Source organism: Neomonachus schauinslandi, chromosome 5 (assembly GCF_002201575.2).
Source record: "Neomonachus schauinslandi chromosome 5, ASM220157v2, whole genome shotgun sequence".
NCBI lineage: Eukaryota > Metazoa > Chordata > Mammalia > Carnivora > Phocidae > Neomonachus > Neomonachus schauinslandi.
Window position 1 is genome coordinate 158,043,411 of NC_058407.1, and position 67,170 is coordinate 158,110,580.

At 47.9% G+C, this 67,170-nt stretch overlaps 1 protein-coding gene across 2 annotated transcripts; it reads right to left on the reverse strand.

Moving 5' to 3' along the window:
* Positions 1-2,151: 2,151 nt before the first annotated feature.
* NSMCE1 (NSE1 homolog, SMC5-SMC6 complex component) lies at positions 2,152-31,063 on the reverse strand. Of its 2 annotated transcripts, none has more exons than XM_021700547.1 (8): positions 30,938-31,063; positions 25,570-25,716; positions 8,784-8,905; positions 7,841-7,918; positions 6,634-6,780; positions 4,128-4,244; positions 2,805-2,925; positions 2,152-2,374 (listed from the first exon to the last, which is right to left on the reverse strand). In XM_021700547.1, exons 1-8 carry the CDS (start codon positions 30,975-30,977, stop codon positions 2,295-2,297), a joined length of 852 nt encoding a protein of 283 aa, XP_021556222.1. In that variant the 5' UTR covers positions 30,978-31,063; the 3' UTR covers positions 2,152-2,294. The 2 variants fall into 2 exon arrangements, with proteins under 2 accessions (XP_021556222.1, XP_044771580.1); XM_044915645.1 differs by lacking the exon at positions 30,938-31,063 and adding an exon at positions 26,755-26,785.
* Positions 31,064-67,170: the final 36,107 nt, after the last annotated feature.

Sequence of the window (67,170 nt, forward strand, 5' to 3'; positions counted from 1 at the left end):
GCCCCCGAGAAAGAAGGCGGGTGTTCGTGTAGGGGGGGGGGGAACGGCTGGGACTGCGCCTGTAGGGGGAGCTGGGTCTGCAAGCTGCTGTGAGAAGGGCCAGCAGGGCGAGCCCGGAAAGCGGAACAGCTGTGTCACCTGTCCCATCGGTAGCTCTCGGAGTGACCGAGTCAGGAGTGTTAGCAGGGAGCAGAGAGGGGGGAGACGGGCTGGGCAGAGAGGCGGGCAACGGCCCAATCCCCAAAGCCTCGAGCTCCAGACATGGTCTTAGAACTGTGTATGAGGTTTTGTCGGGTGCTGTCAGGGAGTCCTCGGGAAGTTCAAGTTGGGATCAACACTGGGAGACTGAGAGCCGGGGGGCCTGTGTCCCCAGGGGCCAGGGGCTCAGAGCTTCTGGAGTCACAGCTAGGACTCGCCTGGACCTGCGTGGTACGACCCTGCCCCTCCTCGGGCTGTGGGAAGCCCCCGGGCCCCCCCAAACCCCAAGCTCCAGGGTCCATCCTTTCTCCACTGGTTTTCCTGCCTTCCTGTCATCTCTGCAGATTTCCTTGTACCCTTCCAAGAAAGCTCTTCTCTGCTTAAGCCGGTGGGGATGCTTTCCGTTGCCTGCTTGACACCAGACCTCCCTACATGGTCGGGGGATGCCCATGGGGCTCTACTGGGGGGCTGCTGTTTGCCTCCAGATCCCTCCTGTGCCGGGATCCCAGCCTGGCCCCCAGAGGCTCCGTTGGGAGCATCATCACTGGGATGCCGGGTGATGAGGAGACTCACCTGAGGCTGGGAGGGTGAGCCTCTCACCAGCCGGCACCATTTGTCCACCACGTCCTAGATGCTAGATGCCCCCTGTGCACCGGGCTTGTGGAACAGACCACAGGTGGAGGCCACCTGCCCATTTGGTGCCAAGTTCATTCCCCGTTTGCCTGAAGAGCATCCCGTTATCTTTGGGAGAGAACTCTGTGGCTCAGAGGCAAGCGCCGATTTGCCAGTGCCAACTGGACTATCCTGTCCCATCCCCGCCTCTGTAAGTATCCAGAGTGGAGCTGGGACCACGAGGGTGTTTGCCGGGGCAGGCAAGCCAGTTAATGAGACGCGCCCTCTTCCTCCCAACACGGCGCAGTGGCGTGTGAGGCCTGGAAGGATGGCTAGCAGGAAGAAAGTGGCTAGATTTTCTGGGAGACTGTAAGCACAAGGCCAGCTCAATGAAAATTAGAGGCAGCGATGTGGATGCTTGGTGACATCACAGGACCCACCAGGTCAAGCCTCTCCTGAAGGACCCCGTCTGGCCAAGTCCCTCCTTGTTTAGCCACATTGGGCTGACTGATATCGGGGTGGAAGAGACAAGGAGACGGGAGTCAGAAGTGTGGCAGGTGTGATGAGCAGGGATGTGCGGGAAAATGGGGACCGAGGGCTGGAAGCCGTGACAAGATCCGAAGAGCGGCCGGGGAGCAGGCCAGTGGCGGGAAACGAGGAGGGGAATTGTGCAGGCCGAGGGCACAATGCGTGCAGGGGCTCAGGGGCCAGGAACAGAGGGCGCTTTCAGGAGGGAAGGAAATGCCATGTGGGGCAAAGTGGGCCCGGAGAGGTGGTGAGATGGGCCTCAGCGCCGGCCCGTGAATCCTCAGTCTGCACCCGGGCCCCAAGGCAGCGGGGCCGTCAGTTCTCAGGGGGGCATGCCGCGCTGACGGGTGGTGGCCGGATCGCCGCGGTGGAAGAGCCTGGAGCAGGCGGGCTGGCCGCGGCCAGGAGCTGAGCTGGCAGAGGGGGCGGGGGCCTGGACAGGGTTCGGTGGCAGGTGAGCCAGGGAGGAGGGGGCATCTAGGCCGACAGGACGGCTGATGGTGGCGCTGCCCTTCACCAGGCAGGGGCAGAGGCCCCCAGTGAGGAGAGCAGCCTCTGGCCCATCAGGCAAGCTGCACCTCGGGCCAGAGGAGGGTCCGGGCTGTGGGGGGCTGGGGAGGGCTGGGCCGGCCAGTGTTGATGGCATGAGTGACCCAAGCCGGGGGCTGAGGCTGAGCCGCCGGGCGGGTGTCGTGTGGGAGGAGCTCTGGCAGCTTCCCCAGCGGGGACCCAAGCCGAGGGGTTCTCCGTTATCCGGGAGCCACCCCGGGAAGCCTCCTAGGGGGCGCGACCACAGACCAAGGCTGCAGCGAGGACTCCTTAGTAACTTTTATTCCAAACCTGCCCACAAGTGATCACAAAGCAGACGGGGGCTCAGGTGCAGCGTGAAGCACCGTCTCCCAAACAGGGCCCGCCGGCTGTCCCTGAAGGCAGCGAGCCCCGTAGCAGCGCACCAGCTAGTGCTGCCTGGACCGCAAGGACCTCTTGCTGGCCCTGGAGGTACCAGCCTCCCGCTCCTTCTCGGGATCGAAGACCTCTGCACACAGAAAAGGCCGGAAGGTACCGTGAGCAGCAGCGTGACGCACGCACACGACAGCAGCTCGAGACCGCAGCTATGGGTCCCCTGCCAAGGGCTCTGTCCTCGCGCCCCACCCCCACCGCAGCCAGGAAGGGGGGTCACCTCCCGTCCCCGGATGGCTGCCGGGGGAATGTATAGACCAGACAGGTCTAGACACATGACCTAAGGGTTCTCCTGGGTTCTAAGAGCCCTTGGCAGTGTGCGAGCAGGAGGCCTCCGCGTACTGCAGGAGCTGCTTCAGCGCATGGGTCCGGGTCCTGCTCACACACACCTGCACACGCGGAGCCCTCGCCTGAGCGCTCACCGTCCCCAGGTGTCCCCTCAGTCCTGCCACCCAGCCCCTCCCAGAGGCTGGGGGACAGCCCCCGAGCACCGTGGTGATGCGAACCTGGTATCTCGTGGGGCCAGTAGTCATTACAGTGGGGACAGCGGGGCTCGGGACTGGACTGGAAATACTTGGCCGTGCAAGGTAAGTGCATCCTGATCCCACACGTCTCGCAGCTTTGACCCTGAAACCAGAAAGGCAACGGCTGTGGAGCCTCGCTCCGTGTTCACAAACCTTCCGCAAATGGCCAGGAAAATGTCCAACAGGCTCCATGGTCTTGTCTTCCAGGCCCCAGATGAAGGGTAATTCCAAAGCCCTGAGCACAAGGGCTTGTAGGAACTGTTATTAAAAAATTCTGAGAGGGCGCCTGGGTGGCTCAGATGGTTAAGCGTCTGCCTTCGGCTCAGGTCATGATCCCAGGGTTCTGGGATCGAGTCCCGCATCAGGCTCTCTGCTCCTTGGGAGCCTGCTTCTCCCTCTGCCTCTCTCTCTCTCTCTGTCTCTCATGAATAAATAAATAAAATCTTAAAAAAAAAAAAAAATTCTGAGAAATGAACATAGGTAGAGGACACTCAAAACTCTTAACAGCGGGACGCCGGGGTGGCTCCGCCGGTTAAGCGGCTGCCTTCGGCTCAGGTCATGATCCCGGGGTCCTGGGATCGAGTCCCAGGTCGGGTCCCTGCTCAGCGGGAAGCCTGCTTCTCCCTCTGCCTCTGCCCCTACCCGCTCCCCCTCCCCACACTCTTCCTCTCTCAAATAAGAATCTTAAACAAAAAACCCAAACTCTACCGGCCAGAGCGCGGTAGCGGTGGGCCCGGCCCCGCAGCACAGCCAGGCGGCCTCGGAAACCCAGGCTCCCAGCGCACGCGGGCGCTCAGCGCGTACAGGGCCCGTGCGCATGACTGCAGCCTTTCGGAAGGCTACCTGGCAACGTGGCTCAGAGGCTTTAAGAACACATGAACGCTGTGCCAGAAACTGCACTTCCGGGAAGCCGGCCCAAGGAAACAAGCCCAGGTGCCCAAGGGCGCCTGTGCAAAGTGACTCGTCGGGGCGCAGCTGACCATGGTGGCAAGGTATGCGTCGGAGGAGGAACCCCCCAAGCGCCCAGCGCTGGCCCACCCGCAGGGAATCCCCGGCAAGCAGGCCGCGCAGGACAGAACAGCCGCCAGACGTCCCCACGCCAGCACCAGGATGATGGGCTACACGCAGGCCTCTGCGAGGCCCTGGCCTAGAGCCGAGGGACCAGGGAGGAGAAAAGGAGGGCGTGCGCGTGGCCGTCCTCAGACATTTCCCAGGGGATGGCCTCCATCCGCCGGTGCCCGAGGCGGGGGCTCAGAGCCCGCGGGGCCCTGGGGGCGCCGGCTCACCCCGCCACCGGCGCGGTACCTGGATGAGGAGGCTGTGGCAGATGTTGCAGATCTTCACAGCATCGGGGTACGTCTCCCGGATGTACTGCTCCATCTCCAGGATGGCCCGGCTGTGCAGGGTGAACTCCCCTTCCTTCTGCAGGACAGGACGGGACGCGGCCAGGTCTCAGCCCCCCTCACGCCAGCCCCTTCCCCGCCCGGCAGGCCCACGGCCCACAGCCCAGGAAGCTGCACAGGGCTGGGCGCCCCTCACGCGGCCCGTTTCCACCAGCCCTGGCTGACAGGTGGCCACGCCGGCCGCCTGGCAGAGCCACAAGCCAGGAAAACCTAGGCCGAGGTGGAAAAGGGAGCCGACGTGCGGCTCCCCGGGCCCTTGCCTCGGCACCTCGCTTGTGCCGCACAGCGTGAAGGGGGGTGCCAACAGCCCTCCTGCGGGGAGCACGCGGAGCCGGGAGAGGGAGGCAGTCTCCCCGCAGGGCGAACTGGGCACAGCCCCTGCCCCAGCGCTCACCCCTTCCTCTCCTCCCCCAGCCAGCACTCTAGCCGGCTCCCGTGCCCCCGCGCCGCCTTCAGCTCCAGGGTCATTGCCTCGGTTGGGGAAGGGCTGTCCTGGGACGTGTTTCCCTCGACTTCCGCGGCTGCCTGCTCAATCTCTGGCTCTGCCCACACCGTGGGCCCGGGGCTGCCCTTGTGTCCCGAGGCCTAGTGTGGGGCTCAGCGCTTGGCAGTCCCGTGGTAAACCTCCCAGGGAAGGTGAAGTCAACCCTGCCTTGAGACCACTGAGGAATGCCCAAGGCCCCAGTGAACAAGTTCAAGTTCACGGTTGGGCCCGAGCCACATTTACTGAACGTCTACTGTGTGCCTGGAACCGTGCCCAGTGCTTATCGTTCACGACCCCACTCGGTCTTGTGGGGGCCCCGTCACAGGGAGGTCAGGCGAGGTGCCCTAACCCCCAAAGAAGACCCAACCTCCCACGATCTCCCAGGCCTCGCAACTATCCTTGGAGCTCAGGCCCCGCAGCTCAGTGGCCCCTGAGGCGTGGAGGTGCAGCCATCAGCAGAGGCCCACCTGGGGGCCACCCGCCCTCCGGCCCCTGCCGCTGGGACACAATCACGTCTGTGCCCTGGATGTACATGGTAACTCGCGGGGCCACAGCAGGGTGCTCGGGGCTCCCGGAGTGGTGGCTCTGCGGGGCTGACCAGCAGGTGACCGCAGTGTGTTTCTTCGTGAAGATCGGTTATTCTCTCACCTTCCCGTGAGGAACGAGTGAGTACTTCTTGTATATTTGGAGGGAAGTTTCTGGAACGCCCCCTCCTGGCCCACCGTGCCCCCAGCAGCGCTGACGGAGCATCTGCAAGGCCATAAGGCACAAGGAGGCATCACGGCCCCGCCCTTACAAACGCTAGCGGAGCTCAGCCGGTTATGACCCCAGCTGCCCGAGAATGTTCCCTCCTGCCGGGCCTGCCCCAGAGAGGAAGAGAGCCCGGACACACCAATTGTTGGGAGCTGCAGTCTCCAGAGCCCGGGCTGGACGGGGGACATCACCCACGCCACGGGGCTGTGGCACGGTCGGCTCAACGCCAGAGCCAAAGGGCTCTCTGTCGTCACAGGGCCACGGGAGGACCCAAGGCCGCCCAGGGGGGTGGGGGTGGGGTCCCGGCACCCCTGCCCTCGGCTCTGTGGCCCGTCCAGCCAGGGGAGCGCTCAGGCACTGCGGTAGCAGCTCTGGTGACCGGAGCAGGCTCTCCCTGGAAGGGAGGTGGATCAGCGCCTCCCCACGAGCAGCGGCCGCGCGGGCTGGGCCTGCAGCCGCCGCTCCGACCACCGGGGGAGGAGGTGGAGGGCTGCCCCGAGCACGCGGGCACGGCCGAGGTCAGGGGCCAGCGCGGGACCCGTCTGCCTCGGGGTTCCTAGCAGCAGCACTGCCCTTTGTGGAAAAAGCCCGGACATATCTGCTCCGCTCCAGTCAGCAGAAGCAGCCACGGGGTCGAGAAACGGGAATGTCAGCGCCGTCCGGTCCCTTCCCAGATGTCCCAGCTCCCCTCCAGCACCTGCCCCATGTCCTCTCCGCTCCCCAGGGCCAGTGTCCAAGCGAAAGGCCCTGAATGACGTGACACTGACGATAGCAACCGCAAGGACGGCAATTCCTCTGGGAGGCCAGCACCGGGCGCTGGGCATCGGCCGTCCCATTCCCGCCCGGGAGGGGACACGGCTCCTCCCCGCTCACAGAAGAGGGGCTCCAGCCCCCCTGCCCAGGAACCAGCCCCAGGTCCGACGCCAGAGCCGCACCCACCGCCCCACATCTGGACCAGGGCCCCAAACCTGGGTGCGGTCCCTGCTCCCGGGGCACCCCACGGGAGCGAGCAGGAGGCTGCAAGGCCTTCTCGGGGACATGGTGAGCGTTAAAGCAGACAAGGGGCCCGACCCCAGCTCAATGGACAACTGAATATGATATGGTTTTGGAGAAAAACTCGTTATCTGTTCTGAACAGTGAGTCGAGCCAGGGGAAGCACTGGACTTGCTACCTCGATCAGCCATTTGTTCTGTACAAACTTCTGCAACACCTGTTCTGCTTCCTTCTTCCTCATCTTCTTGCCTTTAAGTTGATCAACCAGGTTCAAAATATTTGTGGAAGACGCAAAGCCAGTTTCTGAGTCAATAATCAGTTCCAGCTGGAAGAAAGAGCAGGTCCCACGTTCATCTATCAAATCGGCAAAAACAACGTTTGAGCAAGAACACGGATCCTGGCCAGGGCGCAGTGAAACCGCTCCCACCCACAGGCAGAACTGGGCCCGGGGACGCTCCTTCGGGAAGCTGGTTCATAACCAGCACCAAAAGCCGTAACCACGGCCAGCCCTTCTGACTCAGCGCTCACCCTGTGACCTGCCAAATGAATGACCTTAATGCCCCCCAAATCAAGAATCTGCTCTCACCCCCCCACCTCCCTGAAGGTAGAGAAGCTGGGGAATGAATGAACTGAGGCAGCACCCTCCTACTCACACGTGGGCAGGACATCGGGGGCAAGGGGCAAGCTGGAGGCAGGAAGGACAGGACAGCAAAGCCAGGGTGGGCCAGGAAGCAGGCACGCTCGGGGGCCAACTGTCACCAGAGGAGGCTCAGAAAGGAATGATTCTAGGACTGGTCATCAGAGACTTGGATTTGCCAGATCTGGGTGAGGCCAGACTGTCTCAGCTGTTTTTACCTCCCAGTTATTAGAAGGTGCATCCAGGGCTGAGAACCCCTGTCGGGACCAGGTGCTCAGCCAGGTGAGTGACAGGAGGGCTGAGCCAACAGCTCTGATGCTGGGGAGGCAGAGCAGCGCCTCTCAAACGTGAAACAGGCCATTGGGGCACCTCGTTAAAACGCAGACCTGGATTCAACGGTCTGGGGGTCGGGGGGGGCGGGGACTGGGATTCGGCCTTTCTAGCAAGCTCCCTGGTACGGCTGCTGCGGGTGTGGATCGTGCCATGAGCACCAGGCAGCAACACCTGTTCACCTGCATCGCACACCCAGAGGCCTGGTGCAAACCTAGAGAAGCTCTTCCTTCCCGAGCAGCTGTGGTGCCCTCCCGTCATCACCCGGTGGTGGTGAGCTGCCCAGCGGCCCCCCTGCACATGGCCACCTGGGGCAGCAGTGGTGACCCTCCAAGATCACGGTTTCCATTTCTAATGATGGAAGACAGCAGGTTTCCCATAAGAAGCCCGGCCGATAAACAGGAGCTACTGTACTTACAGCCTTTCTGAACAGATCCAGCTCATTCTCTGCAAAATCTGAGGCCATTTTGGAAATAGAAGTGGTCGCCAGATTCACCTACAAAAGAGGTCAGCGTGGCGGTCAGGCTGGGCCCGTCCCTGGTCACTGAGCACCAGTGTCCAGGCTGGATCTGTGACCAGTCCTACGTTACAGACTTCAACCTCTAGCTCAGTCAGCATGTCTGATTCTCAGAGATTCTTAGAACTCCAAAGGTTGTGGAGTATCTTCCAAACCCAGATACCTTTGGGGAACTTGTCTGCACGCCTAATGGAGCTTCACAAGCAAAAGGCACCGAGAAGTCCAGCAGTAAACAAACCCGATTTACCGATTTAACCCAGCATTTCCACAGTTATTTGATGCCACAGCCCTTTTGCCCAGGAAGAGTGTGGGAGTCCCTGGCCAGCGCCCCTCACTGGGTGGGCCTGGCTGGTGGGAGCCCGGCCTCCTTGGATGGGCCCACGGCGGTGCCCTGGCCCAGGCGGGGGCCTTGTTTGCTCCGCCCGCCTGTTTCTCCCCTCGCTCGCTGGCCAGGAGTGACACCGGAGCCTGACGGGAGGCCCAGATGGCTCTCAGTCCCAGCGCGCCACACATTCTTTCTTCTCTCAGCGTCCATGCCTTATCCTAAATGAAAAACCACTTTCCTCTCTTTAATCCTACTACTGTGCACATTTGAGGAGACTTCTTGCGTTGAACTGTCAACAAACACAACCTGTCTTGGGCAGGGGCTCGGATGGGGCAGTGAAGTGAGCATCGGGGTGATCACGGCACAGGACACTGACAGTGGCGCCGGTGGCCCTGGGCGGGCAGGGCGGCCACGCTGGGCTGGGTCTGTGTCCCCCATTGCAGGGCTGCTGGGGCGGGGCCGCCTCCACCCGCCGCAGTTCCGCACAGACGCCGCGAGAGGGCGCCGGCGTGCACTCACCAGCGCGTAAACGGGTCTCCCGTCGTCTTCGGTGGCTCCTTTCTTTATCTCAATATACAAGGACTCCAAGACACTGTTAATGTTGTTGATAAAGTCCTCCAGCGCCTCCATGGTGGCAGTGCCTGGAGAGAAACGGGCCGGGGCGGGAGCGGGGGAGGCATCAAGAAGTCATTCCATCCACCTGAGCCCGTGACAGCAAGGCCAGGAGCCGGTGAAGGCCCAGCCCTCCTGGGTCAATGCCAATCGTGTGGCTGCTTCCTTCCTCGAGGGTGCAGAGAGGGAAGGTGCTGTGAGCAGGAAGGCGCCTGCCCAGCTCTTCCCATCCTTGCTGGAAGCCCCCCGCTGCTGCCCCCCACCGCCCGCCATGCCCCTGTCCGCACGCTCCCCCACAAGGAGCCTGTCCCTCCTGTGCAGCATCACCCGTGCCAGGTCTGGCTCTATACCTTCTTCCCTTTATCCGCCATCCAGACACATACTGAACACTCCCGTGCCGGCCCATGTGCCGGGCCCCAGGGGCGGGGGCAGTGGTGAAGACTGACAATGACCAGCCCAGGGTAAGAGCACCAACTGACGCTGAGCGCAAGGCTGCCGCCCCGCCCCGCCCCGCCCCGCCCCGCCCCGCCCCGGCCCGGGAGAGGCCCCGCACCGAGCGCTTTCCAGCCATTAGGCCATCGTGCCGGCAGCCTTCCGAGGCAGGCACCAGCGTCCGCCTCCAGCTCGGCGGCCAGGCCCAGGTGCACGGGGGCTGACGCGCCCGCACTGCACCCCCAGGCTCAGTGAGCAGCGGGGAGCCCGGCAGCACGGCCGCGGCCCGGGCTCCGACCCGTAAGCTATCCCACCTCCACGCTGCCCGGGGCTGCACAAGAAAGCCCCCTCCACTGTCCTGGGGCCGCCAGTCCATAGACAAGGGGTACATACAGAACCCGGGGAGGGATCACCATCCCCGTGCTGCAGGGGAGCCGAGGACGGAAGAGGTCCAGGGGCCAGGGAGGCTGCAGCGGGAGGCAGGAGTCCCACGCGCAGGCCCTGCCGCCCAGCGGAGGGTGGCAACGGGGAGCCTTTCAGATTCGGAAGCAGAGAAAGGACACGGTCAGCTCTGTGTCTTGGAATTACCCTTTGTATACTGTGATACTTTTTTAAAGAAAAAGTATTACTGTTTTAAAGAAAAAGTATTACTTTTTTAAAGAAAAAGAAAAAGAATTTCAACAGATTTATGACAAGAAAAAGCCAGCATACAAACAATGTGATACCACCTATGTTAAAACAACGATAAAACTAATGAAATACTGCAGGAAAAAGGCCTGGAAGGATACCCACGAAGCTGATGGCCGAGGCCATTGCTAGGAAGGAGATGCAGATGAGGGGGTCAGCCCAGGGCACTTATCTGTGTTTGACTTCCTACAGAGAGAGAGATTTCTAAGCTCCTTGTGTACCTAAGGATGTTGAAGGTTAAAAAAAATGACCGGTCATGCTGGTGGCAGTGAAGGTCAGCCATGTGGGCCATGCAAGGGACAGTTCTGACCCAGGCAGAGGGGGCCCAGAAAAGCTAATGACAAAGACCAGGACAATCATACTAACATGCAAATCACAGCAGGGATCAAATCTTCCTTTTTAAGTAAACTTAAATTTAAGTTAAAAAAAAAGCCCTTTATATAAGAAGTCAGTAGTAATAAATAGGTGGTGCATGGACGTGGGACAAACCACGAGGACAGGAGGACGATGGAATGCGGCCCCAGCTGCTGAGCGCATGAGCAGAGGCGGGCCCAGGTGGTACTTCCTGTCCCTTTCCGAAACGCCTCCCTCTTCCTCACCCCCACTTCTGCCTACAGAAGCAGACTCAAATAGCACTTTTTTCCACGAAATGTTCTCTGCGGCCTTTGCTGTCCTTCCTCTTCCACACGGACAGCGTGTGCCACGTGGGGGCCTGGGCTTGGGCAGGGTGGCCAGGAAGCTTCTCGGCGGGTGGGCAGCCCTTTCTGCCGCAGCACACCCGACCCTGGGAAGCCGGCTGCACGGCAGTCGGGCCTTCGGGAGCCGCCTCTCATTGCCGGGGGGGGTGACAGGGCTCTTCGTGGGCAGGACCCGCTCCGTCCACCCAATATGACACAGTGGCAAGTCCCACCTCCCCCTGAAAGTGATAATGCACATTTTCCACCGAAAAGGCCACTCTTGGGTATGGTTCAGAAAAATGTACCCTGTGGGCCGATCACAAACACTGCAATAGGGCGGACTTTCCAGATACCTCGTCTGCACAGAGATGAGCTAATAGCCACTCTGCGCTTTCCCCTCTTCCACCCCTCCGGCGTGCTGTCCACTCTCATTTTTCAGAAACATGAATGTTTTCACTGAACAACAACAAAAAAAACCCCCAAAAGACCAAAACAAAAACGAAAAAACCCACTTCCTATAGCTGTTCCTGCATGAACCTGCCACCTGCTCAAGTGCTCACGTTCTCTCCTCTTGGTCTCCGACCACACGGCTTCCTATGTCAAGGGCATGTCCGCATCCCTGCCCACTGCTGACATTGTGCGTGTTTCTCACGCCCTGTGCCATACTATCTCCTTCTTAATGGAGAGAATACACTTCTCTGGTGTTCAGGAACACCCCCCACCCAACTTGAGTTTTGGGGGCAACAGCAGGTGCCATGGGGCCAGCCCAGTTCCACCCCGCCTCTCTGGGGGTCCTCAGGTGAGTCTCGCCCTTTCTCTCATCCCTGAAGGCCACCCACTGCCTTGCTTCCAACTTCACGAGTCTAGAACACATCCCTCTCACTCTCTAGGGCCACCCCTCGCTCCAAGCCCTCAGTCTCCCACTCCCCTGGCGTCCTGGACACGTCCCCTCCCGGGCACGCCTCTCCGACCAGACCAGCCGAGGGGAGGTGCCCATGCCTTGGCCCCCTGCAGCTCCAAAGCACTGCCTTCCCTGATCACTCGGCTGCCCCAGTTACTAGATCTGGCCGCCCCACTCCTGGGGTCATCTGGTAACGTTTGACTGCCGATAGACATTTCCATCTCTAACCAGACCTTAGCTTTTTTTTTTTTTTTTTAATTGTCTTTTCCCTAAAAGTGTGATCTGGGGAGAAGAATAATTCCAGGTACCCTTTTCCAGAGAACAGGAAGGCAGGAAGCTGATGGGACCAGAACTGAGATCAGGAGGAGTGGCCCCAGACCCCGTGCTCAGCCTATCAGATGGACACTCTCAATCTAGGAAGGGACAAAAGGAGAGCTCGAGGTGGTTCCAGCTCGGCCACCAGGAGGTGGGAAGGTGGGAAGATGGCTTTGGCCAGACGGTCATCCTGTGTCCTGGTGCCCTCTGGGTCCTGCCCATTCCCCAGTCTGGCCCCTGGCTGTCAACCAGTCCTGTGTGTTCCTGTCCCCAACGCCCTTCCAACATGGTTCTTTTAAACTTGGCCAGAATTGGGTCACTTGCTTGCTACCAAGCACCCCGAAGGGCCCATCAAGTGTCACGGGTACACGGGACTAGTGCTTCCCGACCTCCAGTCCTCCAAGGAGCTGTTTGCACGGCCGTGCCTCCACGCCCTGCCCTGCTCCTGAAGCCTAGAAGCTCCAGTCTGTAGATCTGTATGAACACCCTGGGCCAAAGGACAGTCAGAGGATCCCTTGGGCCCCAATATCCTGTAAGGCCATGGTCATGATAAAGTGCGTAAGATAAAAGGCTGAACCACACACTTCTGAGGCAATTATTTCCAGCCTTAGCCCCGCCATGTTGATGACTTAAGAGAATTAATTAATAACATCACTCCTCCCTTCAGAATTGCAAACCCATTGAGAAAAAAGACAGGCTTCAGCTAAGTATCGAAGTTACCAGATTTTTTTGCAGGTTGAGCTGGATCAGAGGCTGGGTCCCTCAACACCACGGACCTGCAGTCAGCACCATGGGAGGACCAGCTCCAAGAAGTGACGAGCAAGGCCCCGGACCCACCACCACTGTCTCTTCTCAGAGAGCAGGTAACCCCCAAAACCGACACGTGGCACCATGTCCAAACCAAGCAGAGGTCTATGGATCTTAGGAGGCCCCGGGGTCCTCTCTCCTTGGGAACAGGGTGTCCCTGGGCCTTCCTGTGGGCTGGGGCAAAGTTGCTCTGGACGAGCTACAAACAGCGAGCCTACAAACGCGTGGCTGTAATTCACCGGAGCGTGTGCTGGGCACTGCTCACTCGCCTGCTTCACGTCCTCACTACCAGAAGGGCTCCAGAATTCGAGTCACGAATATCATCTTGATACGCAAGAGGCTTGGGGAGAGTCCCCATCGCTCAGCAAGGGCGCCCAGGCCGGCCTGACCCCACATCCTGAGCACGAAGCCACAGGGCCTCAGCAGAGAAGAGTGAGCCTTCTCTGGGAACACACACCCTGCCATGTGGGGGGCCTTGGAGAGGACAGAAGAGCTCTTTCTTTAGTAGGAAATGCCCTTCCAATGGGACAGTTCAAGAAAGGGGACTCCGGGTAGTCCCCAGGCCGGGGCGGCACCACACAAAAGGGGCCACCATTCCTCTGACAAGCCGGGCTTCTTCATTTTGAGAGACTGCTTTTTCTGGCCACTTCTGTATCTATTCTCTCCTTTTCTCTTAAAATTCAATTAAACCTCTTCTTGCTAATCAGGGTCCCTGCCTTTCAGGAGGCTACTGGAACCGGGGATTCACCGCACACTTGGGGGGCAGGCAGTCAGGAAGTCTGCTGCCCTAACTTCTGAGCAACAAATAGTTTTGTTCCAAACTAGGCAACTATAGATAGAAAATGCTATTTTTAGGCAGAGGAAATAACAGCAAAAAGTAAGACCCCAAGGGACCAAACCACTTGTGGGCCAACTGGCCCTGTGACAGGCCCCTCACCTGATGGGCTGGCCGGGTGGTCCCCCTGAGTGCAGCGCTGGGGAGGGGGCAGGCCAGGCCCCGGGTCGGACACGGGCGCTGGGCACACCGGGGGCTGGAAAAGGCTGGTGGGCAGGGACACAGTGCCAGACAGGCTGTATAAGGGGTCACATCTCAGCCTGCAACCTTCCCATCAACTGCCTGGGAAAAGGACTCTGGACACTCCGGGGCGTGCAAGAAAGAGGGGAACGGACAACGATGCCGCTTCCAAAGTCTGGCTGGTCAGGGGCACTGGAAGAGCAGGGAGGGAGGGGGCGGTCTTTCACGTGGCCAGTACGTTCGATAAGTAATTCCCTGTATCTGTGCAGCAGTGCACCGTGTACCCCGCTTCCACCCCCTCGTGATCTCATCAGAGCCTCATGAACAACTACCGGCGAGCCGGATACAGCAGGGTCTGGGCACTTCCACAGAGGACACCAGGGGTCACGGAGCTTAAGGGCTTACCCAAGAAGCCAGGGCCAGCGAGGGACGGAGTGCAGACTGGCAATCTGAAGGCTGGCCTTTAGTTTTTAGTAGGGAGACAAAAGGACTTGAGCATTCATTCAAACGAAAAAGTTTTGCTTAGATATGCAACTATGCCTTGAGAATTACTTCAAAATAATATGGGTTAAGTAGGTAGGAGATGTGTAGATAAAACAAGATTAGTTATGAGTTGCCATTTTAGCTGAGCGATGGGCTTCACTGTATTAGTCTACTTTTCTGTTTGACTTTTCCCATTTAAGGGTAAAAAAAAAAGTATCTCAAGCCTCACCAACAATGTGACCTGATGCCTTCACCCTCAGGTTGCTGAATCCAAAAAGAGAAAAATGGCAGTGCCCCGTGCCAAGATAGATGAGCTCAGGCCTCTGATGGTACAGAGGGGGCCGGGGGGGGATGGACAGTCTTTGAATAACGGACTGTTTTTAAATCTGTTGCTTAGAGAGCTGTTTCCAAGTACACAGAACTCTGTGTTCTGTGCTTTGTTTTTAATCTAACTTCAGTTAGAAAGTCTGCCCTTTGACCCATCGGCCAGGCCCCTCACCAGAGCTCTGTGGGTCAGCGCTCCAGTCGGCAACTGAACGGTGCTGCCTCTTTGTCACGAAGGTGCTGGGGCGGGCGGCCTCCTGAATTACAATGTGAGTCATCAGAAACCTGAGCCACTTTGAGCAGAACTTGACTGTTGATGCTATTAATTGCATTTCACTTCATCTCAGCCTTTGAACACAGGTGGGCCATCTACCGTTGAGACCAGAGGCGGCCTCCACTCCCACCACCCCGGGAACCTCAGGAGCAGATGAAGGGGCTCTGTGGGGACTGACCACCCACCCGCTAAAAGCAAACTGGCTCGGCTCTATCCCTGGTGCATAAGCTTCCTCCTCCCCGGGTTTCAGCTGAGCCCAGCTTGTTGGTCCTGACAGAATCGGATGCCCACAGAGGCCAGGCAGAAGCCCAGATGGGGACAAGAGTGGATGCAGTGGGTGATGTGGAGGACACGCATCCCACCAAGAGCAGTGGGACTACTCTGCTTCAGCCACATGCCCAATCTTCGGATTTTTATGAGAAATCTCCCGGTTGGTTTGTTTTTTAACGTGGTCATTAGTTTTTAAAACACTATAGGGCAAACAAACTGTGCCCGTCAGCTAGATACCATTGACTATCCCTGGTTTTCAAATTCTGATATGGGCTGGGACCCTGCCATAAAGAGACACAATGACTAATGGGGCCACTCTGTTCTCTGACCCACCAGGTAAGAGGCTATGGGCTGAGCTGTGAATAATTCAAAGGAACAAACTGTGTCACACTCATTCTTCTGAGAGACTGAGTACAGACATACCTCAGAGATAACACGGGCTTCGTTCCAAACCACCACAATCAAGCAGCACCACAGTAAAGCCAGTCAAGTGAATTTTCTGGCTTCCCAGTGCATATAAAAGTTACGCTTACGCCACTTATGACCACTGTCATCTACTAAATATGCAATGGCACTATGTCTAAAACAAAATGCATGGACCTTCATTTAAAAATACATGATTGCTAAAAATGCTGAGCATCATGAGTTGTCAGTGAGTTGTAATCAACAGGATCCCAGATCACTGTAACAAATATAATGAAAACATTTGAAATATTGCCAAGAATGACCAGAATGTGACACAGAGACAGGCTGTTGGAAAAAAGGCACCAACAGACTTGCTTGATGCGGGATTGCCACAAAACTTTGATTTGTTAAAAAAAAAAAAAGCAACATGTAGAAAGAGCATTAAGCAAAGTGCAAGAAAAAGAAGTATACAGACCAGGAACAGACCACAAATAAGAAAAGGACTCTGACCCACCATCTGCAGCCACCAGCCCAGAGAAGCAACCCCTCATCTACAGTAACCAGCCCTGGGAGCCAGCCCGCCACCTAGAAGCCAGCCTTCTGGAAAGTCAGACCACTACCTCTAGCAACCGGTCCCGGAAGCCCGACGATAACCCGTGTGGTAATTGCTGCATGATGACCAGGACCTGCTTTGTAACTGACGGCTTCCCTAGTTTTTGGTTCCTTCTTCCAACTTAGGAGCAACCACAGAAAGCTGAATATGCTCCCAGGAGATGCCCTGCTTCGAGGTAACCGGCCCCCAGCCTCCAGTCAGGGCACACCCGACACCTGCCAGTGGGTCTCTGCCAAAACACCAGTGAGGGGCCTGCCTCCCTTGCCACAGCAAGCTTTGAACAAGCAGCGTCTGCCTATCCCCATTTGGGTGGTCTTTGTTTAGGTCCACATGAAAGACTCAGCTCAGTGCCCTGCTCCCAGGAGGCATGAAGGAGGCGGCAGAATGGTATGTGCAGGCCCAGGGTGCTGCGAGGCGGGGGGACTCTGGCCAATTTCTCCAATTCTCCTCATCCCTGGAGTGTGGACCAGCTTCCCACAGTCTTCTGGGAGACCCATCGTAGCCCTCTACCCCTGTCCCCCATACACAGTCAGAACAGGGCCAGGTCCTGGCACCCCCTCTCCGCACAGCCACTGGGGGCTCCATCACCCTTAGCCACACTCCTTTGTGATCCCGGCGTGCACCCCCTTGCTCCACACTCCCATCACGTGGGCCTCCTGCCTGCCCACAAGGCCCCTCCCCAGCTCAACATCCACACCTGTGACTTCCTTCCATTAGGACATAGGGACCACACTTTCTGGATTTGGGGAGAAAATGCCAGCACCAGAAATTCAGCCCTATGGTCTAGATCATCCTATGTATCAGCACTATGAATCTTCTGATAGTCACTACCCCCACACTCCATCCCCAGGATGTGGGGTCAGATGACACGGGAAGGGTCACACAAGAAGGAAGGGGCAGCGAGTAGCACGTACTGAACACGCCCCAGGAAGCACTCTGTATCAGGCACATAACAGAATTTTCCCTGTTTAACCCTCGTGACTTTTCCATGAGGTAGGTAAGATTTCCTTTCAAAAACAGAAAGCTGAGACTCAGAAACTAAAAGAACTTCTCCAAGTCCCTGACTGGGACCTCTGTCCTCCCCGGCCCTCCACTGGCCACACAGAACCTCCCTCGTGTTTGGGAACCAGTACAAAATGCAATCCAAAACCAATGATGTCCACACTTAGAAGAGTGTGGAGCACCCAGAGCTCCTCCTGGCCCAGGAAATCTGTGCTGGCCACCGGGGTCCGTCCCACCCTGGGGGCTGTGCCGCACACTGTTGAGAGCAGGCTGGGATCTGGACCCCTCGAGTCCTTCAGAAGCCAGGGGCGTGAAAGCAACATTCGCTTCCTCGTTGTTACGGAGCTTGCTGAGCCCAGAGAGTCCTGTGGAAGCACAAAACAGCCACCTGTTGTGAAATTCTGTATGTTCAGAAATCCACCCAGTTACATTATAGAGATGACTTCATGTTAGTTTTCTGCCACTTCAGTTACGATCACATCCCTAATCCCCCTTGATTAACTGGGAAGGCGGGCAGGCTTGGACGGTGGCAAGCTTATTAACTGTTCCTCACAGCCAAAGGGGACAAATGTGCAATGACATCATTAAAAACAGGGGGAAAATTGCTTGGGAGCCAGCTTCGAGTGATCACAGAGTCCTCCCTGGAAAGAGAAGACGCTTATAAATACGACCACACACAGGATGGAACACTACGCCAGTGTCAACCACATCACGGTGACTCACCGGTAGCGCGCGCCACCTAATGATATGCCGGGGTCCTGACAGGGCACCTACACAGCGGGGCAGACGGAGGACAAAACAGGACAAAAACGGAGCCACGGGGAAGGCAGGTAGAAGGTTTGACAGACACGGAAAATACCTGTCAAACCCCAGTGTTCCTCTCCTACTGTGCTCACCAGTCTATTTTTGGTACATGCATTTCGGTTAACTGTTTTTTTTTGCTTGAACACCATCTTATTTATTCTGCTCCCTGAAATCATGTCAGATCTTCATTTGTTTTATTTATTTTTATTTTTTTAAAGATTTTATTTATTTATTTGACAGAGAGATAGATAGAGAACACAAGTAGGTAGAGCGGCAGGCAGAGGGAGAAGAAGGCTTCCCGATGAGCAGGGAGCCCGATGCAGGGCTCGATCCCAGGACCCTGGGATCATGACCTGAGCTGAAGGCAGACACTTAACCAACTGAGCCACCCAGGCGCCCCTCTTCATTTGTTTTAAACTAAAATTTGAGATAGTTTACCCAGTTTGTCCTTAGGACCGCAGATAATTGAAAAACCCACTAAAATGAACATGTAACAAGCATCATGAATTACAAAATGCGAGTGCGGGGCGTCTAGAACAGTACCTCACAGCAAGCTGGAAACCACAACAAAATAAATGAAGTCAGGGAAGAAACCCCACTAGATGCTAAATCTAGCAGGTACAAGTGGGATATTTACTTTGTCTCAAAGAACCGCCCTGCAAAATACTTCTTACTCACACAGGAAGGAGTAACTTTACAGCGCAGACACCGTCTTCACCAACATCGTTATACCACCAGATAGGAGGCAGAGAAAGCACTGCTTCTGCATCACTTCTGCAACAGTAAAAAGCATAACCAGAGCCGAATGGGGAGGAGGCACAGACCAGCCCGAACTGAGGGGCAGCCTGCCAACAGCAGTAGCCACCGGGCGCGGGGTGGCATGGCGCTCGCAATGTGGCTCGTCCAAATTCAGGTATGTCCCAAGTGCAAAATACATTCTGGATTTCGAAGATGTGATATTAGAAAATGGAAAAGATCTCATGAATCATTTTTTACATTCGTTACAGGTTGAAAATGATGGTATTTGGGATATTAATTACACGTGTTTCCTTCTACCTCTTTTAACGTGGCCCCCAGAAAACTTTAATTACCTCTGTGGCTCGCGTCAAATCTCTAGCAGCTCTGTTCTACTCAATAATTAACCTGTAATCTTCAAAAATGTCAAGGTCATACAAGTCAAGGAAAAGGCTGAGGAATGATTCCCAATTGAAGGCACCTAAAGAAACATACGTTAACAACTAAATGCGACACGTACCCCTGTGGCGGATCCCTTGGCTAAAGGAGACAGTGTTGAGACAACTGGAAAACCCCAGTGGGGTCTGCGGATGAGAGGGCAGTGATACAGCAGTGTTAATCAGTCCTGATGTGAACGGTTATCCCATGACGATTTAGGAGGATGTCTTTGCTAGAAGGACACATTCCCTAAAGAATTTAGCAGTGATGGAACTTCAAATTGGAAACTCTCAAATGATCCAGGGGGAAAATACTTCCTTGTACTATCCTTACAGCTATCCTGTGAGTTTGGAATTATTTCAAAATAAAAAATAAGTTTAAAAGGCTCCCCGAAGAGCTTCAGGCAAGGAAGGCCCTCAGCGAATGTGCCGCTGATTCGGAAGGTCGCATTTGGCAGCGGTGGGGCCGGAGCTGACGCGAGAAGCAGCTGGGTGCTGGGAGGCTGGACCTGGTGATTCCCTAAAAACCCAACCTGTTCAACCGAAAAACAAAAGACCAGACCCAAGAACATTTTAACGAGGGCTGGAAATCAGAATCATTGCCATGCAACTTGTGGGCTATGGCAAACTTCTGCTTCTGCTCAGTAACGCCACAGGAGAGACGAAATACCAAGAGTCAGGCTCTGGTTTGGGGCGCCCTCAACCCCATGCCGGGCAACACCATTTCATAACAAAAGGACCTTGCGCCACTTGTGAAGGTTTCAGAATTCAGGCTTCCATGTTTGTCCTGTTTTCCGGGAAACTGAACCAAAGAAACCTTCCATGGCTACCTGACTACCACATAACTACCTCCCAACTCTCTTGTGAATCAGACTTCAAGGAAGGTGCTCCTCCGGGTAAACCCTGGATACAGGATGGAAAGGATCTATTTCCTGGATGCTACATCTGTTTTCTTAGAGGCCCACACAGATGAAGCAGGGCCTCACCGGACCAAGAGAACAAGCTCTATTGCGTGAACCTGATTATCCCCTACATTTAGCTTACAAGGTTTTAACACATTTATTTCTAAGTATTTCATATTTTTGATGCTATTATGAACAGTGCTTTTTAAAATTTCAATTTCTGATGATTCACTGTGAGCATACAGAAATACAATGGATTTCTGGAAATTGATCTTGTATCCTGCCACTTTACTAAACCCACTTACTAGTTCTAGCAGCTTTTTGAAGATCCATCAGATTTTCTACATAGATGATGTCTTTCAATAGACAGTTCTACTTTTTCCTTTTCAACCTGAATGTCTTTTATTTTTTTTCTTGCCTAAGTGTACTGGCTAGAACAGAAATGATTAGAATGGACATTCTTGTCTTGCTCCTGATATTAGGGTAAAGTATTCAGTCTTCAGAGTGAAGTATGTTAGCTGTAGGTTTTACACAGACCCTCTCTATTGGGTTAAAGAATCTCCCTTCTTTTGTTACTTTGCTGAGGGATTTTATTGAGAATAGATGTAGTTGTTGAGTCCTCTCTCCTGCTCTAAGCCCCAAGGCCCTGTAAATCTGCTTCTCCCCTTGATCCTTAGGATCTCTACTTCCCTGTATGAAATTTCTGCTGCATCATGCCAGGATAGATATCAGATTTTGTCAAATGCTTTTTCTGCACTACTGAGATGACCATATGGGTTTTTCTTTTTTAGTTAATATGGTAAACTACATGGATTGATTTTCAAATATTAAACCAACCCTGCATTCTTGGTCTAAACCCCACTTTGGTCATATTATATCATCCTTTCCATATATTGCTGGATTTCATTTGCTAAAATTGTGTTTAGAATTTTAGCATCTATATTCATGAAGGATCTGAGCCTTTAGATTTCTCTCCTTGCAATGTCCTTGTCTGGTTTTGGTATCAGGATAATGCAAGCCTCAAAGAACGAGTTGGGAAGTGTTCCCTCTTTTCAGTTTTCTGGAGGAGAGTGGGTAGAACTGGCAGCACTTCTTCCTTCAACGCTTGGTAGAACTCCCCAGCAAAGCCACTGCGTACTGCACTGGGTACTGTCCTCCACCCTGTGAACATCGGGCACTGATCTCTCTTAATCCTTTCAACTGCATCTTTGCCTGGCCTCGGGCAGCTCCCTGTGTATCTGCTCTTCGCTGGACCCCTGCCAGGGAGTAGGGGGAGGCGGCCGACTCCACCTCTCCGAGCACCTCTTCTCCTGCTCTGATCTGCAAACGCTTCTGTCTCCTTGAGCTCTCATCCCCCATCCCCTCAGCTCAGACAGTCTGTTTTTAGCTCTGCCTGGGATTCCCCTGCGCCATGGCCTGAAAACCCTCGGGGCAGTGAGCTGAGGCAATTGTAGTACTCATTCTGTTTTTGCCTGTGGTATAAAAAACATATTTGGAAAAAAAAAAAAAAGATACTTGGTTGTCATTCCTGGTTCCTGGCACAGAACTCCTAAAACCCTTGGAATTTCCTGAGTGACAAGGGTGACAGAAGTGTCTCGTTCTAATGCGGCAACTCTTGGTAGGTCCCTAAAGAACTTCAGGATTGGGGGTTGGTGGCCAGAAAAACCAAGCCTTGATTAGAAGCTTGGAACTTTCAGCCCCATCCCCAACTCTGGGAAGGACAGGGGGACTACATACGGAGTTAATCACCCATGGCCAATGATTTAATCAATCATGCATGTGTAATGAAAGCTCCAAAAAGCCCCCAAATGATGGCATTTGGAGATCCACTGGGATGGTGAACACATCAAGGTACTGGGAGGATGGAGCACCCAGAAAGGGTGCCACCCCTGCCTATGCATCTCTCCCCTTTGGCTGTTCCTGAGCTGTATCCTTCATAATAGACCAGCAATGTAAGTCAAGGGTTTTCCTGAGTTCTGTGAGCCATTCTAGCAAATTACTGAACCTGAGGGGCAGGCCAGAAAATGTGATGTATAGCTGGTCAGTCGGAAGTACTAGAGGCTCAGACTTGAGACTGGCATCTGAAGTGGGGGCAGCCTGGTGGAGCTGAACCCCTTTAACTGTGGGATCTGACGCTAACTCCAGGTAAACAGTGTCAGAACTGAGCTGAATTACTGGACATCCACTGAGCGTCCAGGGAACTGGAGAGGAAGTACTAGAAAAGACAACAGTGGGGGGAAAAACCTTCACTGCATGTCCCTCAAGGAGTCACTGTCCTTCACTGACTAATGTCCACTGTTTCATCTCTTTTTAATTGTTTCAGACAGTAAGGTAGATTGGTCGCTGTTACTCAGTCTTGGTCAAAAGTGGAAATCCTCAAATGCAAGTCTCCTTAATCATCACTCCCCTGGCTTCCTGTACCTACTTCCATCAAGGGGAATCATAGGATTCTGGGGCTGCATGATTCAGGAAACCCAAGGCGAAGCAAAAGCTTTGTCTCAGTGTCACCAGTCCCCAGCACAGGGGCCTGGCCCCCATGGCGCCCCCAAGAGGTGCCGGATGACGGCACGCACATTCACACGCTCCAGCTCACAACCTCAGGTGCCCTCCGAGAGCCCACAGGCCCTCAGTGCCACTCAGAGAGCCCAGGCCCATGGCTTTATGCCGGCGCATCACAACAAAACCTCAACTCTCACTAGCCCAGAGAACTGGGGAATTTGCTTCCAGTTTCATGATGGTAAGAAGAGTTGGAATCAGAGCCCGGAATAGGAAGTGTGTTTGATAAGCTGGACAAAAAGCCATGGGAAATTGCAATCAGAATAACCCACAGATTCAATTACTCCTCTGTTTCATAATTATCTTAGAAGCTGAATACGTTTCCAGTTGGTAAAAGGGGACTTTCCTGGGTATCTCTTCCAAAGACAGATTAATAATGTTGGGTCTTGGGCGCCTGGGTGGCTCAGTTGGTTAAGCGACTGCCTTCGGCTCAGGTCATGATCCTGGAGTCCCGGGATCGAGTCCCGCATCGGGCTTCCTGCTCGGCGGGGAGTCTGCTTCTCCCTCTGGCCCTCCCCCCTCATTCTCTCTCTCAAATAAATAAATAAAATCTTTAAAAAAAAAAAAATAATAATGTTGGGTCTTGTAGTATTTACTTAATTTGCAATCGTTTCTTTCCATCACTTCTCGTTTTAAAGTCTCTAAAATAACAATAATGCTTAAGGCTTTTTTTTTTTTTTAAATGAAGGGTAGGGGAAAACAAACTCCAGCTCTATCCTGATTACCCTAGCCATAACTGTATCTTGATATCTTAATGCACAGATACGGCACATAAAGTGTGAAGAATAAATTTATTCCTAGATGTATTCTACAGGACTTTCCTAAATTAGGTCATAACAACTTTAAAGGTCAAACAAAGGCAAAAGCACTTTCATTCTTAGTACTAAGGCACCATGTGGCTCCCTGCAGTGAGCTACGAAACTTCCCCATTAGCATTAAAGCCCACATTTAGGACTTACATGAGAAACTGAAGGGGGGGGAGGAATGAACTGTCATGTAGATGAAAGACTAAGAAAAACATTCTTAGGCCCTTCACTGGAGCATTCCGAGGGGGAGGCTGAAAACCCTGTTGTGCTTTTTAAGGAACAAGGGCAGATAGCTTGGCAGGTGTAATACGCCTTTCCCATAAAGGAGGCCCTTACCAAAGACCCACTCACCCCAGTGCATGCAAGTAGAGCAGTTATGTTTTCACCAGAAGGACGGTTTTCTAGCACAGCACTAATTATATCCCTTTCCTGTTTCAAGCCCTTCCAGATGTCCGCACTGTCCCCAGAATTAAGCACAAAAGAAACCCCATTACTCTGGTGTACATACGGTGAGTTCTTCCTGATCTGTAAACCCACACACCAAAAGGACACATCTGTTCCCACATATCATACGTTCCTATCTGGGGTTTCCCAAAGTTATGTCAGGTGTAGGTCAACGAAGTTTGGATACATGGGATGAAACAAGGTTCAAGAGGTTTCCTTACTGTAGGATCCCCGCAAGCATTTCATTTAGCGCCCCCCAGCAAGCTCCCGGCATTTTACGTGGGATACCTCAAGGGGCCGGTCCCTCCTAACCTGCCTCCACCCTAGCACACACCCTCTCGTCTCCCTTCTGCACATCATGGAAGAGTATCTGTCTCTGCGCCCGCCGTCTCGCCCGTGCCGCTCCCACCCACCCTTCAGCTCTCTCTGATGTGGCTTCTGCCTCCGCCATGCGGCAGACGGCAACCCCCCACATGTGGCCCCTCTTCTCACGGGCCTTCACCTGAAAACCTGGCGCCCCACGCACACCTGTCCTCACTCATCCTGGCTGGCTCACCCCTATGTGCTTTCCCCTCTTCTCTTGAAAACTGAAAACACAGAAAGACAAAAGCACAGAATATAAACAAACACCCGTATTCCCATTCATCGGAAGTGACGATCATCAGACTACACCGCGAATGCCTTGTTCGCTTCAAGTCTTTTCTTTAATAAAAGAACAAAATACGATAAAGATGACAGTGTCCTCTGATTTCTCGCAAGCACCTCACAAGTGTCTTACATATCCTTCTGGTCCACTCTTATTTTTTTTACATGCAGATGTTTATATTCATGAACAACACAAATCGTTAAGTTGGGGCACCTGGGTGGCTCAGTCAGTTAAGCGTCTCCCTTCGGCTCAGATCATGATCACAGGGTCCTGGGATCGAGCCCCGCGTCAGGCTCCCTGCTTCGCGGGGAGTCTGCTTCTCCCTCTCCCTCTGCCCCTCCCGTGGTTCATCATGTGCTCGCTCGCTCTCTCTCAAATAAATAAATCTTTAAAAAACATTGTTAAGTTTTACAAAAAGCTTAACGCAGTGACATCATACAGTAAGTATAATTTATCCACTTTCTTTGTCACTCAACAGGATCTACCCATACTGACACTCAGCTCAACCCGAGCTACCAATATCAATTTTACTGACCTGCCAGCATTGATCCTGTTGCTTGTACTGCGGCCTCCAGGCACTGCCAGCTCGGCCGGGCCCAGTCTCTGAATGCTTCGTGTGTCTTGTCTTACCTCCTGTCTCAGCAACCACTGAGAAGATGCTCCAAATGCGCACGGCTGGCCCACGGCGGCACTATCTCTGGGTCTGGCCGAGTCCCAGGCTACGCTCTGACCCACGGTGCTCAGCCACCCTCTTACCATCGACTGCCAAATGAGCACCTTCCGAGGGGCCAGGCACTTTGTACGCATCTTGTCTCTTAATCCTCTGAACCCCCCTGTGGTGTCAAGGACGATGAATTGTCCTCATTAGACAGATAAAGAAACTCGGGCTGGAGAAGATGCTGGAGCCTTGGTGTGAGCCCCAACTAGATGGCTTCAAAGTCCAAATTCCTATCCCTGGGCTAAATGTCAGATTTACATAAAAAAATAAAAAGTATAAATAAAAGTCAAAGATGAGATGAGAAACAGGGGCTGGCGCAAGACTGTGTGAGAGACCCGGTGAGGTGTACTGCTTGGCCGGCTCCATGGTTTTACACCCGTGTCTCTAGTCCCCGAACACATGGTTCCGGGGCATCCTGGGGCCCGGGAGACAATACTCACGGTCATGAACCCGATAGCAGTGCTTCTGCAGGTGCCGAACGTCCCACTCCTCCAGCACTCCGTGAGTCATCAACAACTGGAGGAATCGCCGGTGGACGTCAGTCATGACACCTGCCCTTCCAGTACCACCCTGCGGGTGTGAAGGAGCTAAGAAAAGAAGCAAAGGAAACCCAGTCACCTCCGGGCTCTCGGAAAGCCAAGTTCTGCGTTGTGTACTAACTGACATTCACGAGTAGACATTTGTTGTAGTTCTCAAACTCAAGTGCATCCTGCCGAATGTCTCTAAATGAAAAGGACACGGGTCTGGGGCAAGCGAACGAGTACCAGCAGGTGGGGAGAAGCGTGGGTTCTGGAGCCAGCCAGAGTGCCTGGACCGGCCTGCTCTACCACCTAAGTGGGTGAAATGGGGCAACCAAACCTCCGTGTGCTTCGGTCTCTATCTATGAGACTAACGATAGCAACGGCCTCCATGGAATTACTCCATTCAGTGAGTTAATACACAATAAAAGCCAGGTAACAGGCTGAACACTACGTAAGCGTTAGCTCTATTTACTCCTAGACAATTCTGGGTCTGAAACTTGGTTCAGCCACTTAGCAGATCTGTGGCCTTGGATAAAGTCAGCTGAGGCCCCATTTTCTCACGCTCAACCTAGAAAAGCATTCACCGCCTAAAGAACTGCTAGTAAGTGCTTACCCAGTACTAGTTTCCTTCTCATTTCCCAAACCACTAATGAAACAACTGTCACTGTGGGGTGCTTTTTCAATCTCCTGCTCTCTACTAAAACGTTATCTTTCCACAAACCACAGAGATCAGAGCTGATGAAAGCATTACACAAGTCCTGATCAAACAGCCTGCTCTAGCCACGGAGAGGTGGCACGGTGCGGAGGCAAAGAGCGTGGCTTTAGAAATTGGCAGGTGGTGTTGAGAAGAGTGTTTGCCAGACCCACTTGATCTTGAGAATCATCAAACCTGCACACGAAAAATACAGATTCCTGGGCCCCATTCCTGGAGGTTCGGACCACTGAGGGGCCTGGAATTCTGAGGGTTTAACATTCACTTCAGGCAACGCCATGATCTGACAAGAAATTCGCTGTTCCCTTAGGCAAATACAGCACAAAAACATTTCAGCTAATGAGCTTCATTTCCCTCGACCTCAGTCTTTTCAGCTATAAAATGGGGATAACAAAAAACTATCTTTAAGACAGAAGATGCCATTTAAATGAGATATGACTACCAGAGGTTTGCCAAGGAGCTGGCATGTAGGAGAGACACAAAAAGGTTAGTTGCTGCTCAGTTTTTTTTAAACAGCACATCAACTGGACCTCAGGGGTGGAAAGATGCAGGAGCTCAGGACCAGTTTCTCAGACTGCCTGCTAGGTATCCTCAAGAACAGCTCAGCGATAACTCAACCTCAACAGGTCCTAAGTTGGGCTCATCTCCTGAGGCTTCCCCCATCCTCAACCTTTTTCTTTACCTGGGTCTTCTTCACGAATCTTCCGGTTTGGGGGGGGGGGGGGCAGTGGGGGAGGCAGTCCACGCAGTCACACAAACACCACAGGCCCGAGCGTCCAACTCTGATCCTCCTCCCTATCACCCTCAGATCCAGCCAGTCACTATGTCCTGCCAAGGTTTATTTCCTATCACTAGGATCAGCAACATTAAATCCAACGGCAAATTAAATCCAAAAAAAGTTAAAGGAAGTGAATAATAAAGAGCAGAAAACAATGAAATTAATATACACTTGAGATCAACAAAACCAAAATTATTCTTTGAAAAAAACATAATAAAAGCGACCAACCTCTGACAAGATTTTCCAAGAGAGAAGACTGACAAATAAAAACTATTTGGAATGAAAAAGGGGATCGCTTCTCAGCCTTTTGGCTAAGATCAAGTGTGGAATGAAAAAGGGGAACTAACTGAGGATTCAAACATATTTAAAAAAAAAAGACAAAAACAACCTAACAATAATCTAAAGTTGTAAATATATGCAAAGTTATAGGAAATCCATTCAAAACCAACTACAGAATTATCTGAAAACCAACAAGTTTTATAACCATTGAAGACATTCTGTGGGAAGTCCATCTCCCCACAAAGAAAACTTCAGATCTGGATGGATTTATCAAGAAGCCCTACCAAACATTCTAGAAGCAAGTGATTTCAAATGTCACAAAACTACCCCAGGGCCTGCAAAAGAGCAAACCCTCCCCAAATCATCTGATAAGGCCGACATAAGTTGGGCATTAAAGCCTAACCGAGGCTTCAAAACAAAGGAAAATAAAAGGGTTAGTATCTTTCAGAAACACAGCTGCAATGGTCTGGAGCAAAACATTAATTGAAACTTAGCAACACAGAAAGGATTCTACATGGTGACCAATTGGGTTTATCCCCTCAATGGTTTAAGATGTGAAAATCAATTGAATGTCATATGTCAATAATATCTCAATAAAGTCAGTGTGAGTCACCACATTAACAGAATACAGAAGAAAAAGCCTACAATCATCTTAATAGATTCAGAAACTATGATTGATTAAATTCACCAGTCACCCATACTAAATGCTTGGGAGTTAAAGGAAACTTCCTTTATCTACTAAATGTTATCTACAAAAACATAATACTTAAGGAAGGAATATTGAAAGCAATCACTTTCAAATCCACATTGATCCAGTGCAACCTGAACCCAAGTGATTCCGATCAAAATCCCAACAGGCTGTGTGTGTCTGCACGTGATTTGACAAGATGATTCAAAAATTTACATGGAACACATAAAGGCAAAACAGCAAAGCCACCCATTCTGGGAAAAGATAAAGACAGGAGGACTCATCCTACCAGGTAGCGACTTATTTTAAAGCTACAGTAATGAATAATGTATGAAAATATTATACACATGGACCAAATAAGACCATCAGGACAAAACAGAGAACCCAGACACAGAAACACACACAGATATGGACACATGACGTGTTGGAGAAACAGAACACCGGATCAAAGCAAGCTTTTCAATAAAAGGTGCCAGAACAACGGATTACCCTTATGTGAAAAAAACAGAGAACTCAACCTTCACCTCACACTATGCACAGAAATCTTTTGGAGGAGTAAGGTCGTAAGAAAGAAAACACTATAAAACTTTGGGCGACAATACAGAACATTCTTTATGAGCCAAAGGCAGGGAAGGATTTCTTTAAATGATACGATAATAATAATAATAATAGATACAAAAAGTACAAACCATAACGGAATATGCCAATAAATTCGACTTTGTTAAAATTAAGAACCTCTGTTCACCCAAAATACTTGAGAGTGGGAGAGAGAGACAGAGGAGACAAGCTACAAACTGGAAAGCATCTGAAATACACTGAAGCCACAGAAGATTCATACTCAGAATATGTGACGAAGTCCTACAAATCAGTAAGGGGAAGACAACTGCGAAAGAAAAATAAGCAACAGAAATTTTCAAAGAGGATGCACAAATGATTAATATATTAAAAGCTGCTCAGTCTTGATGTCATCAGGCAAATGAGTATTCAAACCACAGTGACCAATGTCTTATTCATCACCAGATAGGCAAAAGTTCTGAAGAATGGCCTAGGCTAAAACTCATCCACTGCTGGTGGAGTGTAAACTCTTAGGAACCACCTGAGACAGTTCGATATTACCGGCAAATTTGGGTATCCCCAGAAATCCACTATTCAGTATACAATTTAGAGAAACTTTTCTACATCTGTCCCAGAAAATATGTTTATAAACGAACCACGTGGTAGCAAAAATCTGGCAAGTATCCATGACAATCAGTTGAGGAATGCCTGAGTAAAGCATTTATAATCAAACCGTGGAATTTAAAAGAGCAAGGAAGCAATGAAGGTGATGTAGAGCTACTCACATCACCATGGATGCATCTCATATATGTAATTTTATGCAAAAATAAAGGCACATAAATATATATATGAGGATCCTATATAAAATTCAAAACCAAGCGAAATCGAACATGGCAGTCGTTACAGATACACAGTAAAAACCACAAAGAAAAATAAGGGAACGAGGAACACAATACTCAGGGCAGTGGTCATCTTTGGTGAGGGGAAGAAAGGATTTAGCGGGGGCTTTCAGGATATGATAATGTTCTATTTCTTAACTTAATGGTGAGTATATGGGTGCTTTATTTTTATCCTTCAAACTTACATTGCAAACATTTTTATAGAAATGGTACCTACCTTGATTAGAAAAAGAGGAAATAATGTAAATATGTTACGTAACAGCCAAAATAAATGTTAGTAAGAAGGACCAACTATAGAACAGCATAGAAGGCCATAATTTGGGGGAAAGGAGAAGAAAATAGATACAGATAGGCCTGTTTATACACAGAAGGCAGTTGTCTGAAGAGGGACTGGGTAGCAGAGGTTAACCACGGTTAACTGCCTACCCAAATAATTAAAAAATGGAAATGTCTGTGCAATAAGCAGATCTCAACCGTCACCATTTGAGCCATGTGCGAGGCGTTAAGTTGAGTGCTTTCCTGTGGTCTCAATCCATCCTCACCTGAGGACGGAAGCATTACTGACCCCATTTTACAGATGAGGAAACAGAGACTGAAGGCACAAGGTGATGCACAGAATTAGTGAGGGACACTGGGGTGGCAAAACAAATGCAGAGTTCAGGAACTGTAGCACCCCCTGCCTAGGTAAGCGACATACAGGAGGCAACAATTCAATCACCATCCCTTGCCTGCAGGGATCCCTTACCTACAATTCTCAAATCTAAAAAAGGTCTTAAAACCCAATCTTTTAAGCTTGAAAACCTGATCTGACCTAAGATGAAGCTATTTCTGGCCGTTCTTTAGCTCCTTTGGTGTAAATATGCACATATTTAGCTGTGAAAACATTCATGTATTTGATTACAAGAAGCTGCCCCAGACCCCAACGAAGGTATGACATAACATCGAATATATGCATCATATTCCTTTCGAAAATCCGAAAAATTGGGGATTCTGAGCATGCCTCGCCTCGGGGCTTTAAAATACGAGGCTGTGGACTTGTATAAAGTTAAGGATTCCTGTAACAAGACAGAGAGCACAAGCACAGAGCGCGGCGAGTAACCGAGAGGAGGTCCGCGAAGGCCTTATTTTCCGTATTCGGTTCAGGGAGAATTCTGTATTTTGCTTTTGTCACCTAATATTAGGATCAAACCGACTTTTGCACCTATTACTACGATTTAACAACGTCTGTGTGTCGGGGGCACTAGGTTCCAGCCTACTGGCCTTCCTGCCCCTCTCTGGGCCTGTTTCCTCATCAGGAAATGAGGAGCCCCAAGCCCCCGGCCCCCAGCGCCACACTCCGGCACAGACACGGGCCGACCCCGGGGCCTAACCCCCACCTTCCGTCCTCCGTCGCCTCTCCGCACGGCCCTCTTCCATCCCCGGCAGCCTCGCGGCCCGGGGCCCAGATTACCCACCGCGGTACCCAGGCGCAGCCCCCACTGCCGGCGGCCAAGGCAGAAAGGCGGGCGTGGCTCCTCCTTCGGGGCGGGGCGAACGCGAGCTCGGCGCTCCCATTGGTGGATGTCGCCCATTAGTCCCTCCCTCCGGGTGACGCACTTCCTGCCCTCCGGTCCCCCCCTCAGTTGCCGGAGCCTGTGGGGTAGGTGGGGAGTTACGCACTTCTCCTGCCGCTTTGCGTACCTTACGGGGCGGAGCTGCGGCTTGTCGTCGTCCACCGCAGTGGCACCCCGCGACCAAAGGGGTGGAAGGGCAGGCATGTAGCGGGACCCTCCCCCCCCAGTAGCCGCGGCTCCGCGGACACAAGCCAGTGCCCTGTCCCGGGCCTCAGTTTCCCCATCTGTACAACCGACACTGTGGCCTCGGGGTCAGCGATGAGCACTCTTGTTGTCATATAGCTCGAGGAGAATCCTGGCTCTGCCACTTACTAGTTGCCAGATCTTGGGTGAGTCATTGAGCTGCGCTGAGCCTCAGTTTCCTCTTCTGTTATATGGGGATGATAATAGTCCTCATGGAATAGTGTGGTCATGAGGTTTAAAAGAAAAAACGCACACTTGGAAGTGCTGATTAAATGTCAGCTACTGTCTTACCTAGGGATTGTTAGGAGAAGCAAATGAAGTTATTAATAGAAGTGAATGGACTGTTGGAGGACATCATTTGACAAACGCTTGCATCCCAGTGCCTGATCTGGGAGCTGGGGATGCAGTCTAGCAGGGAAACAGGTAGCTAATTCCAGTACAGCAGAAAGTGCAAGTATCTATATCTCTGTGATGATAGCTTCAAATCCCTACTTGCCCGGTTACATTCCTGTGATCTTGGACAACTTCTCAACCTCTCTGGACATCAGTTTCCAGGTAGGCTGAGTGAAAAATGCAGTAGTGTGTGTTAGTTAAGAGCTTGAGCTTGGGAGCTGGACCGTCTGGATTTGAATGCTGGTTCTTAAACTCAGTATGTCTGAGACCCAGGACAAAATACTGAAGCTCTCCACCTCAGTTTGCTCATCCATAAGGCAGGGATAATACTAGCACATTGTTGATAGGATTGCTGTGAGATCAAATGAGCTAATACATGCAAAGCTCTTAGAGTATCTGGCACATAGTAAGGCCTCAATAAGTGTGAGTTATCTTTACTAATAAAGTACTTTATAAAATGCCTTGGGGGCAGTCAAAGAGAAGAACAGCTCTAAGGAGACCATCTATGTTTTGTTTGTCCTGCATAGTTTTGTAAAATTTTGAATTCATTATCAATATTTAAAGCTGAGGCATTTCACATAAAACCCTAGGGTATCTGCAGCTCTTGAAATATGGGGCAGTCTGGCCATAATAGGCCAGCATTCCCCTATGGCAGCCCCTGTTTAAAGCTTGGTAGAGACTATGCTGCTTTGTGATGACATGTGTGCTTTCCGGGGGTGTAGAGAAATAAAAACAGGGGCCCATGAATGGAAAACACTGGGAACACTGACATTTCATGATCAAACAGCCAAGAAAGGAGGTAGAAAGAGAGATTCAAGACCAAGTGGTACCAGAGGCAAAGAGGTGGGAGAGACTATTGGGTGGTAGGCTGTGGTCTGAATTGTCAGTGCTCTGGAGAGGTCAAGAAAAATGCTCACTGATTTAGAATGTGATGGCCATTAAGAGCCCATAGAGAGGAGGAAGCTACATCTGCCTCCAAGAGAAGTGAATGCATGGAAGCTGAGGGAATGGAGAGGGGATGCTGACTACTTCTAGGAAGGGTTTTTTGGGAAGGGGAGACATGAAGACAGGAGCAGAGGGAATAATCAATAAAGACAGGAGAGAACGGGGTCAAGGGCATACAGAGACAGGATTACTCTTACCCTAGAAAGGAAGAAAGACATTTCTGAAACAGGAGGAAAAGAGGTAGAAATGGATGGATAAAGGTTCACCTCTGATCTTTTCTGCTTTCTCCATAAAGTAGCAAACTCTGCTTCTGCTAAGCAAAGGAGCTGGGAGATGCTTGGGGATTTGAGGAGAATCAAAGGTTTGGAACAGATGCCAAAGGGAATGCAAAAGTGAGGTTCCAGCTAAGGTTGAAACCATAAATGTGCAGAGAGGATAGTCACTCCTGATCCCTGGGCAATCTCCCATCCCCATACCAGGGGCCTCAGAGCAGAAGCTCTGTGTGGACTCATACTGGGGTGGGTCTTAGCTAAACAAATGCAGCTGACCCTAGAAGTCAAAGCAACTGGAGAGTGTTGGTGGGAGGGTCTTTGAAGTCATCCACTGCAGTATGGGCAGGTAGACATAGGAGGAAGGGAGAGTGCCGAGAAGTTAGCATGGAGGGGGACAGCAACCAGAGGTCCCAGTGAGGTGGATTACCAGGTGACTATCTTGCCTCGGCATGCCTCCACCCTCAGAAGACAGCCCGCTCTCTAGTTGGCTCAGTGAGTATTTATGAGGACCTTCAGTGTGCCAGACATTGAGCGGTTTGCTACAGGACAACTCTGCTGCCAGTTCAAATATTCTTCTGAAAGTTGACCGTGAAAGGTACAGAAGCTCCGTGGACATAAATTCACTGTCCCTAAGGCAGGTGACTGAGACCCTGGCTAGAGAGGAAGCTTGGGGGCCAAATCATAGGCTAAGGAGGTCAGTCTTTTTACCTGAAGACCATAGAAGCTATTGGGGAGGAAGTGATGAGATCAGGTTTGTATTTTAGAAAAAGAACATCAACACACCTGTTCTTTTCAAACATACTTGGAACATTTACAGAAATTGACTGTGTACTGGCCACAAAGGAAGTCTCAATAAATTCCAAAGAATCTGTAGACCACATTCACGAACCACGGTGAAGTAAAATGAAGAATCAACAAAAACACAACCAGAAAGAAACCCAAACCACTTCTAGACCTTAAACTAGTAACTGAAAATGCTTCTGAGGAGAGGGTCCTGAAGACAGGATGATCTATTTTTTATCACGTACTACTATTACTTATGAAAAAATTAAACATGATAAGCATACATTTGAATTTTATTTCTTAAGCCAGGAGTTCATTTATATTAGTTTTTATACCTGAGTGTATGTTGAAAGATTTTATAACATTTTTAAGAGAAAAAGAACATACATTTGGAAACTGAAAAATACATACATGTTAAAAAGAAAACCAATATGGAAATTACAAAATATTTAGAAATGAATGACCAAAAAAAACCCAAATATAATGAAACATGTGGGATCCAACTAAAAACAATAATTAGAGGGGGATTTATAGCCTTAAGTGTACTTAATACAAAACAAGAAAAAAATTTAAGTGTTCAATGTAAGAGGTAGATAAATAACTAAATAACCCAGAGAAAACAGAAAGAAGGAAATAATAAAGCAAAAGGCAGATGTGAGTAAAACAAAAAAGAAAATTAAATTGATTGTGGAAACCAGAAACTGGTGTTCTATTAAAGACTAATACAACAGACAATCTTCTTGTAAGAGTTATCGAAGCAATATTATAAATGGCTAAAGAGAGTGTAAAAATTTAGAAAGCATGAGTATACTATGAACAACTTTGTGCCAACACATTTGAAAATCTAGATAAAAGAGGCAATCTTTGACAAAAATACAAATTACAAAACTTTGCCCTAGAAGAGAAGTAGACCAATAATCATCATTGAACTTGAAAAGGCAATGGATCTGTTCCAACTCGTAAAATGCCCAGGCTGAGATAGTTTTACTAGAGTGATACACATACACACAAATGCAAAAAACAAACAAACAAACTATATTATGCAAACTGCACCAGAATATGGACAAGATGGAGAAATCTATCCAAACATTCTGTGAGGCTAGTCTAATCTTGATACCAAAACAAGAACAGCAGAATTAAAGAAAATGTCAGGTCCACGTATATTATAATCATGGATGCAAAAATTGAGTCTCTTAGTATCTCAAAAGACAGTCTCTTTATGATGAGTGATGTTGAGCATCTTTTCATGTATCTGTTGGCCATCTGGAAGTCTTCTTTAGAAAAATGTCTATTCAGGTCCTCTGCCCCTTTTTAATTGGATTTTGGATTATTTGTCTTGTTTGGTGTTGAATTGTATAAGTTCGTCATATATTTTGGATACTAATCAGGGAGATGCAAATCAAAACCACTAGGTATCACCTTACACCTGTCAGTATGGCTAAAATTAAGAAGACAAGAAATAACAAGTGTTGGCGAGGATGTGGAGAAAAAGGAACCCTTGTGCGCTGTTGGTGGGAATGCAAACTGGTGCAACCACTATGGAAAACAGTGTGGAGATTCCTCAAAAAAATTAAAAATAGAAATAGCATATGATCCAATAATTCCATTACTGGGTATTTACCCAAAGAAAACAAAAGCACTAATTCAAAAAGATATATGCATCCCTATGTTTATTGCAATATTATTTGCAACAGCCAAGATATGGAAGCAATCTAAACATTTATCAATAGACAAATGGATAAAGAAGCCATAATGTATATGTATATATGAATATGAATATTATGCAGCCATAAAAAAAGATGAGCTCTTGCCATTTGCAACAACGTGGGTAGACCTAGAGACTATTATGCTAAGTGAAATAAGTCTGACTGAGAAAGACAAATACCGTATGATCTCACTCATATGTGGAGTCTAAAAAAACAAAACAAATGAATAAATGAACAAAACGAAAAGCAGAATCAGACCTATAAATATAGAGAACAAACTGATGGTTGCCGGAGGAAAAGGGGACAGGCAAAATATGTGAAGGGAAGTGGGAGACACAGGCTTCCAGTTATGGAATGAATAAGTCACGGGAATAAAAGGCACAGCATAGAGAATATAAAGAACGCTGCATAGTGACCAATGGTAGCCACACTTGTGAGCACAAGGTAACATACAGAGATGTCAAATCACAATGTTCTACACCTGAAACTAATGTAACATTGTGTGTCAACAATACTCCAATTTTTTTTAAAAAGTTAAAAAAAATAGACTGTCTCTTCCTGAAGAGGAAATTCGAATGGCTAAAAAAAAAGTGTGGAAAGATGCCCAACCTTACTATTAGTTGGAAATACAAACAACAAAAAGATGCCAATTTTCCCCCATAAAAAAGCCAGTGCGTCGCCATGCATATCTGGTGGAGTTGTAAATATTACAGCTGCTCTGGAGAGCAATTTGGTGTCATGGAAATTGAAAAAGCTCATCTGGCAACTCCACTTCTAGGACTTTAACTGGAGAAAATCTCCCTTGTGCTCTTAAGAGGTTTGCTCAACAGTGTTGCCAACAGAAGAAACAATGAGAACATCCTAACTATCCATTAACAAGGAAATGGAAAAGCAAAACGTTCATGAGGGATGGATGATCATGTAGCATTAAGAGGGATGAATTCACTCACAGGTATCTATATGGATGAGTCTTAAAAGCATAGAGTGAAGTGGGGAAAAAAAACAAGAGGCAAAGATGATTCATCTTCCGGTTACTCTGTGTGTAAAATTGGCGAAATGCAAAACGGCAATATTGTATATTTCCAGTAGATGAATCTATGCATATAAAAGTATCTTCTTATTAAGGATTGGAAACACTATCACAAAACTAACACTAGGAGACCTCTAGGAAAGGGAAAAGGGGGTGGGATGGGGATAAAGAAGTCTTGAGGCTTATCTGCAATGTTCGAATTTTAAAACAAAATAACAAAATTATATATTAACACAGTGTTTGTCTAATTTTCCAATACAGGCAAATATGCCTACATGCTAACAGTGGCTAATGCTGAGCGCTGGGAAAGTGGATGGCTGTCACTGTTCACTTTCACTGTTCTGTATTTAAAAACAATTTCTAATAGGAAGAGTGAACATATGAAAAGGAATGAAGAACATATTTTTGGTTTTTCTAGAAGTACCCGGCCATCAATGGAAAGGGGGAGAGGCGAGATCAAGTTTCACCAGAGCCCAGGTCACACCCTTTCCACTTTTCCACGATGGTCCTCTTTCTCATCTATATACTCACATACCTTTTGGATTCATTACATTTTAGGTTGGATCCCATGGAGGTGATGAGTATGAGCCAGCGGGGCAGAAAGGGAAAGTGACTCCCCTCTATTCATCCTTCATCTTGGGGGCCCCAAAGGTCAATTTTAAAAACGATTCCTGCTTAAAGTCCAGGAAGACCCAGACACGGATTGAGAAATATGCCCACTGCCAGAGGCGGTGTAGACTGTTTAATCTTTCTAAAGGGCAATTTGGCTGTGCTCATCCAGAGTGAACACATATCATGTTCTTTGACCTTGTAATTCCACTTCTGGGAATCCATCTGAGGAAATAATTAGAAATACACACGAAGATTAATGGACAAAAAAAAAGTGCATCAGAGCCTTAATTTTATCAGGGAAAAATGGCAACAACTTGAATGTCTCAGAGGAGCTAAAGAGAGGAATGATCAGAATAAGTAAAAATGCTGCAGAATATTATGTAGCCTAAAAATCATGTTTTCAAAACATAGTTGAGATCAGGAAAAAAAGCCATAATGCAGAGTATTTTAAGAGAGGGAGAAAACTAGAAGAATACATGTACGAAAATATTATCAGTGACTATCCCTCATTGGGGGGATTATAGGTAAATTTTTTCTTGTCGCTTTCTTATATTTTTCAAATTTCTCCAAAAGCATTTTTTTATTTCATAATCCTAAATGGAGTCTGTGATCATAAAGATTTTTGATATAATAAAATTATACTGTGTACAGTTAGGAGATCGTTAAAGTCATATATACCCAGCGTCTGAGATTGTTTTATGTGAGTGAATGTTCCATATAACTAGATGATCCCTTCGAGCATGAGCATTTTAAAACCTTTTTCTATTTTCTGTACCAATAGTTCTAAAATACACACTTATCTGCCACTGTGAGCAAACAATGACTTTTTGTGATGAGTACAGGGACATCTTTGAGGACAATTACTATGCTTTTATGCCTTTACACAAAGTACTCCGACTAATGCGGGTTGTTAGTTGTAAAAATGAAAAGCTCATGCTTGGGCACCTGGGTGGCTCAGTTGGTTAGGCATCTGTCTTTGGCTCAGGTCATGATTTCAAGGTCCTGGGATTGAGCCCCGCATTGGGCTCCCTGCTCAGCGGGGAGTCTGCTTGTCCTTCTCTCTCTGCTCCTCCCCCTGCTCTCTCTCTCTCTCTCAAATAAATAAATGAAATCTTAAAAAAAAAAAAAAAAAAGCTCATGCTTTTCCACCTCCTTCCCTTTGTCAAGCCACCAGCAGCCCTACTCTCTTCTTATAATGCCCCTTAGCCTAAGCAAACAAATGCCCAGTGTTGTTAAAAAAGTGGCCATAAATAAATAAATAAAGATAAATATCAGTAAAGTGCACAAGTTTTAGTATGTAGAACTTGTTTTTCCTTCTTGGGACCCTGTTTTGTTCTCAGCAATTTTCTAAAGAGATAGAGAAGCTGCCAGGGGAGGTTTCCAGACAGGATGCAAGGTCATAGTGATCTCCTAACGGACTGACAAAGAAAGTGAATCAAAGGTTGAATTCACGGCAAGCTGATCAAAACCCCAAATCTCTTGTCTTCCCACATAGACCTTTTAAGAGCTCTAGAAACTTCAGTGACCTGTTCACATCACACAGGGGCATCCCCACTTGCTCCTCCAAGTGTGGTCGGTGAACTAGAAGCATCGCATCCCCCAGGAGTTTGAGAGACCTCTAGTAAGAGTCTGAGGCGCCGCCCCAACCTACTGGAGCAGAATCTGCATTTCAACAAGACCTCCAGGTGAATGACATGCATGTGAAAGTTTGAGAAACACTGATTTCGAACACACTTATTTATTCACCTCTCCCACTTCCCATGCTCTTAAAGCTTACTCCAACAAAAACATTTTCTCTCTCTCTCTCTCTCTCTGTGATTCTCTCATTGGGAGCAGGTTGTAAATTGTTTTTGCTGCACATGCATTCCTTTTAAAATGGACAAAAGTAGAGAATACCCTCTTCTCCGTGGTTCTCCATGGGTTCAGCAGCTCCCCGGGACATTTTTAATTTTTTAATTTTATAAATTTTTTTAAGTAGGCTCCCATGCCCAGCGTGGAGTTCAACGCAGGGCTCAAACCCACCACACCGAGATCAAGACATGAGCTGAGATCATGAGTCAGACGCTTAACCCACTGAGCCACACAAGCTCCCTGCTTTTTTTTTTTTTTTTCTGACTTGAAAATTATGAATGCCTTTAGGAACAACAAGTAGTTCCAGATTGCTGCTTCTCCCCTTGTCTACAATATGATGTTACGCATCAGGATTGGGGGTAGGTGAGATAGGGACACAAAACTAACAACCCTATATCAATCAAGGGTCTGTCATGAAGTAAGAGCTCAGTGAATATTATTGTTGTTGTGATGTTTCAAAAGTATTTTTATTATTTGACATTTAATAAAGTTTTCTTGATGTTATGACAACCAGTGGTAATATGAGAAATATGTATGAACTCTGATATATAGAGATATATAAAAATGATAGAGATTTATATGACATATGATATAATGATATGTATTATGCTATATACAATAAATAGAGATATTGTGATATATATATATAGCACTATCATCATAAAATAGAAGTGTCATCATATTTTCCAATCTCTTAATTAAAACTCATTTGTATCCCCACTAGCTAAAATGTCTATAATCACTTACTCCTCACAATCCCGGTGCGGCTTTTTCTGCCCATGGGTCCTGTCCCCGGGCTTTAATAAAAGCACCTTTTTTTGCATGGAAAAAAAAAGAAAGAAAGAAAGAAAGAAAACTAAAACCCCCAAAAAACCTCACCTGTAAATGGTTTTGGAAACCTAGGTTAAAAAGAAAGCACCTAGTTGACTCACCAAATTTTTCATTTTCATTTGATTTTTTGCCTTCCTCCTAATGAATGATCAAGAGCCTTAGAAGGTATACAGCAGTGCAGTAGATGCAAAGATGAGTCTTAGGCCCTATAGTCAGGTTGATTTCTTGAAGAAATGAAGAAATGAAGAAACTGCTAAGTGGTCTCTGATTTTACCGGTTAAGCTATTTTAGGTGCCTCTGGATAACTTAAGCAAAAAAAAAAAAAAAAAAAAAAAGTTTATTGGAAGGATATTGGGCATATGTTTATTATTCAGGGTAGTCAAGGTCACGGTGCTGTAACAAACATCCCCCACGTGTTTCTTCCAGGGCACGCCACACATCCTGTGTGGGTCAGCAGAGGCTCTGCTTTGCACTCACCCGGGGACTCAGACAAACAGAGGCTCCCCAACCTTGCAGCCACATCGCTTAAACATGAAGCTTCAGGGACCAGGCAGGGGTCTCTAGAGCCTGGAGTTTGGCACAGGGGCTTTTTACTGCCTCAGCTTGAAAGTGACATGTGTCATTTCTATCTATTGTCATCAGTCAGAACTAGTCACATGGTCTGCCCTCACTGCAGGGAGCTGGGAAACTTAAGGGGGCAAATGGAATTACTGGTGAGCTCATTCTCTCTGGTACAGGGAGATTCATACTCCCAGGAAAAGCTGAAGCATCACCTCTTGCACTGAACAGGGATCTGAGCATCTTGGGAGGCCCAGCCAGCAGGAGATGCAATCGGGCCATCACCCATTTGCAGATCTTTCTGTCTCCCATCTCAGGATTTTGCCCTGGAGGAAGGGAGCAGCTGATTGGTCCAGTTGGGCTTTATGTTCCACCCAGGACAGAGGTAAGTGGACAAGTTGATTGACGGTTCCAACAAAAAGGGGGGGTCGTGCATCCAAACAAAATTGGTGAGCTGTTAGGACAGAAAGGGAGGTGAATGCAGGTGGGCCAACCTACCCAACTATGCAGGCTTGATGTAATAGTTTAATAGGAAAGGTGGCATTCAAGATGAGCCTTGAAGGAGGGGGTATGTTTGATGAGGAGGAATGAGAACCCAGGCCGAGGGCAATATAAGCAAAGTATGGATGCAGAAGAGTGGCAGTCATCTGCAAGAAAGAGAAAAGGAGTTGAGTGTGATCAGAAACAGTGATTTTCAGTTACTGGTTCACCACAACTGACCTGGCTTGTCTTTGCTCCACGTGGACACAAGTGGGTGGGGACTGGTTGGAATGGTTCAACCTCCATCACGAACTTGGGGCCGTGGTCTTCTGTGTTGGTTGAGATTCTCAGCTCTCCCCCACATGACCTCCCCTGTGGTTAGCTGACACTGCCTCATAGCATGATGGTCTCGGCACAGGTGGATTGCTTCTTAGGGCAACTGAGGGCACAAAGGTGGAACCTGCTGGTTTGTCTTGGTGCAAGCTGACAGAGCATCAGATCCTCTGCTAGGATCTAGGAGTTAAGCTATTTCATGGGACTAGCATAGATTCAGGGGAGGGGGCTGCACAAGATCGTGACTGCTGGGAGACAGGGCGGCCTTGGGGCCATCTCTGGAGATCAGCTGCCAAGGAGGATGTCCCTGTGCTTAGGCATCCCACCCCCAAGCTCCAGCATGAGGTACGCAGTGGGATGTGGGTAGCGTTGGAGGAAAGAGAAGTTGGGGGCTGGATCGTGGAGTCTAAAGAGTTTATGCCAGCCCAGAGAGCTTGAACTTCTAAAACCTAAGTGAAAATGATGGCAGCTGGGGAGGGGCACAGAGGTCTTTCTCTTCATGCGCCTCTTTCCAGATTTGCCCCTTTTTTCTTATTGGCCAGGATGGGATCACATTGCCACCCCTTGCTGCAAACGAGGCTGGGAAAGCGAGAATCTGTTCCGGGAAAATGGGATTGCTCACAATACACTCTCTCGGTGCAGGCCATTGCAGGCTGAGTGAAGTGGGAGGGAAGAAGGAGTACAATGGTACTGGGGCGGGGGCGGGGTGCGATATACAGAGGTAGCCACCAGCAACGCAAAGCAGGGAAGGATGTCGCTTTAGGTCATGCAAGAGGGAGTTAGGGCCTGGACCAGGGTGGAGGCAACAGGAAGAGGAAAACAGGCCGGATGTGAACATGGATACACAAGTGGAGTGGACCGATTATGGCAGCTCAGTCTTATCTTTCATGAGAGAGAAGGGGAAGGAGAAAGACAGAGACAGAGACAGAAAGAGGGAAGTCAAAGATAAGGACGTGGTTTCCAGCTTGCTTAATTGGATGGTGAGGCCATTAACCCAGGCTGAGAACACAGAGAAGAAGTGAGGTTGGAGAAAGATGACTTAGTTCTTAAGCATTTGGAGTTTGAGGGATCTGAGAGGTTGCTTGGGGCAAATGCCCACAAAGTGTGGGCCCTGAAGCACTAGGACATGGGAGGATGGACAAGGTCAGATGGAGAGATTGGGGGTTATCAGCCTAAAGCTGGAGAGTGGTGACCCCTTATCTGCAGTTTTGGTTACTCTCAGTCAGACTCGGTCCAGAAGCAGACAATCTTCCGGGTATCATCAGAAGTCGATAGTCACCTCGTGCTGCGTCATAGTGCGAAGTCATTCCCCTCACTTGGTCTCATCATGTAGAGATTTTATCATCTCACATCCTCACAAGAAGAAGGATAGGATAATAAGTATATGATAATGAGATATTTTGAGAGAGAGAGACCACATTCATATAACTTTTATTACAGTACATTGTTACAGTTGTTCTATTTTGTTAGTAGTTATGCTATTAACCTTTTACTGTGCCTAATTTATAAATTAAAATTTATCACAGGTATGTATGTATTGGAAAAAAAACGTGGTATATATAAGGTTCCATACTACCTGGAGTTTCAGGTGTCCACTGGGTGTCTTAGAACAGACCCTGCCTTGGATAAGGGGAGGACTACTGTAGTCAAAACCATGCTATGAAATTATGTCTCTTCTTCTGCAAGGTCCAAAAGAATATACATCCATATACTCACAGAGGCTCCTTCTGGAAAGAGGGATGGGCAGAGGGGAGGGGGGAGGTCCAGGGAAAATGTTCATTAACATTGTATACTTCTGCATTGCTGAAGCTTTGATAATGGGCACGTATCTGATGAAGGGAAAGCACAGTTAGAAATGAGCCAAACAAGAAGAGAACAGTAGAGGAACAAGATGAGGGTGTGGCGAATGCTTCCATCTAAAGGAGGATGAGAAGGAAGAGGGGAAGGTGTTTAGAGAATTAGAGGAATGGAATTGAACCCTGGGAGAGCAATGAGTGGATACAGAGGTGGAGGAGGACCAAAAGAAAGCCTGAAAAAGAGGGGCTTTGTGTTTCATGAAACTTCATCGCTGAACATAGACAGTGTGGGTAGAGTGCAGAGGAAATATAGTCATATACTTGTGATGGGGTTCAGGGCAGGCCACCCCAAAATATGCCACTTTGGCATACTGATTATTTTGAATTCAACTTATTTAAGAAATAGCCAGTGCCAGAAGGACACTCGGACTCTCCCCTGTCCCCCTGTCCCTCCCCCGTCCCCCCATGGGGAGAGCTCCCTCCCTGCACCCAGAAGGGAGAGGCTTCCTTATCGCCAGAGATGGGGAACTCAGGGCCGAGAAAGCTATAGAAACAACCCTCGTTACCTCCTCATTAATTTGCTTACCTCCGAGCCCAAAGTGCTTTGTGTCATTATTTCTTCACAAATGTATCATGTCTTTGTCTAAAAAGTATAAAAAGCTGCCTGCTTTGGTCACTTCTTGGAGTCTTAGATTTGCATAAGCCCCTATGCATATGAAATTAGGGTTTCCTTTCTCCTGTTCATCTGTCTTATGTCAATTTAATTATTAGGCCCGGCCGAAGAACCGAGAAATGAAGAAGGGAAAAGATTTTGCCCCCTATGCACAGAAATGTGAGCACATGTGAGAACACGGGAGCTTGAGAAAGCAGAGAAACAATATTTCTTGGCTACATATCCTTAAAAGACCAGCCATGACCTTCCAGTGTCTCATCCACCACCCCTCTCTTTTTAGCTTGTTTTTGACCCACCATAGGACTACCCGAAACGAGAAGTATCATGTGAGCTTGAACAAGGTGCACACCAGTTATCCTTGCAACATCCTGCACCACCATGGGACCGGTAGTTGTTGTGGTAAAAATAGGTTGTGCATTTGTCTTTCCCACGAAATTTTTTCTAGCCACAGAATTAACCAGAAACAAGAGAAGCATAACCCCTGCCCCTCCTTTTCTCAGCAACAGAGAGACAGTCTTCGATACAACAGAATGAATAACGTATCACAACTATGTTAAAAAGACCACTGGAAAAGGTTAGCAGGGAAGTGTTTCTTTGCCGACAGCCGACGGACCTGATGTTCCAATTGAGATTACGGGATGCCCCAGATTAAACGAGCAAGACTGTGTGATAAGACTGAGCAAAAACAAAGCCAGAGGAATTTGGATTATTCACTTATGAGTGATTCTTCTCCCCCTCTCTTTGGTATTTTTATTTGCTGTGTGTTTACTGGCTTTCCTACGAACACACTGCAGAACAACCCATGAGGCCAACACATATTACCGGGCCAAGAAGCATTACCCATCTATAACTTCAGTTGGCAGCCAGCTCTCGTGCTAATGGGAGCCTGGGTGGGAGTGGGGGCTGGAGAGTAGAAGGTGCTCATCAAAAACCCACTTACCTGAGCCTCCAGAAGCCCAGGATTTCCACCCTGGCGTTGCCACTTTCTTTCAATAGTCACAGAGCATAAATGTCTGTAATAATGTATGCAATGAATAGTTTCAGCTGCTCATACCAACTAAACGTGGCTTTCATAGTAAGGACATTTCAGATCTAATTTGCCACAGTGTTCTAAGGTAGGAGGTTCCAGGGTTGGGGCAGCAACTCAACAATGTCATAAAGGCCCCTGACTCTTCCATCTTTCCACTCGGACATCTTCCACATGCTGACTTTTCCAATGAGCTCTGCCCTCGTGTCACAAGATGGCTGCCACAGCTCCAAGCATTGCCTCTCTCCATGTCAAATGTCCAACATCTCTTTCCATTTTCCTGTCTTTATCAGAGGGGAAACTCTTTCCCAGAAACCTCTGGCACACTCCCGCTCTAGTCCTGTTGCTCAAGATTGGGTCACATGTTCATGGCCAGCTGGTACGCAAGGCTGGGAGATGAGTACTTTACATTTTCAATTTCTGTAGTGGGAGAAAAGAGCTGGGAATGACTATTAGGTAGGCAACCAAACAACCACTGCAAGTAACAACAATGAGAAAAAAAAGTAATCATAGCAGCTAATATCAATTGAGTCATTAGTACGTGTCAGGCACTGTTTAAAGGGATCAACATGCATTACTTTGGTTCATCCCAACCACACTACCACGAGATTGTATTATTGCTGCCCCCATTTTATAGGCAGGGAAATTGAGGCTCAGAGAGGTCAGAAAACGCCATCATCACAATCAGAGAGCCCACTCTTGGCTTTTTGGAGAGCAAGTTCAACGAGATAGTACTCGATTTCCAAAGACTCACAGTTCAGAGGAAGGTCCAGGCGGGGGAAATAAATCACTGTAATGTGGTGAGGTAAGTGCTAATCCATGTGTAACAGGGTGTGAGTAGGCAAGAAACTGTCTGGCATCATCATCCCTCGCCCCCTTCCCAAGGCAAACCAGACAACAATTTGTTCCTAATGAAATCTCCCAGGGAGGAAGGGAACAGAAGTGCTGGCGTGTGTGTGGACGGAGGGGGGTGGGGGGGGATCCGGGGGGTGTAGATGGAAGAAGCAGAGAGCCTCAGGAAGGGGAGAGTTCCCCAAACCTGGGGGAGGGGGTGGAGGCATTTGGGGGTTGCGTGACAATGCCGTGCTGCCTTGCCGTGTGCGGGGAGGTGACAGGACCCCAGTGGGACTGCATGATGTGAGAAGGGGTGGTGCCCAAGCTGGGAAGGAGCAGTGAGGACAACTACCCTCCTTCTGGGGGCAGGCAGAATCAGACAATAGCCACTCAATGGTGCCTTTTGCAGATCAGAGCCCAGAGGACTCTCCATAAGCATTTGCCCTGTGTATGACACCTCTACCCTCGTGTCACCCTGGAAACAGGGAGAGACTCCAGCAACCACTGAGAGTCATCTGTTATACACTGGAGCATGAGGGCTTGGCATTGGGCTTAGTTTTATTTGGAACAACAAATTCCTATGGCATTTCGTACATCCAGAGAGAAAGCCAGCCTGATGTTACAGCCGCATGCACAGATAGGTAGAAATGCAGAAAAAGGAATCATTGACACTGTCATAAGGAGAAAGAATCCAGGTAAGTCTCCACAGATGAGGTGCAGCTTAAGCAGGGTCCTGAAGGCTGAATAGGAGTTCACCAGGGGGACAAGAGAGAGAAAAGGTCTATGCAAAGGCAAAGAAGTATGAAAGACTTGCTCCCTCTTAAAACTGTGAGTATTCTGAACATTGGGTAATGGCACAGAGGTCAGGAAATGGGGCTGGTAAAGAGGACACTGGGTTATTATCTGAGCTTCAAGACCACGGGTAGGTGAAACTCTTTAAAATTAGTCTGAATGAGGGCACCTGGGTGGCTCAGTTGGTTGGGTGACTGCCTTCAGCTCAGGTCATGATCCCGGAGTCCCTGGATCGAGTCCCGCATCGGGCTGCCTGCTCGGCGGGGAGTCTGCTTCTCCCTCTGACCCTCCCCCCTCTCATGTGCTCTCTCTCATTCTCTCTCACACAAATAAATAAATAAAATCTTTAAAAAAAAATTAGTCTGAATGAGAGGTTTCGAAACTTGAGGTTTCAAGTAGCAGACTATTTTCTTATTCGTGAACCCCTTTACAAAAGTTGAAATTAAATGTAACTCCAATATATACATCAAATATAATAGGGATCAATTTTACCCAGACTGCAATTGTCTTATTAAATGCAGGAAGTATGATTTTACTAATAAATTAAGCCTGACCCTGTGTGCCCAGTGACAGGCTGGCAAGAAAGCTACTCTCTGTCATAACTGGAGAGCCTTCTTCCGTCCAGAGTCATGTGAAAATTTAAGGTCTGATCCAGTCCAGATGGTTGAGGAAGGCTTTGATTTTCATCCACACAGGTGACAACTTTCAGAATACCCACTGCCCTCTGTTGTCATTCCGACGCTGGCCCCCTGATGCAGGACACAGGATTCTTTCCCTGGTCCAGCTTCCCTGGGGACACCAGACAGCCATTACCCTCTCAGCTGGGCACGAACCCCAGCTACTCCCTAGGAACCTCCAAGTAGTCCTGGTCCTAGAGTGGGGAGTCGGCCCAGCTCAGTCCACATCTGGCGACCTTAATCTCCCCAGGCTCTCTCAGGTTAAAGTTCAAGTGCCTTAACCAGGTCTAAACGAGTGTTCTCCTAACTGAAGGTCTTGGCCCATCAATGGCTTACAAAATCAATGCGGTGTGGACCATGCTTTAATTACTATATTTATTATTTATTATTATTTAAGACTTGAAGGGTGAAATGAGTCACTTTTTAAAATTTAGTTAATTGTGTATTAGTTTGTTTTGGTCATGCGCACATTTATTTTTATCAACCACCTAACATCTTTTCGATGTTTTTTGCCAAGCATCTGGTTGGGGACACGTTCAAACATACCAAAGGGTTGTAAGAATTGTATGATGAATACCCATATTCCCACCATCCAGATTCTACCATTAATATATATTTTTAATTTTTTTAGATTAAGGTATAATTTACATACAGTGAGATTCACGCATTTCAGAGTACACTTCTATGAATTTTGATAAATACAGCTGAGTAGGCACCACCCCAATCATGATACAGAATGGTTCCTTTAATCCAAAAAATTCTCCCCTGCCCATTTCCAGTGACCCTCCTTCCCACCCCTGGCCCAGGCAACCACTGTTTTCTCTCCCTGAAGCTTGTCATAGAAAGAGAGTTATACGGTATGTACCATTTTGAGTCTGGCTTCTTTCATAACGCATAGTGCATTGGAGATTTTTCCATAGTGTTGTGCGTATCAGAGGATTTTTCCTTTTTACTGCTGAGCAGTAGTCCATCGTGTGGATGTACCAAGGTTTGGTTATCCATTCACCACCAGCTGGGGTACATTTGGGTTGTTTCTATTTTCTTGGCAATTATAAATAGAGTCACTGTATGGAAACATTTGCAGACAGGTTTTTCTGTAAATGTGTTTTCATTCTCTAGAGTAAATACCCAGGAGTAGGACAGTAGGTTGTATGGTAAAATATGTTTTACTTTATAAGAAACTGCCAAGCTACTTTCCAAATGACCCTGTCATTTTGCATTCCCACCAGCAATGTATGAGGGTTCCAGTTGTTTCGACTCTCATAATCACTTGGTATTGTCGGTACACTGAAAAAATTTGAGCCATTCTAATATGTGATGAGGTATCTCATTGTGGTTTTAACTTGTAATTCCCAGATGACTAATAATGTTGACCATCTTTTCAGGTACTCATTTGCCACATGTCTATATTTATTGGTGAAATGCCTGTTCAAGTCTTTTGCCCATTTAAAAAAGTTGAGTCATTTTCTTATTGAGTTTTGAGAGCTCTTTATAGATTATGGATACAAGTCCTTTATTAGCTATATAATTTGCAAATATTTTCTCACATTCTGTGGCTTATCTTTTTATTCCCTTGGTAGAGTCTTTTGAAGAGCAGAAGTGTTTAATTTGGGGGCACCTGGGTGGCTCAATTGTTAAGCGTCTGCCTTCGGCTTGGGTCATGATCTCAGGGTCCTGGGATCGAGCCCTGCATCAGGCTCCCTGCTCAGCGGGGAGCCTGCTTCTCCCTCTCCCACTCCCTCTGCTTGTGTTCCCTCTCTCGCTGTCTCTCTCTCTGTCAAATAAATAAATAAAATCTTAAAAAAAAAAGAAGTGTTTAATTTGGGTGAAGTGCAATTTATCAAATTTTTCATTTATATCTACATAAACATTTATAAGCAGATTTATTGAGATGCAATCCATAAATCATACTGCAGTCAGGGCACCTGGGTGTCTCAGTCAGTTAGGTGTCCAATTCTTGATTTTGGCTCAGGTCATGATCTTGGGGCCATGAGATTGAGCCCTGCATGGGGCTCTGCACTCAGTGAGGAGTCTGCTTGAGATTCTCTCTCCCTTTTCCCTTTGCCCCGCCCACGATGCTCTCACATGCATGCATGCACTCTCTCTCTCAAATAAATAAATCTTTAAAAAATAAAAATAAATCATATAATTCGCTCATTAAAAATGTACAATTCAATTGCTTTAGTGTATTCACAGATTTCACCACAATCAATTTTAGAACATTTTCATCCTCCCAGAGAAAACCTGCACCCTTTAACCATCAATCTCCTACTCTGCCCTTCCCACCTCCAGCCCTGGGCAACACTAGTCTGCTTTCTGTCTCTATGGATTTGCCTACTGTGGACATTTCATATAAATAGAACACACAACATGTGAGCCTTTGCAACTGGCTTCTTTCACTTAGCATCATGTTTTCCAGGTTCATCCATGTTGTGGCGGGTACCAATATACATTCCTTTTTATTCCCAAATAATACTCTCCTGTATGGATATGCCACATTTTACTTATCCACTGTCAGTTGATGAACATCTGGGTCATTTCTACCCTTTGGCTATTACACATAATACTGCTGTGAACATTTGTGTACAAGTTTTTATATGGACACATGTTTTAATTTCTCTTGGGTTATATGCCCAGGAGTGAAATTGCTGGGTCATAAACTGCCAGCCTGTTTTCCAAAGTGGCTGCACCATTTTACATCCCCACCAGCTGCATACAGGGTTACAATTTCTCTACCTCCTCACCAACACTTGCAATTGTCTGTTTGATAATTGCTGTCTTGGTGGCTACAAAGCAGTATCTCATGGTGGTTTTTAGTTGCATCTCCCTGATGATGTTGACTATTTTTTCATGTGCTTGTTGGCCACTTGTATATCTTTTTTGGAGAACTGTCTGTTCAGATTCTTTATCATTTTAAAATTGGGTCGTCTGTATTGTTATTACTGAAGTGTAATTGTTGTTTACATAGTCTAGAGACAAGTCTCTTATCAGATACATGATTGGCAAAGATGTTCTTCAGTTCTGTGGATCATCTTTCCACTTTCTTGATGGAATCCTCTAACCCACATCTATTTGATGATGTCAAGTTTCCTTATTTCTTTTTTTCTTTTGTTGATTGTACTTTTTTGTGTCATAGCTAAGAAACCATTGCCTAGTCCAAGGTCAGGAAGATTTATACCTATGCCTTCTCCTAAGAGTTTTATAGTTTAGCTCTTGTATTTAGGCCTTTGATCAGTTTGAATTATTTTTTGTATATGATGTGAGGTAGGGATCCAGCTTCATTCTTTTGTAGGTGGATATCCAGCATCATGTATTAAAAAGACTAGTCTTTCTTCATTGAGTTATCTTGACATGCATTAGCATTTGTATTATATTTTCTTTATCATATGTCTGTCAAACTTTCCATTGCTCTAACCATTTCGAAGTGGTGAGTTGCAGACACCACAATACTTTCTCCTAACACTTCAGCATGCATCTCATCAACTACAGTTCAATTTTTGTCTACAGTCTTTTTTCTTTCTGATGTAAAATTTGCATATAATGAAGTGCACAGATCATAAGTGTATCATTTGATGAGTTTTGACAAATGCATTCACCTGTGCAATGCAAATCCTTTATCAAGATATAGAACATCAACACCACCTGAGAAAGTTCCCTCACATACATGTATTTTTATGTATTTGTTTTTGACAAATGCATGTGCCCATGTAACCACCACCCCAATCAAGATATAGAAAATTTCCATCTCTTGAGAAAGTTCTCTTTCACTTCTTTGCAGTTAATCTTGCCCCCACCCAGTCCACACCCCAGGCAGCCACTGATGTCATTTATGCCACTATAAATTAGTTTCACCTACTATAGAATTTTAAAGGAATGAAATCATATGATGTGAACTATTTTGTGATCAGCTTATTTCACCCCTGACCAACATTTTATTTTTTTTTAAAGATTTTATTTATTTATTTGACAGAGAGATAGAGAGAAAGAGCACAAGTAGGCAGAGAGGCAGGCAGAGGGAGAGGGAGAAGCAGGCTCTCCGCTGAGCAGGGAGCCTGATGCGGGGCTTGATCCCAGGGCCCCGGGATCATGACCTGAGCCGAAGGCAGCTGCTTAACCAACTGAGCCGGCCAGGTGCCCCCTGACCAACATTTTAAAACAAATATCAGAATCAATGTCATGTTGCAGAGTGAAATATTGTTTTGCTGACCTTTGCTTTAGATACACACACACACACACACATGCATGTGTATGCGTATATGATTGTACAGGGCCAAAATAGGAAATGAAGTTCTTACTGTGGCTTATAATAAAAAACTTTAAAAGCTACTGTTCTCCTGGATCAGAACCTTGTTTCTTTTCTACCTGTCTTTGTTACTCTCCCTGCCCCCTCACCTTCCCTGATCTCATATCAATTACCCCAGCGATTGGTCTCACCCTCATACCTTTGCAAATTTTGTTCCTTCCCTTGGGTCACTCTCCCCCCCTCATCCCACTCACCCCAAACTGGAGAACTCCTATTCATCCAGTAGTTGCCCACTTGGTTGGCCCTTCTCTAGAAAATTTTCTCTGTTTGCATGCCTTCCTCTTACAACTGGCATGTTGTACCCTAATTACCTGGTGACTCTTTCCTTCAGCTGACCACAAATTCCCTGGGGTTCAGGGACCATGTCTCATTCACCTTTGCAGTCCTTAGCTCCTAGGATGTGATGATACATAGCAGGTATCAATAAATGTTCATTGAATGAATGAATGAATGAATGAATAAACCCCGGAGTTTGGGGTGACAGGGTTTTAAATAAACTAGCCTGATTCTTTCCCAAGAATCTTCCCATTCCTGCTTATTTTATTGTCCTGTGTATCTCTGATTTCTTAACCATCATGTTTTTATAACCTCCTTCAACCTCCCTGAGACCTTAGCCTTTCTGTCTTCCTCTCTACATACCCAACACTAATCCTTTCATCATTGTTACTTCCTCCAAGATGTTCTGAGGCAACAATGTCCTTTCCGAGGATGACGTCCTATCCTTATCTTTGTGGCCTTTGCCCCAGAACCCTCCCCCATCTTGCCGAAATTATATTAATTTCTTGACTGGGGACGTGCCTGGAGGTGTGTATGGTGTGTGCACCCATGCACGTGGAGAAATGTTCACCAAAATGTCACCACAGGCTACCTCTGAGATTTCAGGTGATTTTCACTTAAATTTTTTAAGCTTTTCTATATGGCTCCAACTTTCTAATTGAGAGTTGCATCAATTACCTACAGCTATAGGAAAGCTGCCAAAAGCCCTTCATGGCCTGTGACAGAAGCATTTATTGCTCATGTTGCAATGGTTGGCCAGGCAGCTCTGCTGATCTTGGCTGCGCTCTTTCATGTCTGGGCATAGGCTGGCTGTTGGATGATCTAGACTGACCTCGGCTTGGCAGTTGAGACAACTCTGCTCCACATTATCTCTTACCCTGTGGGTGGCCCCATGAGGCATCCTCATGGCAGTGGTGGAAATGCAAATAAGTCCAATCATGGAAGCAAATGTCAAGCTTCTGCCTCCCATCACACCTGCTAAAATCCCACTGGCCACAACAAGTCATGTGGTAGAACTCAGAATCCAAGTTAGGCACCAATAAGTTACATGGCAGGGGGATACAGGGAGGGTTAAAGAGAGGCCATCATTGCCATCTCCTGCAACACATGTTCTGTCTTTATATTCAGAAGTAGTAAAGCTGGTTTCAAGCAAGATGGCTGCCAGAGCTCCAGCCCCACATCTTCCAAGTGGAACAGGTGAGACACCTTTGGAAAGGACAGAAGAATCTCAGGGTCTCATTGGCTCAGTAAGTCACATGCCCATCTCTTACCAAATCACTAAGAGTAAGGGACCACAGTGTTCTGATTGGCCACTCCTGAGTCACCTGCTCACTCCTGAGCCAGGGTAGAGTCAATTCTCTCTAATTTATATGGACTGAGATCCAGCGAGGGTGGTTCATCGGAGAAATACCGAGGATGCTACAGGAGGTGTCTGACTTAGGTTAGGTTGCCCCACAAGTCCCTCAGATGAGGACTGGAGCACAATTTACATGTGAAGCGATCCCAGAAAGCACTGGGAGGGAGTGGGGCAGTGAATGCGGAGGGAACGGAGCCAGGGCAGTACCGCTGATGAGCAGGTTAATGCTGGGAGACCAGAGCTCCATCTCCCTGGAGCCTCTGAGAGACTGCAGAGCATGCCTTTAAGTTGTCCCTGCCACGTGCTCTGAGAAGCAAGGAAACTGAGCAACTCACCTGCCAATTCCAATCACTGTTGGCTGAGACCTGCCCTGTGAGCGCTCTCTGACACTTCTGCTTGCCCTCTTCACAGGCTAAGCTGTCTCCTGAGGCCAGAGAATGTCCTTGGGCAGAGTTGCTGGTGCTTGCAGCCAGAAGGTGGACTGGTGAGTGCTAGGGGATATAGGTGGGGCATCGACAACATCTACTACAGTGGGAAAAACAGGTCACAGGTTAGGACATTGGCTCATTTTGGACCCAGACCAAAATGACCAGACCAAGGCAAGGCAAGGAAGCCAGAGAGGAAATATGGCAGAGTGGTTAAAGGCACAGGCTGTGGAGTAGAGGAGATATAAGGTATGGTCCACTTTCCCCACTTGATAGCTGTGTGACCTTGGGCAAGTTACTTAACCTCTCTGGGCCTCAATGTCCTCATCTATAAAATGGGAATATACAAGGTTGTTTGAAGATTGAGACAACTGATTACATGGAACTGGGCACATGGTAAATTTCTAAGAAATGAGAGCTACAGGGCTGAGTCCAGTCTGGAGGAATGACATTTCCAGAAGTATCTCTGAGTGTCCTGAGACAAGGAGAAGGTACAAGAACCAGCCAGAGGTAAGCTGAGTTAAAGATATGGATGGCACTAAAGGACCAGCGGAGGATGTCACCAAGGTCAAGAAGCATTAATTGTGCCAGGGTCTGTGAGAAGACCCAAGAAGAAAGTCTGGAACCAAGAGGCCACTCCTTTTAGAAAATATACTCTAGGAATGCAGTGCACACATTGGTTTGTCCCTTGTTTAAAGGATCTGGTGCTCTACTGCCTTCTTCTTACAAAACAGCCAGAGGGGAGGAGCGGGGTGCCACACTGTTGACAGCTTTGCCATGGTGCATTCCTACATCCTTCCACTGGAGTCTAACCAGTACCAAGATTTCCTCGCCACAAGTTGAGCACCCAGTAGAACACTGCAACAGTTAACATCGAAAATCCAACAGACTGGCTTGAGAAAATAACCAAAATGTAGGTGAGGTAAGATTTTGCTGGCTTCAGACCTGGCTGGATCCAGGAGCTCAGACAGTGACATTGGGACCTAATTTCACTCTCTGTTTCTCCACCCCATGACTCCCCATTGTGGGTTTCCACGTATAGAAAGGACCTCTCCTGGTGGTTATAAGATGGCACCCAACAGCAATGAAATTAAAATCCACACCTTCCACACTCACATCCAGGGCAAAAGGGTATTAGTGCTCTTGTCCCAACAGCCCACCAAAGCCTCGAAGTTCACCCTGATTGGACACTAGCTGAGGGCGCTCAGGTCACATGCCTGCCCTCGACCAAGCTTTGTGGCCTTCAGGTACACTGAATGATGTAGGTCTGGATCACACGCTCCCATCCTAGGCTGGGTGTGGAGCCCCGTGCATGTATATGGATGGAAAGTTGAGGATGGGTAGATCCCCCGAGGCAAAGCACGCTGTTGCCTCACAACAAGGGGACAAGTGTGTGTGGGATACAAGCCATTCATGTCCACTACAAACATATCCATAGTTCCTATATCTTTGGCCAACTAGCTGAAGAAGCAGAGCCATGCCACTGACAGGTCTGGGAACACAGAACACCTCACAGAAAAGCACCCAATGTAGAGTCCCATTGCGCCAAACACCCATTTCCATGTTCCTTCCCTGTCTGGGGCTTCAGCCCCTCCCCGGCTACTTCCTGCCAGGCCATCATGGTTAACTCAGTGAGCCTCTCCTGGTCTCAGCCCCCTCAACCACCCCACGGTTCATGCATTCATGCCTTCATTCACTCACCGGGCCCTCTGTGGCTGCCTGGGATACAAGACAGTTATACACAGCTGTATCCCAGTACCTAGCATGGTGCCTGGCACATAGTAGGTGCTCATTCAATATTGGTTCAAGGAATAAATGGACAAGACAAAGTCATCACCTCCACATGCTCACCATCTCATAGAGAAAACAAACGAAATCATAACATGCCCTCTATCTGGGGCTCGAGAATTCTCCACCGAGGAGGCATCAGGCCTTTAAGGAAGAGGATGCTTTCCCAGCCTGAGGAAACAAGGAAGCACACAGCTAGGCCAGGAACTGCATAGACAGTGGTGCAGAGCTGGTGGGGAAGAAAGTCATATTATGAATCACTTATTAGGGGCTGGAAATTTTATATTCGCCTTTACACTCTTGGAAAGGATTAGCATTTATCCACAATGAAATAGGAGGACGCTGCCCCTTGCTCTCCCCTCTGCTGGGCCCTGGGTCTCACTTGGATTATTGTGACAGCCCGCTGTATCTTCCTCAGGTTCACCATCCACACAGCTGCCAGAGAGAGAGGTTATTCTAAAGACTTATTTATTTATTTATTTATTTATTTATTTTTGTGAGAGAGAGAGCATAAGCCAGGGGAGGGGCTGAGGGAGAAGCAGGCTCGCTGAGCAAGGAGCCCGATGTGGGACTCGATCCCGGGACCCCAGGATCTCAGCCGAAGGCAGACGCTTAACCAACTGAGCAACCCAGGCGCCCAAGAGAGGTTATTCTAAAAGCCAAATCTGGGCCTCTCATGCCTTGGTTTGGAACTCACTGATGCTCCATATCACCCGAGGCTGGTGTTGAAGACCTTTGGTAAAAGGGCCCAAGCTGCATTGCTTACCCCACCCCAGCTCCCCAGAGTGTACCTATAGGCCTCCAACCCTTGCTCACACTGCTCTTTGTGACTCAGAAGCCCGTCTTCCCTTCCACCTCCATCAGAATGCTCCTCTGCCTTCAACTGCAGCTCTCTCCTCTTCAGAGATGCCCTCAGGAACTCTTTCAGGGTTCCACCCCAAACACGTCCTTGGTACATCCCATGCTTTCTGTTTGCGTGCTTTTCTTCCTGACCACAGTCTGGTTACATCTGATTTGACCACTATTTCTTGAGTCATCATTGCTATGAGCTATAAATCAACCTTGGGGGAAGAGAAATAGGAATAAGGCTGGGAACCCACCCTTCAGGGAGCCCACCATCGGGCAGGAGGATCTTCTGAGACCCGTGGTGAAATCACTTTCTCTAGGTCAGAAGCCTGTTTCCTTTAACCTGCTGATTCTAAAGTGGGGGCCATTTTACTCAGGGGGGGGCATTTGGGGACATTATGATTGTCATGACTGCAAGGATGTTTCTGGAATCCAGTGAGTAGATGCCAAGGATGCTGCTAAACATCCTACAATGCACAAGGCAGCCTCCCACGGCAAGGGATTATCCAGCTCAAAATGTCAGTAGTGCTGAGATTGAGAAATTCCGGTTTAACCCTTAAGCAATGGGGAGCTACAGAGGGATTCTTAACCGAGAGAGAGAGATTCAACTTTGTGAACTCCAACAGTTGAGTCAGTGGTGGCCTGGAGGAAGACAGCCTGAGATCAGGGTAATTCAGGACTTTTTCCCTTTCCCCCAGGAAATCAGTGAGGTAAGTAAGCAGGAGTCTATTGTTCTTCAGCCAGAAACACTAAGCCTCATGTACATTCCTTCCAGATGGTAAACCGTACCCATTGCAAAAAGCAAAGTGAGCATGTAATGTCTATCAGGTTCCTGGGAGAAGTTTCTCTCTTCTGAGAAAGTGCATGATGGCTCAGCACTCACCACCCACTTACAGGATCTGAGCAAGTTACTTACCCTCTCTGTGCCTATTTTCTGATCTGTAAAGAGGAGCTAATAATAGCACCTAACTCCTAGAATTTTTGCAATTAGCATATTAGCCTACAACAGGGTCTGGCACACAGTGCCACACTACTTATACAAGTGTTAGTTCTTAGCACCATCTTGTCATTAGCACCAGCACCATCATCATCAACATCCTCCCCACACCCATCAGCATCAGCATCACCATCATCACCATCATAATCACCATCACCATCATCACCATCTCATCATCACCATCATCACCATCACCATCATCACCATCATCACCATCACCACCATCACCATCACCATCATCACCATCATCATCATCATCACCATCATCACCATCATCATCACCATCACCATCATCACCATCATAATCACCATCACCATCATCACCATCATCATCATCACCATCATCACCATCACCATCATCACCATCACCATCATCACCATCACCATCATCACCATCATCACCATCACCATCATCACCATCATCACCATCACCATCATCACCATCATCACCATCACTATCACCATCATTCTTTCTCTAAACAGTCTCCTGTTTATGGAGACTGCCTTACCTGGGGCATGATTGGATATCATTCTGCCCCAAGGGTGGTAGCGGAAAGGATCTACTCTTAGCCTCTCTGACACAGTCTCCTGACTTTGTCCACAGAGCTTGGCTCAGGGTTGTTGGCTATCCCTCTGTCTTCACTTGCCAAAACCAAGGGAGCCACACCAGCTTGGAGGTTTCAGATGGCTCTAACTCTTGAGATAATCCCACTGGGTCTGTTCTGTTAAACTGCAACAGAACAAAACCAACCCCCCCCCCACACACAAAACCAAGCAACAGAAGCATAAACAGAGGTTCAAGTTTCTCCTATTAAATGGAGTCTGGAGGCTGGCCACAGCTGGTGTGATTCAGCTGCTCAAAGATGTCAGGAAAATATCTCTCACCTTACAAGAATTCCAGATACTGGCTATTGCTGGAGCCCAGTTGTTCACAGATGTCAGTGCTCCCACAATGCAGTTGTCTTGGCCTTCTCTCATGGAGGCAAGATGTTCTGTGGTCACAGCTGGAAGACCATGTCTATCAGGAATGCTAACATTTTCCCAGAGGCTCCCCCCCGCCACCCACAGACTTCCATTTGTATTTCACTGGCAGAACTGGGTCACTCACCCAGGACAAAGGAGGCCGAGAAAGCTGGAATAGGATTGCCATGATTGGCCCAAACAAATCATGATCCATTGCTTCAAGAAGGGTACCTCACTGCCTCCAGATAAAGTCTGGGTTCTGTTGGCAAGGAAGAATGTGGGGGGTGAGTACCATGGTTATACAGCAATTCAAGCTACTATGGCTGCATAACAAACTATCCTCAAACTTAGTGGTATTTATTTTGCCCATGAATCTGTAATCTGGCAGGGCTCGGTGGCAACAGCTTGTCTCTGCTCTACTTGGTGACAGGTTAAAACAACATCAACATTTATTTTGCTCTTGATTTTGCAATTTTGTTGGAGTTAAGTGAGCTCTGTTCTCCTTGGTGTCTGTTCCCCTTGGTGTCAGCCGGGATGACTCTGGAGCTGCAGGCTGGGATGACTCTGGAGCTGACCATCTAATAACTCAATCACTCACATCTGGACCTGAGCTGGAAAGGTCCAAACAGCTGGGGCTCCTTGGGCTTGTCTCTACATCTCTGTGTGGACTCTCCATGTGCTCACTCCAGTGTAGCTGGACTTTCCCACATGTCAGCCCAGGGATCCCAAGGTGTGAGTTGAGAGAAAGTTGGGGGGAGAGAGAGAAAGGGATGGAGGGAGGGGGAGTGGGAGGGAAGGAGGGAGGGGGAGAGAGAGAGAGAGAGAATACCAACTGAAGCTGTTTCTCCTTGTTAAACCTAACCTTAGTAGTCACTGCACCATTTCTACCAGATCTTATTCATTAGAAGAGACCCACTGAGGCCAGGTCATCATGTAGGAAAAGGGACTTAGGACTCCTTCTTTTGGTGGGAGGATAAATAATTGGTCAGGTTTTAATGCCACATCTACCTACCAATGACAGAGACCTAAAAATAAAACAGACCGTAAAGCATTGTGTTGGATGGAGAATTAAGAGGACAGCTGACAAATTCCTTGAAATGCTTTTTTCTCTTCAGATCCTAAAACTTATATATCATGCTGCTTTTAGAAGAATCAGGGTGGGTTTTGCTCAGAAAAGGAAGGCATTCTTCATTTTAGAGGCAGAGCAACCCTGTTGCAATTCCCTCCTTCCCGTGTCCCATCAGCTTTGCCATCTCCTGACTTCCAACCTCCAGTACAAGCAGCTCTTTGCCTGAGGGCTTGTCTCCTGGTTGCTGGAGCCTTCTCTGCTCCCCTTCCCGGTCCCTGTCCCACTTCCACCCCAGCAGCTCTGAGCCATTGGCTGAGAGGAGTAGGTGTATAAATACCCCAGCTCTCTCCCCCTTAGTGAGATGACTTTCTGGTGCATGTTCTACACTGTCTCCCAGAGTTCTGCAACAGAGCTGAGCCTTAGTTGACCACAGAGATTGCCTGCTCGGGGATGCAAACTGTGTTCATGCCTTCCCTTCCCAGTCATACTTCCCATACCTCTCTTGGTTTTCCTGGGACCACTGACCAGGTAAGCTGCTTGGGTTAGAATCCTAATCTCAGAGTCTGCTTCTGGGGAAAACAAACTTAGACAACTAGGTTTAAAACTTGGGAGACAGGACTTGGAGTCTCAGCTCCAACATGGAAAGAGCTTGGAAGTCATCAGTGCCATCCTCACAGCAAGAGAAAAGCTGAACAAAGTGAAGATCCGAGGACTTTTCCTAGACCCTTCAGGGGAGGGAGGTCTCAGGGCACGCTGCCACCCTGAAATCTGGGGAGACAAGTTGAACACAGAATTTCACAGCTAAGATCAGCTTACTGGATGCAGAAACCACTACGGCTAATAATTTGTAGTAACACTTAAGTGATACTTTTGATAAATTGTGGGAGATGAAAACTGGGGAGCCAGTCTTAGGGGCCCATACTTTCACAGATTGTACCTCGGGGAGCCTACCACATTCTTCCAGTTAATATCAGAGGGAAAAAAAAATCCCTTCATGTTTTGGGGTAAGGAGCAGGAGGGAAGTAACCATTCTGACATGCACAGAGAGCATTCTCCATAACAAAGGCCTGCCCTCTAAGGGAGGCTACTTTACCAGAGCCACTTGGGAGCTGAGGTGGACTCCAGCTCCATCTAACCTTCCTGTCTCTGGAAAGGCAAGAAAAAAAAAGTCTAGGAAATGCTTCTGAAGGTCAAAGACCAGGAACTCAGGCCCACTAGAAAACCGAGATTTAATTATATTATTATAGACGGCTTCTCCTCTCCAACACCTGCCCGCCACATCAACAGAGCTCCCGTATAATAACAGTGGAACACAACTGAGACAACTGAAGGACAATAAATATATAAAATAAATAAAAGACAATAAATAGGGCGCCTGGGGTGGCTCAGTCGTTAAGTATCTGCCTTCAGCTCAGGTCATGATCTCAGGGTCCTGGGATCGAGTCCCGCATCGGGCTCCCTGCTCCTTGGGAGCCTGCTTCTCCCTCTGCCTCTCTCTCTCTCTGTCTCTAATGAATAAATAAATAAAATCTTTAAAATAAATAAATAAATAAAAGACAATAAATAAATAAAAGACATTTTATTTAAGAAGGAATTCTTAGGAAAACCCAAAGACCACAGAGGGTTAAAAAAAAAAAAAGTAAACTAGAGAAAACTAAAGCCTCTGGCATCTACAGCTACTGCAAATTATTAAACACAGCCCATCTCCTAGACAGATTAACATAAAACTTCACACTGGCAGCCCAGTTATCTTGGTTCCTATTATGCAACATATCATGCCTGGCTTTCAACAAAAATTTACAAGATATTCTAAAAGGCAAGAAAAAACACAGCCTGAAAAGATAAAGCAACCATAGGAACCAGATTCAGATATGATACAGATTTGAGACTTACCAGAAAGGAAGGCAATTGAAAGTAACTACAAATTAGTATGTTAAAGGACCTAATGGAAAAAGTAGACACCACTCAAGCAGAGAAATTACACTCTAAGAAAGAATCAGAAAGGAATGTTAGGAAAAATCACACTATAACGGATATGTGTAACACCCTTGGTGGGCACATGAGTTGACTGGACACAGCTTGGTGAGCTTGAGGATATGTCAATAGAAATTTCCCACACTGGTATGTAGAGAGAAAAAGAATGAAGCCAAGCAAGATAAATATCAAAGGATCTGTATCTAGGCATATCATATTTAAACTGCAGAAAACCAAACGCAAAGAAAAAATCTTAAAAGGAGCAAGTAAGGGGAAAAAAATCCTTATCTATAAAGAAACAGACATCTTGTCAAAACCAGGCAAGCAAGAAGAGAGTGGAGTGAAAAATTTAAATACTGAAGGAAAAGACCACCAACCTGGAATTCAGCATCCAGTGAAATTACCCCTCAAAAATGAAGGAAAAGTAACAACTTTCTCAAACAAACAGAAACCAAGGAAATTTGTTGCCAATAGATGTGCCTTCCAAGAAATGTTAAAAGAAGTTCTTTGGAGAGGAAGCAAATGTTGTCAGAACCTCAGATCTACATAAAGAAGAGTGTCAGAGAAGAGATAAACTAAGGAAAATTAAAAATTAAATTGTAAAAAAATCTTAATTGACCTAATAACTATTCAAAGTAACAATAGTATTGGGTGATTATAGCATACGGATAAGTGAAATGAATGGCAGCAATGTTATAGAGGATGGGAGGAAGGAATTGAGAAAACTTCCTTATAAGGTACCTGCACTACTTGTAACACAATATAGCGTTGTTTGAAAGTGAATTTAGAGGGGCGCCTGAGTGGCTCAGTCAGTTAAGTGTCTGCCTTCAGCTCAGGTCATGATCCCAGGGTCCTTGGGATCGAGCCCCGCATCGGGCTCCCTGCACAGCGGAGAGCCTGCTTCTCCCTCTCCCTCTGCCTGCCACTCTGACTATCTGTGTGCTCTATCTCTCTGTCAAATAAATAAGTAAAATCTTTAAAAAAAAAAAAAAGAAAGTGAATTTAGATTAAGTTGTAAATACATATTGCAAATTCTATGACATGCATTAAACTTTTTTTAAAAAGAAGTATAATTGATATGCTAAAGGAGGAGAGAAAATTTAATCATATAAGATGCTCAGTGAAGACCAGAGAAAGCAGAAAAGAGAATGTTTTTTAAGAAAAAAAAAAATAAGTGCAATGAATATGAAACAGTTAACCAATATGGTAGATAGCAGTCCTGACAGTATCAATTACATTGATAATCACTTCAAATGTGGATGCTCTAAATACATCAACTAAAATACAGAGACTATCAGAGTGGATTAAAAAACAAGACCCAACTGCATTTTGTCTACAAGCAACCCATTTCAAATGTATACATGTACTTAAATGAATACTAATGGGATAAAGAAAGATATACCATGCTAACATTCATCAAAAGAAAACTGTAGCCATATTAACTTCAGACAAGGCAGACTTCAGAACAAGGAATATTAGCAGGGATAAAAGAGGATATTATATAATGATAAAAGGGTCTGTTCTCCAAGACGACCTAACAATCCTTAATGTTATGCATCTAATTAGAGTGTCAAAATACATACAAAATGCATCTAACAACCGAGTGTCAAAATATATAAGGCAAAAACTAATCAATCTGCAAGGAGAAATAGACAAATCCCCTATTATTTGGGTAATAATAATTATTGGATACTAATAATATTGGAAGTTGGAGACTTCAACACCTCTTCAGTAACTGACAGATCCATGAAGCAAAAATCAGTAAGAATATGGCTAAACCAAACAGCACTATCAATCAACTGGATCTAACTGACATTCACAGAACACTTCACATGGAACATTCACCAAGACAGACCACATTCTGGACCATAAAACAAACTTCAACAAATTTAAAAGATTAGAAATCATATAGAGTATATACTTAGTCTACAACAGAAATAAACTAGAAATCAAAAATAGAAAGAGATCAGGGCAACTGGGTGGCTCAGTTGGTTAAGCATCTAACTCTTGATTTCGGCTTAGGTCATGATCTCAGAGTCATGAGATCGAGATCAAGCCCCTTGTCGGGCTCCACGCTGGGCATAGAGCCTGCTTAGGATTCTTTCTCTCCTTCTCCCTCTGCCCCTCCCCCCCTTAAAAAAATAGAAAGAGAGCTGGAAAATCCCAAAATATTTGGAGAATAAAAAGCACACTTCTAAATAACACATAGAAGAAGAAGAAATCACAGGGGAATTTTAACACGTATTTTTTTTTCACTATTTTTTTTTATTCTTATGTTAATCCCCATACATTACATCATTAGTTTTAGATGAAGTGTTCCATGATTCATTGTTTGTGCATAACACCCAGTGCTCCATGCAGAATGTGCCCTCCTCAATACCCACCACCAGGCTAACCCATCCTCCCACCCCCCTCCCCTCTAGAACCCTGTTTGTTTTTCAGAGTCCATCGTCTCTCATGGTTCGTCTACCCCTCCGATTTCCCCCGCTTCATTCTTCCCCTCCCGCTACCTTCTTCTTCTTCTTTTTTTTTTTCTTAACATATATTGCATTATTTGTTTCAGAGGTACAGATCTGAGATTCAACAGTCTTGCACAATTCACAGCGCTTACCAGAGCACATACCCTCCCCAGTGTCTATCACCCAGTCACCCCATCCTTCCCACCCCACCCCCCACTCCAGCAACCCTCAGTTTGTTTCCTGAGATTAAGAATTCCTCATATCAGTGAGATCATATGATACATGTCTTTCTCTGTTTGACTTATTTCACTCAACATAATACCCTCCAGTTCCATCCACGTCGTTGCAAATGGCAAGAGCTCATTCCTTTTGATGGCTGCATAATATTCCATTGTATATATATACCACATCTTCTTTATCCATTCATCTGTTGATGGACATCTTGGCTCTTTCCACAGTTTGGCTATTGTGGACATTGCTGCTATAAACATCGGGGTGCACGTACCCCTTCGGATCCCTACTTTTGTATCTTTGGGGTAAATACCCAGTAGTGCAATTGCTGGATCATATGGTAGCTCTATCTTCAACTTTTTGAGGAACCTCCATACAGTTTTCCAGAGTTTAACACGTATTTTTAAATAAACAAAATAAAAACATAACTTATCAAAATTTGTGAGGTATGGGAAAAGAAGTGCTTAGAGGAAAATCTATAGCATTGAATGCAGATATTAGAAATGAAGAAAACTCTAAAATCAGTAACCTAAGAGACAGCAAAGAAACATGTAAAAAGATGTTCAACATAATATGTCCTTTAGGGAATTGCAAATTAAAGTAACATTGATATACACCATTACACACCTACCAGACTAGCTAAGAGCTAAGATCCAAAAATACTGATGACACCAAGTTCTGGCAAGAAAGCAAAGAAGCAGGAACTCTCGTTGGTTGCTGGGGGTGGGGAGGTGTGCAAACGGGTATAGACTTTGGAAGAGTGTTTGAAAGTTTTTTATGAAACGAAGTGTTCTCTGACCATATGATCCAGCAATTGCATTCCTCAGTATTTACCCAAAGGAGTTGAAAACATCCCCAAGCAAAACTTGCTTATAACTGAAAGCAATTGAGGGGTCCTGGAATGGGTGAACGAATAAACGGTGGTATATCCAGATGATGGAATTCAGCACTAAAAAAAAAAAAAAAGCGATCAACAACAAAAGGACATGGAGGAATCCTAAAATCATATTGCTAAGTGAAAGAAACCAGTCTTAAGAGGCTATATGCAGGCTTCGTCCACCTGTATAACATTCTGAAAAAGGGAAAACCGTAGGGACAGTAAACAGATTGATGGCTTCCAGGGTTCACATTGCTATATTGGTGGATACAAGTCATTATGCATGTGTGCTCTCTCTCGAGCTCATTTATTTTGAGATAGAGAGCACACGTGCATGCAAGCGAGGAGGTGGGAGAGAGAGGTGAGAGGGAAAGCAGACTCCATGCCAAGTGGGGAGCCCAACTCGGCGCTCCATCTCACGACCCTGAGATCATGACCTGAGCCGAAATCAAGAGCCAGATGCTTCACCGACTGAGCCACCCAGGCATCTCTAGCTTACTTTATTCTAAAAATACAGTATATAATACATATGATATGCAAAATATGGGCTAATCAACTGTTTATGTTGATTACACATAACGGTAAGCTTCCCATCAACAGTAGGCTATTAGTAGTTAGGTATTTGGGGAGTCAAAAGTTATACGTGGATTTTCCACTGCCCGGGGGTTGGCGTCCCTGACCCCCCCCTGCCGTGGTGTTCAAGGATCAACTGTGTATGAGTTTGAGTCCCTGTGTGTGGGTGTGAATGTGTGTGGCGCTGTGAGTGTGCATCAGTGTGAACACGTGGAGTGTGTGGATGAGTGTAAGTCAATGCCAACATATGGGTGAATGAGTGTGTGTGGATGAGTATGAATGTGTGCAGGGGTGTGTGTGTGTGGATGAGTGAGTCCATGACTGTGAACGTGTTTGGGGAATGTGAGTGAGTGGTTGCAAGGATGGGCGTGAATGTGTGTGCAAGCTTTTCCAGGCAGGATCAAACATTCCTCAGTGAAGGCAATGCCTACAGCTGCCCCAGTTGCTCTTCGTGGAATTCATGTGAAATGCAGAATCCCCATCTGGCCTGTTAGAATTCGCAGCTTGTCTGGCCAAGCTTCCTGTCCTTGATGAGCCTCTCTGCCTGTCTGCCTGGGCTGCCCCCCTCCAGTTCTCATTACACCCAACTGCTTGCGGTTCTTACTTGTCAGGGCCCGAGCCAGACCCCCAGGGCTAGGAAAGTGGGAGATGGGTCTGTATTTCTCACTCTCCCCACCCCCCAGCTCAGGGCCTGGCACATGGAGTCATCGGTACATAGATGCTGAATAATTGTAGTCTTTCTCGCCTCCAGGTATTTGCTCACCCTGTCCCCTCTGCCTGAATGCCTTTCCCTTTTCTCCCTCTCTCTCCCGCACTGACCTGTGGAGGGACCATCAGAGGCCACCTCCTCCAGGAAGCCATCCTTGACTCCCAGACTGTCTACAGTCTACTGACACATACTTGAGTTATAAGGTCAAAGAGCAAGGATCATGTTTATTTCGTATCTTCATATCTGTGTCCTCAGCACTTGTCATAGGGTTAGGCAGCAGGGCCAAGAAAGAGTGAGTGCATAAAGAATAATGAAAGAGAATGGAATTACTGTGTCCCCTCCTCCAGGAAGCCAACCCTTACTTCCTGCTTCCCCGGCTCACCCCCCAACCACAGCAACCCCACTGGGCTGTCCTTCGCTCTGAGGAGCTTGTCTCTACTCTAAGACCAGGAGCTCTTTGAGGCTAAGATGGGGTCCAATTACTCTTTGGGTCCCCACCACTATGAAGCCTGAGTCTGCACATCTCTTACTTCACCTCCTCCCATTCTCCCCTCCTCAAGGCTCTCCAGCCAAGCTAGCCTTCAGACAATTCCTCCAACATGCCACCCCAGGGCTTTGCACATGCTATTTTCGCTCCCTAAACTAGTCTTCCCCTATATTCTCTCAAATATCAGCTCACATAACTCCTCATCAGGGAAACCTTTCAAGCACCTTATAGGTCCCTCTCTGTTTTACTTTTTTATTGGGACCTCTTGTTACCTGAAATACTTTATTCCTCAGTGTTCTTCCCCACCGTCTGGCTCCCCTGGGGCTTTTTTGGTGTCCAGTGGTTAGTGGTCTATGGCGCCTGGGTTCAAATCCCACACCTGCTGAGTAATTCTCAGCAAGTTGCTCCTCTGTGCCTCAGTTTCCCCATCTGTAAAAAAATGAGTGATAGTAATATAGCGTCTTATAAGGTTGTTGTGAGGATCAAATGAGTTACTACATGCAGAGCCTCAGAGCAGAGCCTGCCAGATTGTACTAGCTATTATTGATAGAAGGGTTGTTTCACTATCTAAATTCTCGCGGCACCTAGCATATGGTAGGCGCTCAGTCAACATTAGAAGGAAAAACACCCACGGGCACTTAGCAGAATCCAGAAGCCAGGCTGCTGGGACGCGGAGAAGGAAGAGAGCTGCCCAACAGCCCCCCTCCGCCCTCCCCCCCGCCCCGCCTCGCCTCGCCTCAGCCCCAGATGCACCTGCCCCTCGGCAAAGCGCGTCTGGGGACCTGGGGCCGCCGGGGAGGCCCCCGCAGGAGCTGGGACTTTATTCCGCGAGCCAGGGGAAAGCACTGTGGAGTTCTCCGCGGGGGCTGCCGCGCGCCCAGGGGGG

Excerpts from the sequence above, each read along its gene's own strand:
- NSMCE1 (XM_021700547.1), bottom strand. The coding sequence starts at position 30,977 with ATGGAAGAGGGCCGTGCGGAGAGGCGACGGAGGACGGAAG. Across the intron at positions 25,717-30,937 it reads GAGGCGACGGAGGACGGAAG|CTCCTTCACACCCGCAGGGT; the intron begins GTGGGGGTTAGG and ends TTCTTTTCTTAG. Across the intron at positions 7,919-8,783 it reads GGAGACCCGTTTACGCGCTG|GTGAATCTGGCGACCACTTC; the intron begins GTGAGTGCACGC and ends CCTCTTTTGTAG.